This window comes from Anastrepha obliqua, chromosome 2 (assembly GCF_027943255.1).
Source record: "Anastrepha obliqua isolate idAnaObli1 chromosome 2, idAnaObli1_1.0, whole genome shotgun sequence".
NCBI classification, from domain to species: Eukaryota; Metazoa; Arthropoda; class Insecta; order Diptera; family Tephritidae; genus Anastrepha; species Anastrepha obliqua.
This window is the reverse complement of record NC_072893.1, coordinates 69,786,263-69,858,351: the sequence shown is the minus strand read 5'-3', so window position 1 is coordinate 69,858,351 and position 72,089 is coordinate 69,786,263. Positions and strand designations below refer to the sequence as shown.

The 72,089-nt window shown below is 36.5% G+C and overlaps 2 protein-coding genes across 3 annotated transcripts; both read right to left on the bottom strand.

Annotated features, from left to right (window-relative positions):
- Positions 1-14,876: 14,876 nt before the first annotated feature.
- Positions 14,877-57,533, bottom strand: LOC129237481 (ADP-ribosylation factor-like protein 5B). 2 transcript variants are annotated; one of them, XM_054872261.1, is made up of 6 exons: positions 57,289-57,533; positions 56,236-57,204; positions 21,384-21,592; positions 20,745-20,870; positions 20,555-20,664; positions 14,877-16,485 (listed from the first exon to the last, which is right to left on the bottom strand). In XM_054872261.1, the coding sequence occupies exons 2-6, from the start codon at positions 56,279-56,281 to the stop codon at positions 16,437-16,439; spliced, it is 540 nt and encodes a 179-aa protein (XP_054728236.1). In that variant the 5' UTR covers positions 56,282-57,204; positions 57,289-57,533; the 3' UTR covers positions 14,877-16,436. The 2 variants fall into 2 exon arrangements, with proteins under 2 accessions (XP_054728236.1, XP_054728235.1); XM_054872260.1 differs by having other exon boundaries at positions 56,236-57,533.
- Positions 57,534-58,276: 743 nt separating this feature from the next.
- Positions 58,277-63,778, bottom strand: LOC129238196 (trichohyalin-like). Its single transcript, XM_054873237.1, has one exon. It carries the CDS (start codon positions 63,776-63,778, stop codon positions 58,277-58,279), a length of 5,502 nt encoding a protein of 1,833 aa, XP_054729212.1.
- Between the last annotated feature and the right edge of the window lie 8,311 nt (positions 63,779-72,089).

Here is a 72,089-nt window from a genome sequence, read left to right as displayed (position 1 = left end):
ATACATAACCACACGCTTAGCTGATTTGGTACTGATAACAGAGGTTGCCGGCATGTCATCAATGCTTTGTCTCTCAGTCTTTCAGTCTGACCTTTAAGTAGGTACTTACTCAATGGTTTGGCAGAAGCTGGTAAATAAAAGTTTAGAGTTATGTACATATGGATGCAGATAGAAGATGTATGACGCAGATGGCTGTAGAAATATTATTTCGCTCTCCCAATAAATTATAATATTTAAATGTAAATTATTCACTATATGCTTAAATCTAAATTGACCTATTGTATTATAAGATGTTCATCTTTATTATAATTTAGAAATTAATGAAATGGGAAAGCAACAGGTTTGAAAGTAAAGGAAAGGAACTTCATACATTCTGTTAAAAAAATATCGGGAACTGTTCATTTATTTAAAAAGCGCCCGTTACACAAATGTCTAAAATTTTTTTGTTGGAATGTTGGTACAACTGTCCTCTATAATATTGCAGGGTTTGGGCGTGATCTGTCAATTAGCTTCTTTTTGGCATTTACTTATATCAGTCAACCGCTGGTGTGCTCTGCGATTTTCACTATGGATAAAAATATCAAACAAAGAATTTGTCTCAGATTTTGTGTTTTGAACAGGATTTCGTGTGCCGAATCGTTGAAAATACTGCAGAAAGCCTATGGCGAGTGTGCTTTATCACGAGTCTAAAAGCACGGGTCTACGAGTGGTATAAGGCTTTGGCAGAGGGCCGAGAAGATTTGCCCCGATCTGGTCGCCCATCAACGATTTCAGCGGATGAAAATGTGTCTCACGAATCAATTCGCACTGCTCGACTAGTTCCAAGAGAGTTGAATTTCTTTCAAAAAATTCATTGGAAGAAGGTGGCTTAAGACATGCTTGAGCAAGTGAATTCGGTCCCAACGTTTATCCAGCGCTTCCTAACAGGTTATGAGACGTGGGTATATGAGACAGGCGGATGAATGGCGCTATCCACATGAGAAACCCAAAAAACCACTTCAAAGTCGTCCAAAAGTGTGAAAATCCTGCTACTCGTTTTCTTCGACTACCATAGTGTTGTGCACTCGGAATCCATTCTAAATCGTTCTACGGTAAAGACAGAATATTATTTGGAAGTTATGCGACTTTTGAGAGAGAATGTGTTTAGGAAACGGCCGAATTTGTGGAAAGAAAACTCATGGATCTTGCACCATGACAACGCAAGGCTCATATTGTGAACACATTTTTTACTAAAAGCTCGACAAATATCATCGAACAACCAACGTATTCACCGGATTAAGCCCGCTGAGACTTTTTTCTTTTCCCACTAAGAATACAATTAGTTTTTTCACACCATTTTGTTGCCACATTCTCCCTAGTTATATGATTATTTCTTCACGACTATATCTAGCCTCTGCGATTGAGAAAACCTTATAACGTTGTTTACGTCTACATATTCCGACCAGGTCTTCAAGGTTTTTAAAAAGCGGGCATCAGCTGTCTGTTAGTTGGCTAAATAACAGTCCAGAGTATTCTTTACAAACGCGCGGAAGCATTTTGCCGAGAATTAATGCGAAAAAACAAAATCAGTAATGGATTTCAAACGTAATAGTGTGATTGCATTATATTTCGCTGGAATGGATCACAACCAGCGATTGTTCGTGACCTCGAGCACTTTAAGTAAATAAAGTTTTTGTTTATCACACCATTACTCGTTACAATGATACTGGCAGCATCGCGAAACGTCATGGAGGTGGTCATCAAAAGACTGCAGCGTCACGTGAAATAGTTCAAAAAGCGAAGAAGCGTTTTGAGCGAAATCCCTGACGAAGTCACAATAAAATGGCGAAAGAACTGAATATATCTGACTGAAAAATGATCCCAAAGTCAAGCCATACAAGACGCATGATCTCACACCAAAGCAGCAACAAGTCAGATTTCAGAGATCGAAGGAGTTGCTTCGCTTGGCCGAAGGCGATCAATTTTCCAATTGTGTTTTCTCACGAGAAAATTTTTCAAATTGAGCAATTCGAAAACTTCCAAAACTATAGGGTTTATTTGACCGACCGTTCATACAAGAATTTGAGTCATCGATTGGCCACCAGGAGGGAGCACCAACCACAAGTAATGGTTTGGGCCGCTGTAACCACAGATGGGCGCTTTCCAATCGATTTCATCGAGCCTGGCGTCAAGGTAAATGCAAAGAATTATCGAGAAAGTATTCTTGAGATTGCTTTGAAGCCGTGGGCAGTCAAACATTTCGATGGCATACCATGGACGTTTCAACAGGACAAGCCTCAGAAAGCTCGAGTTAACCAAGAATGGCTAAAAACCAACGTTCCGAACTTCATAACGTCTGCACAATGGCTCTTAAATTCACCAGACGCGAATTCGATGGATCATTCTCTCTTTGGGCCATTTTGGAGAGCAAAGTCCGAACTAAAAGATTCACCAGTCTCGAGGCACTGAAAAAAGCCATTGTCGCGAGTGGGCCAAAATATCTGCAAGTCACATTCGAGCAGCTTGCGATTCGTTTCTGAACCGTCTCAAGGCCATACTCAAGGCAAAAGGTGGTCATATCGAGCGAAGGTGAGTTGATTCTTAATTTTGTATTATTTTCACACATGTTTTACTTTGAATTGAATAAAAGTAATTTTCCAAACTAAATTTATGGCCTTTTCAATTGGCTACACTTCGACTGTCACGCCCTGTATATCATTGAAACAAAAATATTCATATTTCATTTATATGCATAAGTGCATTTAACGTAATAATGAAAATAAAAATTTATATTAAATTTCAGTCAATAAGCTATAAAAAACTAGATTTATTAGATTGGCTTTGTCTTTTCGGCTTCTCTAACAATTCGAAAGCAGTCAAGTCAGTGCGGCTAAATCGCTTTAAGTTTCAAACTGCAGTCAAAAAATTTCATTCGATTCTTCGGTAATACTCTCAGTATCAGTACCATTACCGTAAATAGTTTCCACGTTTTCATCAATAACAAAATCCAAGCCGAGATCTAGCTTTTAGGTTCATGTATTATTATCGACTGCTATAAATTCATAAGAATTTAAATTAGACTCCGCAAGTGTTTTTGATGATTCAAATACCGAAGCCAGCGTTGCTAGCGGCAAATCATCTTCGCGCTCGAATTCAATTGCCACATTTCTATTTTTATTAAACTCTGCTTTTTGGAAACAGTTGTCTATGGTTTCCGTTAGGGAGCATTTCAATTCACTTTTTATGCAGTTCAACACGTACATAAATGCTTCTTTACTCAGCTGAGAATTTTGCACAAACTGAGGATACAAAATTGAATTTTCTATGAACGCCATCATTTGAGAGGGGTTGGTGTCGAAATTCTGTATGTACAAAATTCCAAAAACAAAATTCTGCTCTTTAAAATTCTGCTTTTTTAAAATTCTGCTTTTTTTAAATTCTGCTTTCTAAAATTCAACTTTCAAAATTCTGTATTAAAATATAACGTTAACAATGTTAAAGAGGTAATGTAATTATTTAATTTATTATTATTCGAGATATTAAATAAAAAAAAATAATAATAATAATAATAATATTTTTTTTTTCAGTTTCGATAGAATCCACAGTATTTTTGCGTAGAACTTCGAACGAACCGCTGCGAAGGATCATTAAGAAAAGAAATTAATTAAGTCACACTAAATGTAATTGGCTAAACTAAAATATTGTTATCGCTTAAACATATAATATATGTATATTTATGGAATAAATGTTTATTGTGTTACTTCTTGTATGACGAAAATCACAAAACTTGAATAAAGCAGAATTTTTCCCATTAACACGTTCACGCAGGCGCGTACCACCGGTGGCTCGCACAAGTCTGCTTCATGAGACGCGTGTACCACCAATGGTACTTTATTAGACGGTACCTATGAGATGAGAAGCCATAAACGACTACCCTTATGAAAAAATTTCGTTTTATATAACCTGCAATCGCTTCCGATAGAGCGAAAAGATGTAAACGTTGCCGTCTTTGGGCGAAGACCATGAATAACAGCGCCGGCGGGAACGTGTTAAACATGCAGAATTTTGAAAAAGCAGAATTTTGAAAAAGCAGAATTTTAAAAAGCAGAATTTTAAAAAAGCAGAATTTTAAAAAGCAGAATTTTTTTGCAATTTACAGAATTTTGTCATCCAGAATTTTGTAATACAGAATAATGACACGCTCCCATTTGAGGGCCATCACTGAGAGCCACTGTGTTCGAACTATGTACATACATATATCGTATGTTTCTCTTTTCAACCCTGTCATAATTTTGAAAATCATTCCATAAAGCCAAGTGATAGTTTTTTTGTATAAATCAATCTTTTTGCAACTAATTAAATGTTTTTATTATATTTGTTTTGTTCTCTATTCTTTGCCGTTGCTAACAGTAATGTCAATTTTAGAATCGCATTTAGTTTTCGAATTACGTTGCTTTGCATATCGAATTACAGCTTTTTTCAACTTTAAGGTTTTCATTTCACAGTTTTTCATTCACATTTTCAGCTTACTGATGAAAACAAATCGAAAATTGCGCGAAAACAGAATGACATTATTTTTTCAGAATAATTAAGATAAAGTTTTATTGACTCAAAACCTTATTTACACATAAATTTGCAATTTTAATTCATAATTAATTGCTTAAAGTTATTTTAGTAAAAATACACGCCCGACACTGCCTTACCGACAAATTGGTCTAACTTAAAACACAGGTATCAAAGCATTACAGTTTGAGAGCTCTTGTACTCGCGAGCGCGTGCGTTGACGATATTGCAGTAGCAGGATAAATTGATTTTACACATTGAGGTCAATATTTTCTCTATTTCTAAGGGAGTAGAGAAAATTTATTTATGAGTTGAATACTGCTCACCTAGTTCAGAAATGTTTGCATTTCAGTTAGACAAAGAATATATAGATTATAAAATTCTGCTACTCTCCAAAATGATGTTGGCACAATTTGCGGCTGGCAGTCTTTTCAAATTGAGGCTTTTGAAAATTCTTTAATAATCTTCCGGGTAATAACGGATATTCAAAAGCATTGCCTCCATTATGTCCGTTCACTTTATTAATGGTTCTTTTTGCCATGTTTTATTCGAAATGCATATTATCGCGACTTTATTGATGACGACTTTTCGCACGCAAATTCTTGGTCAAGTTAATCGAACATTCCTAATATAATATAAGAGGCCCAATGGGTTGTTGACGTGAGTGCCATCAAATGTAATGGGTTTTTCAGTAAGAGCGCTTCAACTTTTGAACTTTTTTGAATAAAACACAAACGGTTTGACTTTTTTAACTAATTTTTTTTTATTATCGAGTTTGAACATATACATTTAAGTATGAAATTCGATTTCTTTTGCATGACCACCGCGTGCAGGTTTTACGAAGTCCAATCGTTGAACCCAATTTTCGACCACTCTTTTGCATAAATCGGCCGAAATTCCAGCCATTTCGCGTTCAATATTGGCTCTGAGCTCACAAATCGTCGCCGGCTTTTTACTGTAGACCAATGACTTCACATAACCCCAAAACGGGACGGCTTATTAAATGGACCGTAAAACGGCCGTAATGCTCTTAAAGTAGCAGCAACAGAACGATTATTTTCATAAAAAATTTGCACGATTTGCAATCGTTGCTCAAGTGTGTAGCGTTCCATGATGAAATGTATACTAATGAAGTTTACAAATGACAAGCGAAAAATAAAAAAATATTGCGTCGTTCGCCCTCCCTATCGGAAAAAAGTTTAAGCGCACCTATTGAATAACCCTATATTAGTACAAACAAAAATAAAGAAAGATATAACAAAGTTCGAAAGACGCCTGCGCGAAAGATTCAAGTAAGCGCGACCGTTTTGTGTCCTCCCTAAAGGAATATAGCCTGTATGTACATATGTATGTATATGACATATCAATCAGAGTTGTGTGAAAACGTTTTAATGAAAACGAATTATATAGGCGTGTCAGCAGAAAAAACAGTTCCTGTTGAAATAAAATATCAAGGCACTTTTGTTTTTCGCAAATGCCCCTAGAAGCAAAGACGTAAAATTCTGAAAAATAATATTTCTTACGTCTGAAACTAAAATTAATATGATTGGTCCTGTTGAGAAGGCTTTTGTTTATCTTGAAAAAAAAAACAGGAGTTCAATCCCTGCTACGCAATAAAGACCCTAAAGCACGGTGGTGGTAATTGTAAAGTTTGGGGATCATATTCTTCGAATAGAGTCGGAGCGATAGTGAGAATAAATGGTAATATGGATATGGCGGCCACCGTAGTTGTAGGCTCCTCTATTTGTGGAATAACATCAAGATGCACACCACAAATAGGAGGAGGAGCTCGGCCAAATATTTAACAGAAGTGTACGCGCCAATTATTAATAAATTAATGGATAAGTTTGCAAATCTTGATATTCCTTAAAATACGATGGAACCACATTCCTTCGAATCCATGCCACTAATCTGTTTTTTCATGCATAATAACGACCCCAGGCGATATGCTCTCTCCTCTTCTCTGGTTACTGGCAATAAATGAATTGCTAAAGGGGAGTGGAGCCCACAACGTAGCCTACGCGGATGATGTTGCTATGGCAGTAAGATTGAGATTTCCCAGTACTCTAAGACTATTAAATTCAATTGGAAAATGCTCGAAAGCAAACGGGCTAAAAGTCAACCCAAACAAAACTGAAATGGTTCTATTTACAAGGAAGCACAATATTCCGGAAGTAATTCCTCTATCACTAGGTGATACGGTACTCTCGATTAGAGAGAAAGCCCGGCTTAATATTAGACAGGAAACGCAATTCGAAGTCAAATGTCGAAGATAGAGTAAGGAAACCCACTATAGCACTTTACTCCTGTAAAAGACTAATAGGATCAACTTGAGGACTTTCCGCTTACATTGTTAATTGGCGTACTGGTATGGTGACCGGCTTTAGAGAGGTCGTACATCAAAAATACTATGGATCATATACAAAAGATGGCCAATTTTTATATTTGTGGAGCCTTTAGAACTACACCTATAGATGCATTAAATATTTAATTTAATTTAATATATGGAAAATAACAATAAATTATTATTTTACAATAAAAAAAGGAGCACTAGCTGCCAGGGCTTACGGCTCAAATATGAAAATATCACTTGTAATTTATTTGCACACAAATTAATTTAAATTTTTACATTCCGCCCCCATCCTTGTAATCCGCAGCATCAGTTGGCTGTATTTTTCGCGATTTTCGTGATGTCACCTCGTCTTCCTCCGAGCTGTATCATTGTTAGCATCTAAATCGTTGTAGTTGTGGTTGCTTTTTTAGTATTTGTACTCGTATTGCTTTTCGTCGTTTTACTCATTTTTTTAATTTAATTTTAATTCAATTTCCTATATTTGAAAAATTTAATAAAACGAGAATGTTCTCTCTACGCCTACTGAAAATTTATAACTGTGCATTAAATATAATGCTGAACTTACTACCAATCGAATTATTCGGTAAGCAAGTGGCTGCCAAATCAGCTTTTAGACTAAGGGAAATAAACTCATTCAAAACGACCCATAACGGTCATTCGACTACTGAATTACATTAACTTTAATAAATCCTTTATCGCAATGTTTCCTTCGAAAGAAGATTGGAATAATGGCTTAATTGAACATGAAAATGAAATAACTATCTATACAGACGGCTCAAAATTATATAATAAAGTAGGCGGATGCGTCTACTGTGAAAAACTAAAGATAAAGCAATCATTCCGCCTATCCGATCACTGTAGTGTATTTCAAGCGGAAGTCACTGCCATTAAGGAATTACTCACAGCGATAAAAACGAGAGTATTATCCACTACTGAAGCCTTCATATACTCAGGCAGTCAAGCAGCCACAAAAGCGCTAGAATCTAAAACCTACTCTTCAAAAACAGTCATAGAATATGTTTTAATCTACTAAATGGCATGCCTCAATACAACAAAGTACTCCTTATTTGGGTTCCAGGCCACTGGAATATAGAAGGAAACTGCAAAGCAGATGAACTCGCTCGAATCCGTACAACCCTTGCTACCCAATTGGATAAAACGTTGATACCCATACACCTTGACACTTGTAAATTACTGATAGACGGAGTAACTATTAAAATAGTAAATTCAAAATGGCAAACGTAACAAAATGCGAATTAGGCAAATTGACATGGCCGAAATCAACAGCAATTGTTCAAAATGCCTGCTAAAACTCAGCAGAGAGTCTTTGTATAATAGTTAACCATACAAGAAGGCTGGGAGCTCCATACTACGAATATTGTAGAAGCTGCTACAATACAGAAGAAGAGGAAACTATTAAACACCTCCATTGTGAGTGTGAAGGATTGGCTAGAAGATAATTTCACACGTTTGGTAATGCACTTTTAACAGATGTAGCGGATATAGCGCATCTAAAAATAACGAAGTTAAGCTTTTTTATAAAAGCAGGATGGTTTGAAAGGAAAAAGTTCCACTGGAATCACAATGGACCTACGACAGGTCTAAGTGTGTCATTTTGACCACCACCAGACCTACCTACCTACCTATCCGCTGATAGTGAAACTTTAAAAGAAAACCCGAAGGAACGTAATATATCTGTGCAAGATGAGTCCAAGGATAAATCCGGTGCTAATAGAAGCTCAGATGAGGATAAAAAGTCAGTGAAAGTAGGGACAGTATGCTAGTTTAGACTTTACTGCAAGCAATACAAGAGAGAAAGATTAAGCGGAAGATTTTTTAGAATGGAACGATGAGCTGTATGAGCTTTACGACGACATAAACATAGCGCATCGAATAAAGATCCAGCGGCTTCATTGACTAGCTCATGTCGTCCGAATGGATACAAACGCTCCGGCTCTGAAAGTATTCGATGCGGTACCAGCAGGTGGTAGCAGAGGAAGAGGAAGGCCTCCGCTGCGCTGGAAAAATCTTGTGGAGAAGGACTTGGCTTCACTTGGTGTGCCCAACTGGCGCCGATTAGCACGAAAAAGAAACGACTGGCGTGCCTTGTTAAACTCAACCAAAAACGCTTAAGCGGTTATCGCGCCAATCAAGAAGAAGAATACAAGCATTTTATCAACGGGATCTGGTGCATCTGTTTTCTGTGGAAGCAGTATTGGATCTGGTGGATCTTGTAGCCAAAGTGCTTTCATTCAATTGTTTGCTGATGAAACGTTGATGACAACTTAGTGCATAGACTGAACGATGATCTGAAAAAGAATGATCTGGACGAAAACGGTCTTTGCTTGGATTTAACTAATACTCAGGTACCTTTATCGCACGTTTCTTTCGACCTGGTGGTACTGCAACTGATTTCAGAGCATTTGTCACTAATCTTGGACTTAAATGAAAAATGATTTAATTGGATTAAAAATTAACCCTTAGCGGTCGTATTAAATTTGGGCATGGGTGTCTTACAGATCGGAATTTATTCCCATTGAAAGAGCAGTGATACATAAAATGTAAGGTTATGAAGAATAAACAAGATTTATTGATTCTATAAATAAATAAAGACTGTATACAATTAGTATGGTTCTTTGCTGCGGTGACTGAGAGTAGACATACGACCGCAAAGGTTTGACTTGTACGAATCACAACAGTTATGTATACAATCTCAAAAATTTACCTTTTCATACACCCAATGTTGTCTATTGTTGAACCAAGGATTATTTTCCCAGGCAGCACAAAACTTAGGGAGAGGGGGTGGACAAATGCTGACCAGAGAAACCAATATCCTGCAGTAAGGAAACCAAAATTCTGTTGCTAGAGATGAAATGGCTATAAAACCGAAATCTTGTAGCTTGATACGAAATGACAACAAAAAAATATCAGTTAATTTTCTTAGAATGTACAATCATAGATATATGATATAATACTGAATGTTTTGGATTGACACATAATATTTAATAAATGGAGTTAAAAAAAAATTCTGCTGCACTACAAATTACGTTTTACATATATTTTCAAAAATGTTCCCCTTTTTATACAAAAATATTTCTATCAAAGCCTACTTATTTTCACAGAAAAAAAGCTGATAAATCTTAAAGTGGAAAACCATTCAATAAGTAATAAGATAGAGTCACAGTCACTCAATTTTTGGCAAACACACATATTGATGCTGTCGGTCAGGTGAAAAGAAGAGGATGGGCGAACCGTTGCTACAAGTTCTATAGGGGAGAGAGGATGTCTTTGCTCGTATACACAAAAATAAAACGACACGAAGCACTCACAGAGCAAGCGTGCGGTAAACGTACATATGTATACATGTATGTATGTTTGCATATGTAACCTTATATGATACAAAATTTTGTTTTGTTTTTTAGAATCTTTTATGCTTTGACAATATTTTGAATTTGATGAATTAATTACTATTTTTGAAGGTATTTTTCATTTATTAAATTTAAGTTTTAGATGTTGTTTATAAAGGGTGATTTTTTAAGAACTATAGGAAAGTCTTTCAAAGAAACACACGTAAAATTCAGAAAAATGCATGCCATTTTTATTTAAATCGATAGTACAATCCATATACAATAATTTAATGTTTGAAGATTATTTCATGCAAATTATTTCATGGTCCATCCGCTTATTCCAATTTTGGCTTACTCTTTCCAATGTTTCGGCCGGTATCTCACACACAAATGCTTTAATGTTGACTTCCAATGCGTTAATTGAGGTAGGCTTGTCTGAATGGACATGAGCTTTAACATAGCCCCTCAAAAAAAATAATATAAAGGCGTTATATCGCACGATCCGGGTGGCCAATTGACAGGTCCCGAACGTGAAATAAAATGTTCACCGAACTCGCCTCTCAACAAGTCCATTGTTACGCGTGCTGTGTGGCATGTGGCAGCGTCTTGCTGAAACCACATATCAAGCCAGTCAAGTTCTTGCATTTTGGGGGGAAAAAAGTTTGATATCATTACACGGTAGCGCTCACCATTCACAGGTACGTTACGATTCGCAGCATCTTTGAAGAAGTACGGTCCAATGATATCTCCAGCCCACAAACCGCACCAAACTGTGACCTTTTCTAGATACATTGGTAGCTCTTGCAATTCTTCTGGCTGATCTTGACTCCGAAATCGACAATTCTGCTTATTTACGTACCCATTGATCCAAAAATGAACTTCGTCGCTGAACACAATTTTTCGATAAAAAAGTGGATCTTAAACTTTCTTAACAGAACACGCATTTTTATATTAAAATTCAATGATTTGCCAGTGTTGTTCGTTTGTAAGACGATTCATGGTTAAATTATAGACCAAACTGAAGATGTTTGACAGTGAAACAAAACACGAAACGTGCGTCAGCTGTTTAAACCAACTGTTTAAAAAGATAATAGCTAAAAAATCACCCTTTAGTATTTTCTTTTACTCTGCTATATTTTATTTTTTATCTAAATATTTATATGCCACATACAGTGGTCACTCAATTTATTCGTACACTCTCAGTTTATAAACAGATACACCTGATACTTAGATGTACAAGGTGAAGTCCAAAATAAATAAGACTGGCGTCATAAAAATGTGTTTGGTCATCTTTTTAATGAGTTAGTGCGCTGGAAGTTACATCCTTAGCTGACTTCCAGTGAAAGCTTGGTGAGATTCGGTTCAGTGGAAGCGAAGTTATTGCGTCTGAAGTGCAGAATGTTTGTGTCATCGGTACGAAAATGAGTTTTGAACCAAGAGCTAATATCAAATTTTGTTTTAAAATCGGAAAACGTTCACCGAAACATTTGAATTGATGAAAAAAGTTTATGACGATGACTGTCTATCTCGTGCCAGAGTTCATGAGTGGTTTACTCGTTTCAGAAATGGTTGTGAGGAAATAAATGACAATGAACGAGTCCAAAGGAATTGTCCACAAGGAGTTCGTGTCAATGGACCAAACCGTCAAGGCAATTTTCTATCTTGGAGTTTTGAATCGTTTGTTGTATCGTATTCGTCGAATTCGCCCTGAATACCGCGAAGGAGGAAGCTGTCGCTTATTGCCTGATAATGCACCATCCCATCGATCCCCTCTTGTGACTGATTTTTTGACTAGAAATCGCGTTTTAACCATCAATCACTCACCGTATTCGCCTGATATGGCACCCTGTGACTTCTACCTATTCGGAAAATTGAATTTGGCCATGAAAAGAAAACGTTTTGCGTCCATAGAGGCCATCCAAAAGACTTGTACCGACATCCTGAAGGACATTCCGGTCAATGAACTGAAGCACTCTTTCGAAAAACTTTTAGATCGCGTAAAACAGTGTTCGGCCAGAGGGGACTATTTTGAATAAATAAACTCGAATCTATCAGAACAAAGCTCCTGTTGTTTCTATTTTTGCTCAGTCTTGTTTATTTTCGACTTCTCCTTGTAATTGAATTTCAATAATAATGAGAAAGAGAAACAAACTCACATATCGAACTCACACATCAACTGACCTCTCAAATTTATGCGGTATTTGCACCATAATATGCCATATTTATCAATTTGCTGCTAATTCCACATGATACCGAATTATTGGCATATTTCACAAAATTTAGTCGCGCAGCTCATTTCAGTGGAAATACAAAATAATATTTGTTCGAGACTGTGACTCTATGTGATTACTTAGTCAATGGTATAACTCATAAATATCAAATGCTGTTTTAGTTTGTTCAGCTGATGGTCTGGAGCTAGTGCTATTCTTTTTTCCTGCTATTTTCTGAATATTCATATACTTAAAATAAAACATGATTGTTTTAGTTTACGTTATGAGTGAATATTTGAATGTTTTTATATTCGCATTAGGGTGATGCAACAATAATCATAACTCCTCAACCTGCGTATGTTTTTCGGAAATTAATTTTTTTGCAATCATCTCGCACCTGATGCGAGATCGCACGCGCAATGTAAATTCCAGTAAAAACAAAGAAAAAAAATTGATTGTTACTACGTATGGACCTCCAATCAATAACACAGTCCTGCGAGGGTGAGTTTCTAGAATGGCTGTACTTGTTTCTTGTAGTTTTTTATGCGCTGAAAACGAATCTGACCTTCAAAATGCTCCATCACGTCAGGATTTTTGGTAAATGAAGCCTAAAAGTTCAAAAAATGGCCATTTTAGCCATTTTTGATAATTTTTTTTGGGATAGAAAATTTTTTTTTCAATTTTCGACGAAAAGATCGCATAGTACAACTCTTTAGCTTTAAAACCCATTTTTTAAAATTATTGTACGATTTTTTAAAAAAAAGTTATGACATTTTGAAATTAACAGTTTCAGTTACGCCAATAGACGTTATACCCAACGTATACGTAACTGAAACTGTTAATTTCAAAATGTCATAACTTTTTTTTAAAAAATCGTACAATAATTTTAAAAAATGGGTTTTAAAGCTAAAGAGTTGTACTATGCGACCTTTTCGTCGAAAATTGAAAAAAAAAAAAAAATTCTATCCCAAAAAAAATTATCAAAAATGGCTAAAATGGCCATTTTTTGACAAAAATTTCGATTTTTTTACACATTTAATTGTCTCAAAAATCTGAAAAATATTTCCTGAGTACGCCGTATTGTAATTTTGAAAAAAAAAGAAAAAGCATCGATCAGGGACAAAATTATATATTAAGGGGGTATTCTAGGGGGTCTAGACGCCTTAATTTTAGGTATTTTTAAAACTAAAAAAATTAAAAACATTTTTACTATCCATTTTTTTATGGTTTTTATTAATATTGGAAAGTATAAAAAAAAATTAATAAAAAAAAAAATAAAAAAATCGTGGAATTACAGGCCGGCGCTACATAAAAAACGGTGCTCCATCGTTGACATGATTCCAACCCTTGCAGTGATCTAAACCAAACAAATTAAAAAAATTCTTCATTAGTTAGGATGTCGCTATCGGATTACGTCAAATCAAAAAAAAAAACAAATCACAAAATGGCGTCAAATTGAAAAAAAAAAAATTTGTTTACCCTCTTTTTTTACCTTTTCAAAATTTTTAAAAATACTTCAAACTTAAATATTTCAAAATACGAGGCAGGCGCGATATACAGATGTATAATAAAAAACTTCAAAGCGATCGGTCAAGTGGAACTTGAGATATCATGACGACCATCTCAAAAAAAGTAGTTTTGAGAAAATCGCGTTTGAAGTTTGAGCAACAATTCCAATAGAATAACTTAGAACATAATATTTACTACTCACTCACCCTGGATATATAATATATATGTATATATATTTCCAGGTATATATTATAGAAGTACAAAGTATATATACTTATATGTATAGAATAAATAAAGGTTGAGTGGGATACAAAAGATTTTCTGGAAAGAACGAGCCCACACATCGTTCGGTAACATCTGCCGTTCATTGTGCGATTCGCTCCACTCGGCCGGCTTAGACGCCACGTCACAAAATCCGCAGTATCTCCGAAAATAATTCGAATTTTGAAAAATCCGTTGAAGGGCATATTTTTGAAGGTCTAAACTTTGAAAATATGCAAAAAAAAATAGCTTTTTCAAATTTCTAGACCAGAATACCCCCTTAATAAAACTAATTTCTCTTGTCCGATTGATTTTAGATGAATCTCCAAGGAATTGTGATGATCACCGCAAGGGACTTCTGGAGAAACGGGCTCCACACAATTGACTGGCAAAAAAACAAAAAAATTGAAAATCATCATTTTTTCGCGCCTCTGACCACCCGTCACCCCTTAAAGCCCTCATTTTTTTTTGGTTCAATAAAATATGTGTAAAATAAATTCAAACAATTTTAAAATTAATTAGTTTTATTAATTTAGTTCGGTATACCTTTTCTCTTCATATGTCTTATAATTACAAAAATCGTTTAAATTGTTTTATGTTAGTTACAAATAGACTGGTTTTTTTTAATTTTTTTCTGTTTATATTTTTTATAATTATTTTGGCAAATGTCATTTCTTACCTAAATTTCACTTATTCCTTATGCATAGCTATACATAAGTTAATTCACAGTGGCAAATAGCAAGTGAGCATTTCCTACTTCGATGCTTTAGAGAACATTTAAATATAAGGTTGCCTTTTTATTGCTCACTACTACTTTTTCTAACATTTTACTGTTGCAATAAGTATTATAGCATAATTTCGTTTGCTTGTATGCATGCATCTATGTAATTAAACAACACTGAATTGAAAGTAAATATATTTCGTGTTACTGTAACTAGTGCGTTGTTCACACATTTTTGTATTTGTTTTGCATAATGATTATGTTTATTAAATGGAAGATTTATTTTGCTTTAAATACAATATATTGCAATTTTTTCTTTTGCTTATTAAAAAAACTCAAATTATTTTGTACTCATACAACTTATATGCTTTCCAAATATTAAGCATTACTGAATCAGAATTTTCATATTTATTTGCATACACTCGATTTTATATTCATACATTTTATAAAAGCTGCTCTACATTGCATTCATTGCAAAACTTTACTCACTCATGAAGTATTGATGTATTTTTTTTTTTTTTTTTTTGATAACTCCGTAGGAAGTTTTTTTTTTATTATTATTCAATTAAAAAGTAAAGCAAAAATGACAAAATAAAAGAGTGCACAATTTTTAAATGATAACTGCATATAAAATAAATTTAAAAATGTTAAAAATGTTATTTGAACTGAATTTATAAATGTAAGAATTTTCGAAATTAATTATTGGTCTAAGCCTAAACAACTGAGCACAAAAAGTGGTTAGCAATTAAAATAAAATTTTAGAAAATTAAATATAAATAGTCATTGCTAAAACTAACAGCGTTAATTTTGCAGCCATTTGCTGCTAATATTACTTGCTTTTTCTTTTTCGATGTTAAAATAAAATAAATTTAAAGTTGTCTGATATATTAGGTTTGGGGAAAAAAGAATCCATTATTTTCGCGCAAATGGTTTAAAACTGTTTTATGCGCGATTTTTAGCTCCTGGGCGATGCTACGATTACTAAAATGTCGGTCAACTTCAATTACTTCCGTGATTTTATCGACATTTTCTTCAACATCAAAAATGCCTGAAATGCCACCATGACAACGAGCATAAACTTTAACTTGTTTGATCGACACTTTACGAGATATCGATCATTACAGCCATCTACCGAGAAAATAATGAATTTCTTTTCCCCCAATTATTTTCTACGCTCGTCCTGCTTAATTAAAATAATCATAAAACTATTTAATGCTACGCTCACACATTTTTTAATTTTTTGTATGTATTTGTATTTTTTTTTTCTATGATCTTATTTGCTTTAAATTGTTGCTACCCTTTAGTAGCGCGTATTAATCTATGCGCTCTTATACTATAATATAAGTTGGTTTCTACTGTTCTGTGTTTTGTTTTTGCTACTTTCTATTTTATGTTTAATCTTTATTACATTTTGTTATTAAAATAAAGATTTTTTACATTGTATTATTATATTTAATTAGCTATATCCTATCGCAGTCCATATTTGACGTCTGTCATTTCTTTTTGATGCGCTGCACAATCCACTCAAGACCCTGATAAAGACTGTTGAAGAAAAAAAAATTATCAATAAATATTTAAATATAAATAACTTTGATGTGAAAAGAAGGGAAGCAAAAAAGCAAAGCACAACCTCTTTTGTGAGAAGTGTATTTTGATAGAATGAAGAGAGTGACTTCGAAGCAGCTCGTTTTTTGGACCTACTGTTAGGTGACATATTTGACGACGATTGCTGGCCTAACTGTTAGCAGGACAGTCGGTTCTACTTTACCTGAACAACTCTAATTTATATTCGACAAAGGGCTGTCACTCCAGCAGCACTCAACTACTGATGGTTTAACCACTCTAGGTTAAGTTCGGTTAGGTTAGGTCATGGTGGTTGTCGGTCTATACGATTAACTCATTTAGACCTTACAGGCCCTTATTTTTTTTCTTCGTAGAACCATTTTGTGGGTCTTATAACCGCTCTAAATGGTGTTTAATAAGATACTACAAAAATAACAATATAATGGAGAAGATTGATGGGATTTAGGTTGGCGCACTGTAACCTTAATCGCCTTACTGCCAAACCCGGACATTTACAAAGAAATTGCTCAACTGTCTCCTTCTCTGAAAGGTCCCCATAGCTTCTGCAGTGGGGATTAAATGGTAAAATTGGCTTTTCTGCTTGTGCGCCGATCGTCCAATGGCCGGTAAACACAGCAACGTGTTTGGAGATTGAATGGCATGGTTGGTTGGTTTAAGTGGTGATTCGTCCAGAATCTAACTAGCGTTTCGGCACCATTTTGTTGCCACATCCTCGTTACCAACTTGTTTACCAGTTATTTACAGCATGACTATATCCAGTCTGTGCGGTTCAGGAACCTTATCAGGTTGATGACATCTAAGCCAGACAGTTGTTCAAGACTTTCGAACAGGGGTTTGCCCAGGGTTAACATTCTGTCCTTCCATAGGGCAGGGCATTCGTCGAGGAAATGGAAGATTGTTTCCTTTTTCTCCGGTTGCTTGCAACTGTGACAGTATGTGTTGTGAGAGATGCCCATTTTGGCTGCTTGCTCTCCCACAGACCAAAAGCCAGTTATGACTGCCGTTAGTCTCTAGGCGTCCCGGGACCCAGATTAAGGTAACTTTATGGTTTTCGCTTTAGGTGGTAAGGCCACTCCTGTTTTGTTCCACCGGTTTAGAGGTTGTTGTCGCAGAATCCAGTGCCTGAATTTCAGCTTGGCTATCCGAAAGAATAGCGATGTTGCCCTTAAAAGAGGCATCTGCGATTAGTAGCCTACAAGCTTCTCCAATTGCCAGTACTTCCGCCTTAAAGACACTGCAAGCATAAGGGAGACGCACAGGTTTTTCAATTTTAAGTCTATGAGAATATATGCCAGCTCCAACACCACAATCCATTTTACTGCCATCTGTGTAGACTGTAGGGTCGAAGTTGTTTAGTGAGAATCCTTTACTCCATTCTTTCCTAGATGGAAAGAGAGTGGCAAGTGGCAAAATTTCTATTGAATGTTACCGTTACGATGTAGCCAGTCCTCTTCGAGGTTAGAGGCCAAATTCTTTCCGTCTTGCGGATAAATTTCAGAATGCATGCAACAGGAGTATTCTTGATTTCGTTCGGATCCCTTTGATCTCGATGAAAGATGTACAGTCTTGTCTTTGCCAAGGTGGTTTCATCATCCTACACACATAGTCTACACACTGTTTAATTCCCAATGAGAATTTTTGAGAGATACTAATAATGACCTACTATTTTCGTGATGCCTACTTTACCAATGTTAAGTAATTCCCTATTGCAGGTAAAAGGTCTTTACCTTATAAACTTTTGGCTTGACGGAGTCTTTGTGTGGCCTTAAAATGGGTAATTCTTTAAGTATTATCCCAACTGTTAACCCTGTATTTAGCTGACTAACTGGACTGCTGAGCTAACTAACACATAGGCATTAATCAATACTAAGGCATCCCAACGGTGACAACGCCAAATTTGTTAAAAAGATAATAAAGTAGTAAAAGGGGAAATTTTATGTTATTTTAATAAAGCGGGGGATACTTTACTGACTTTGTTTCTCAGCTTTAGTAGGTAAAGAATGGACATGAAAAAAACTAGTCAATTGTGTTTACTCATTATTTGCGTAAATTGTAAATAATAAATATGTATATAGTGGCCTATTCACTTTTTGTAACTGCTAGGTATTCTTTAAAATGGGTTGGGTGAAGTGTGAGCTTGGCAAAAGCAAGCAAGAAAATGGTCATTTGTCGCACAATGACATATAAAAAATTTTAATTAGTTCGAAAAATACGGTAGCTTATGCGTAAGTTTAACGAAACCTTGTCGGTGGAACGAAGGCCTGGAAATGGAAGAAACAAAGGATTTGAGTCGTAGTCAAAAGCCAAAGTGGTGGTGTCATTATTTCGAGATGCTGCAAAATAGGTCAATATGTCGACAGGTTACGTCCAAAAAGTGCGTAAAAGTGAAGGTTTACGATCACATAAATAGATCGCAGCACTCAATTCAAATGATAAACCAAATAAGAACGAATGGGTGAAAATTACATAATTAAGACATTCATAAATATGGCTGTGCAACTATGGACGATGAAACATACGTCAAAGCGGACTTTAAGCAGATTCAGGGCGCTGAGTTTTATACTGCAGAGAGGAGGACTCTTTAATCTAAAAATGTTGCAGAAATTCCCTAAAAAATATTTGGTGTGTCAAGCCATCTGCTAGAGTAGTATGAAAAACAAAGCGTTCATTACCACGGGCACTAAAAATCAAAAAATTTATTTGAAGGAGTGTTTTCAAAAACGTTTGCTGCCATTCACAAAACAACATAAAGGCTCAATTCTGTTCTGGGCCGATTTAGCATCGCGTCAGTATAGTCGTCTTGCTATGAATTGGTATGAAAGCCACGCGGTAATTATTGTTCAAAAGGACCACAACCCACCAAACTGTCCACAATTGTGACCCATTGAAAAATATATAGAGCAATTGTTAAAAGAAAATTGCTAACAGCGAAAAAAGAAATTAAAAATGACCAACATTTTAAAATGAATTGTCACAGAGCAGCAGATATCGTACCAAAAACTGATGCCCATCGCCTAAAGAAAGGAGTCAAATCTAAATTGCGTCATTTTATTTACAACAAAGAGAATTGATATTCGTTTTTTTGTTTAATATAATGCGCTTAATAAAGAGGTAAATGAAATAAAAATTGTTTTGATAGCTTAGAAAAATTGGATGTTATAACGATTTTCGCCCGACCAATATTTTTCGTGTCCATTCTTAAGTATGTTTTAAAAAGGTAAAATGAAGAATTGCTTGCTAATTTAGATAAAATTTTGCATGACAAATATAAAAAATGCCTTATTGTGCACTAAGCAGCAATTGGAATTGAAAACGTGCCCAGCGATATCCACCCAAACAGAAGATCAAAAAGGGAACAAGCTTCTATTTTGACGATATACAGATAAATGAAAAACTTGACTTCCCAGCACTTACTTTACAAGACCTTTGGTTGCTTTAACAGCATAAAACATTCCCTCAAATCTTTGGTGAACTGTTGCTGAAGTGACAGCTCTTGGTCAAATACGAAAATACGTTAATTCGATACCGTAAGCCCGATTCACGTATGCCTCAATGTACGCTAACACCTTACGGTGCACGCAATAATCAAATGATTTGATTAAAAATTCTTTGATTCTACTTTTTCTTTATTTGTTGTTGGAAGCATGAACACGCCCTTCAAAGATTTCATTGTTTTCTAAGCACGTTATTAGCACTTCCAACTTCTAAGAGGTCTGGTTACGCTTATGACAACAAATGTTTGTTTGTTTAAGACTTCTCACTGTACAAATTCATAGGCAAGCGTTTGTCTGTTTGACATGTTCTTTACGTATCAGCAAGAATAAATGAATAAAAGCACTTAAGTGTTTGAATGTTGTTCCTATAATAGAGATTAAGTGAACAAAAATAAAATTATGTCACAATTACGTAAATACACAAAGGAGTAAATCGCGCAGTACAAAAACACCTCCGAAAAGCGATTGGAATTATCTTTCTGCTTGCTTTCTTTCATCTCGTTATTAAATATAATATAATTATAATTGCCTACCCCTCGCCGGTGAGCGCACAACACGCCTGTATATGCCATTGATGTTTCTTAATCGAGGTTAAATCCAACTGACGCGAAATTTCCGCAGCTGACATCGCACCCTTGAGATCCTGCACGAAAGTGAAAACAAGAATTTAAATATCAATTTATGAGTAAAAAATAACAAACAAGCAGCAGCGTGCTGACAAACCTGTTTATTTGCATAAACTAATAGACTGGCTTTACACAGATCCTCATGCTGCAACATGCGATACAGTTCTTCGCGCGTCACAGCCAAACGCTCACGATCCGTCGAATCGATGACCATAATGATAAACTGTAAAAACAATAAAAGCGGAAATGGTATTCAATTAAAATAAAACAATAATACGACTTGCTATATTACAATAAATATGCAGTTTATTTACAGTTGCGGTCAAAATATTGAAATTTTTGCTGCATTATTTTTCCATATACAACTGTGATGATATTGCTAGGTATTTTGATTTGAGGTTAGAAATTTGCAAATTTCGTATATGTAATTTGCATTTGTGGCCTAGGTAGTCTAGCGCAAGTGCCGCAGCATCACACGCACGTACCTACCGCTACTGGACCAGCTGACGGTTGGTTTCGTCATCCATTGGAAGGCGTTTGCCTTCAGTATTAAAATCAGTCGGCATGAAATGATGAGGTCAAAATGACCCCTGGCTCCCGGACTAACCGAGTACTCTTGCACCTATAACTCTTCAAATGCAAGCTTACTTACTACTTCTACCGACTCTCATGCCCGCAACTGCAGTTAAATATAATAAATAATAATATGTGTATGTATGTGTGTGTCTGTACATACCTCTGTATTCGTATAGTAGGTGCTCCAGGCGGCGCGTAAACTCTGCTGCCCACCCAAATCCCACACCAGAAAGTGTATATTCCGCCACACCACCTCCTCCACGTTCGAACCAATCGTTGGGCTGGTGTGCACGACTTCATTCATAAGGAATTGATAGAGTATTGTAGTTTTGCCCGCATTATCCAAACCAACCATTACTAATTTGTGCTCTGCGGATGGACAAAGAGAAAAATGGAGATTGCTTTAATTTTTTATTACACAAGTGGAATATTTCGATTTTCAGATGTTTCCTTCAGGTGGTGCTCGCCACTTGAAAGCATACTTTACTCGTATCACTTTGTTTTGCTTTCGTAGTGATAAGGAGGAGTGCTTCTCTGTTGCTAATTGTGCAGTGAGTGAAATTGTTGTTGCTAGGCAGTTATCAACAATAGGTAAATAACTTTTGTGTGTAACGAATGTATGATGACTATCTCAAACCATTTTCATACAGAAAATTTACAATAGCTTATTTCATTTCGTTTATGAGTCTACTACTAAAATACATTAACATACATAAATATATACATACACCCGTGTATGCAATAATGGTAGTGCAACATTTTGCCAAGGTTTGATTATTTATTTATTGTAATTTCTTTTATTTTTTAATAAAAATATAATTCATACTACAACAAAAATGACACTTCTAATTTAAAAATTCAAACTTTGTACAAGATTTAACGAATGTAGAACATTTTTATATAACGTTTCTATCGCAGTTTTCTTTTGGGTTGCTGCCTCAAACATCAGCCAATAGAAAAATAAAAAAAAAAATGGAATTAATATCAAGAACCTTGAAGTCCGTAGCTGGAAAATATAAGAACGCTGAGTTGGGTTTTGTTGGATTTCAAAAAGTTGGAAAGAGTTTTTCAGTGGGCCCAACAGCAATGCTGGTCTACTACCTGCTAGCGTGTACTAGAAGCTCTGATAAAAGAAAGGGCCCTAGTTACAAATATTATCTGACTAATTGGGAGCTATTTTTTGGACCTTCAACTGAGGTTTAGAACTGACAAAGGCATTGAGGAGTTCAATGAAACAGCAGGGCCCCCAAGGATCAGTTTTAGGCCCACTACTATGAAACCTTATGTATGCCGGTATTCTAAGACTGTATATAACTCCTAGAACCAATGTCACTGGATTCACGGATAATATCGCGGTGGTAGTAGTGGCAAAACACATCCAAGATATTGAGAGAATCGCCAGCGAATCAGTAGGTAGGATCAAAGCTTGGTTGATGTTCCTAAACCAGGAAACTGATGTGGCAAAACTAAGTAGCAGGAAGGCATTAAAATTGATGAAGGTAAATATTGGGACTGCAACTAATAAATGGGGCTATGATTAATAGTCGTTGACGCACCTAGAAAAAAGAAAAGAGACAAAGAAAGAAAAGAAGAAACAAAAGAAAATTATATAGTAGAGTTGTCAGCTCGGTCCTTTTATACCAATCTGGGTTGACGCATTGAACATAAATAGCTACACAAAAAAACTAATAGCCGTCTATCGGCTAAGCGCCTTGCGAACTATGTGCATACAATTTCTATGACGCATCTTTCGTCATTGCAGGACTAATCCGGGCAGACATTCTGGCAAAAGAAATGAAGTCAGTATATATAAAGCTATCCGAACACGCCGGTAGACCAAGGCGTAAAGAAATTTTAGCAGAAGAAAGGCGTCGTTCGATCGCCCACAGGCAGGACCGGTGGAACAGGTCACCTAAGGGTAGAAGGGCGCACGAGTTAATACTTATTCTTACGACGTGGCTAGAAAGGGACTCATGGAGGTAAAAACTACCACCTAACCAAATTTTTTTCCGGGCATGGGATATTTAGAAAATATCTGGCGTGTGAAATAGTATTAAATCACTACGAAGATGACAAAAGCCAACCAAAAATCGCTGAAATGATTAAATTAAAACCCGGCACTATTCCCTAAAGCCGTGAGTTTTTAGATCAGAGGGCATAAATACTTCCATGCCTCAAAGGAAAATTTGCTACAAAGTGCCGCAAAATTAAACATCCGGGACAATTTATGCTTCGCGTCGATATTCTAATAAAAGCTCATTTAAAGTTGCCCGCTTATTGTTCAAACACCAACGAAATTAGAAACCAATCTTACCTCAAAAAAGGCGATAAAAGAGGAATGGCCAAAAATTTCTTCTGAATATACTAAGGGGCTTCAAGCTGTTATTGGCATAAGAGGATACTCTACAAAATATTAATTTACTACAACTTAAAGTTTTTATATTATATGTATAATAGTTATTAGCCATGTTTTTAGGACTGCATCAGTTTGCCTGTGACTTGGCTTCCTAGATTGTGTTATAATTTTTGTGCTAAACAACTGTAGGTTGTTCAATAAGTTTTGCGGTTCGATAAGAGGGGACGTTACTATTAGCCTATATTTTTTGTTAAGTTGCCGCACTCTTCATATAAAGTATGTAAAGTTTCTTTTCAATCTGTCAATCCATTCTTTGATTGCAAGCCATTTAGTACCGACGTGTCACAATATTTTCTACAATGGAAAAAGTCAAGTATCGTGCACTGATTGATTTTTTATTTTTGGAAGGTTTAAAAGCAAAGGAAATTTACGAACGACTGTTGAATGTATATTATATAAGAACTTTTTGTTATAAATTAGTACAGTAGAAAAATGGGTTGCTGAATTTAAATTTCAAGGACGTCGAAAAATAGGTACAAACCGGAAATCGTAGAAAAAATAACGGATATTGGAAAATCGTCGAGTGACTGAAAGAGATTTAGTAGAAGCCCTAGGCATCTCATTGGTTAGTGTAAGCAATATATCGCTTAATGACATACCGCGTTGGAAGCGTCAGTCCAAGCAGATTTTTACCATGGAACAGTACACGCCACGCGAGCGCTCCCAAATTGTTGAAATTTACATTCAACAAAAGAAGTCAATTGTGAAAACTCAACGTGCGTATAACAAATTAAATAATGTGAAAAGTGCGCCTTCTAAGAACACCATTAAACGTTTGTACGAAAGGTTTCCGACTGGTGATGCTCTTTCTAATCCAAAGAGGCCAAATCAAAACCGACCAAGGCGATCGGATGAGAATATTGTTCTTGTAGGGGCCAGTGTTGAGACGTCGCCAAGAACATCCCAAAATCGCCGTTCTCAGCAGTTGGGCATTGCTCGGACCACTTTACAACGAATTATCTGCATTGATTTGCAAGAGAATATTGCTCTTGTAGGGGCCAGTGTTGAGACGTCGCCAAGAACATCCCAAAATCGCCGTTCTCAGCAGTTGGGCATTGCTCGGGCCACTTTACAACGAATTATCCGCATTGATTTGCATTTACTCCCGTAAAAGATTCAATTGACGCAAAGATTGTTGCCTGCGGACAAGCCTCGATTGAAATGGGTCCAAAAAGTGTCAACGAAAAGGCTGAAGACGACGAGCAATTTTGGAACAAAATCATCATGTCCGATGAGGCTCATTTCTTATTGAATGGGACGGTAAACAAGCAAATTTGCCGTATTTCCGACACTGAAAATCCTCACGAAATTCAAGAGGTATCTCTTTACGACGAAAAAGTCACTGTTTGGTGCGGCGTTAGTGCCAAAACGATTATTGGGCCGTTTTTCTTCGAAAATGAAGATGGTCAAGCTGTTACGGTCAATCAGGAGCGTTATCGCGATATGATAACCACTTTTGTGATGTCAATTATTCGTCGAAAGCGTATGAGGCAGTTCTGGTTTCAACAAACGGCGCCCCCCACACACAGCTCGCACCACAATCGATTTTTTGAAGAAATTGTTTCCTCGTCGTTTGTTGTCGAAAAATGGCGATTTTGACTGGCCACCGCGTTAGCCCGATTTAACACCACCTGACTTCTTGTGGGGATATTTAAAATCAAAGGTTTATATTAACAAGCCAAAGGCCATAGAAGAGCTCAAGAACAACATCCGTGAAGAAATAGCCGCTATTCCAGCCGAAATGTTACCTAAAACTATGGAAACGGGCACAATACGCCGTACAGACTCAAGGCGGCCATTTGAGAGATATCATATTCAAAAAGTGATGTCAACAAATCTACTTGAACCAAATAAAATAATTATTATAGTCAACATCTAACAAATTGTGTTTTTCTTTGATTTAAAAAAAACACATGGGTCCGTCGAATGTGGGCAACCCAGTAAGAGGCTAAAGAGTGATGCGAACCTGGTTTTTCGGCTCCGAAACGAGTTCGTGTCCAGAAATCGGCCAAGAAGGTGTGAGCATCAGTTTTTTGGGATGCGAAAGGAATTTTGTTTGTGGATTACTTGCTAACTGGTACAATAATAAATTCTGAATAATATTGTAACCTTTGAATATTATTGTAATCAGATGAAAGCAAAAATTTGTGAAAAGAGGCCCAGTTTTCAAATGAAAAAAATTCTTTTTCATCAGGTTAGTACACCGTGTCACTAGAGCATTTGGACAATGGCTAAAATCCACGAATTAAACTTCGAATTGTTGGAGCATCCACCATATTCACCAGATTTGGCCCCTAGCGACTTACATCTGTTTCCAGACCAAAAAAATTCATGCGTTTGCGGAAAGCGTTTTTCATCAAATGATGAGGTCATAACAGCTTTGGAAGCGTATTTGGCAGCTCTTCCTCTCACTTTCAGGGATGGAGTTCATAAAATGAAATCTTGTTGGGAAAAGTGTATTGATGTTCAAGGGAACTATACTGAATAATAAAGTGGATTTCAAACCATAAAATTATGTTTTTCCTATCGAACCGCAAAAAACAAAAAAAGTGGCATTTTGCCAAAAATATGTTTTGTTTTCTTTTAATCTCACTATTGGGTTTAAAAATACGGTGAGCCATTATATTTCATCATAAATGGGTGTAGCCTATTTTCCAAAATTTATGAAAAGAAATAAATTGTTTGCTTATAATTCACTCTACACATAAGTTTTCAGCACTTTGGCGCCAGAAGTTAATTAAATATTGCGGTTTTAGCTTGTTGCAAAAGTACCGTTAGTTCCGATCCGATTTTACCCATTTTCATTACCAACCAATCTTAGAGAAAGAGTAGCAAGTGTACTAAGTTTTATTGAGGAAACTCATTTAGAAAGTTTCAGAGAAACCTATTTTTGGCCGTTGTTCCATACAAGTGGAACCACTGTGCAACTGTTGGGCCTGATGGGTGTAAAAGTGCGTTTTATTGAAACAGTGCAGATGGGAATTGAGAGTGCCAGTATGTGTGCATGTAAGACAAACTGACACAAGTCGAAAAACATTGACAAGTGCCAATGCGAATAAATATGCAGGCAAAGAGTAAAGGAACGTGCATACATTTACTATCTGGCATGGCGGCAACAATTAACGCTTTGAATAAATTAACCTAAGCACAAAGTTGCCAAAGGGAGCAGTAACCTCTACCCCAACGCTTACTAGGCAATGCTCATAGCCATTAAAGTTGGGATGCTACACATTTTTGTGGTTTCAATAATACTTAATTAGAGTTGTTTGTATATGTGTGTGCGTTGCAGTAATTGTGACACGATGCGATCTGAATGTATTTGCGTACATATTTTAGCAGAGGGCCACTGTAGTTGAAGGAGCTCATAAGTTGTATAAAGATTGTACCGCAAACCAAACATCATAGGATCGATCCCGGTTCCGAGTGAACTCATAAGAAGATCTTCTCACAAATATCTATTGGCGAGTTACGACAACATTTTTAGTAACCCAAACAAGATGAAAAGCACATATTTGGCAAGAAACTCGGCTTATAATTTCTTATTATTATAGGGTGTCTCATTAGGACAGCTAAATTTTAAATTTAAGCAGATAAACACAGTTTTTAGTAGAAAAGTGTTGTTGTTTTCACTATAAAAAAGAGGGTGGATATGAAGGTTATGTATACGTTATTTTGACAATTAAGCCGATAAACGCAGTTTTTATTAGAAAAGTGTTGTTGTTTTTACTATAAGAAAAGAGGGTAGATATGAAGGTTATGTATAAAGGGTGTTCCACATAATGGTTTATTTTCAAGCAATCGTTATTTTGGCAATTTAAGCGGATAAACGCAGTTTTTATTAGAAAAGCGTTGTTGTTTTTACTATAAAAAAGAGTCACAAGTAACTCTCACAATTGCAGTATTGAAATATTTCTTCTTCTTTTCTTAATTACGCGCCAGTCGTTTTTTTCTCGTGCTAACCAGCGCCAGTTGGACCCACCACGTGAAGCCAAGTTCTTTTCCACCTTTCTTTCCAAGCAGAGGAGGACTTCCTCTTCCTTTGCTACCCCCAGCTGTTACGGCGTCGAATACTTTCAGAGCCGGAGCTTTCGTTACTATTAGGACGACATGACCCAGCCAATGAAGCCGCTGGATCTTTCATATCTTATACCTGTATCTAGAAATATTTACATTTCTATTACTGGCACGCGCGTGTAATTGTGCGTGACTTAGCCTCACAAGCAAAAGTGGTGTACGAAATGGCATTAAACCAAAACAGTCGATCTTAATGAGGCACCCAATATTAATTCATACTCACTATAGCCGGACGATCCGATGTGACATGTGCGTGCACACGTAGCGTTAAATTAGGACACAAATACAAATACAAACAAGCTCATGCATATGTGTGTAGATGAATTAGATTACCAATTTTGTAACTGACAACATAAAATTGGCGATGACAACGACAGTAACTGCCTGCCTGCCATGATGCATGTAGAAATGTACATATGTAATTACAAAAGTAATGAAAAAAATACTATTTGAAAAAAAGTTGGCAATCATTGTCACAGTCAATGAACTGAATGAATGAAAGCGGCATTCCGACATGAAAATAAAAGCAAATTGAGCAATGCCATTTGAAGCAAGTTGCTATTCAAAAACCACTCAGCCTCAATGCCATTGTCAAAAAAGATGTAACATGAAGTCAGTCGCCGCAGACAATTTATAATAAAAATAGCTTGGAGTAATAAAATTACGAGCATATTTGCCCCCTCTGCATCTGGCCCTTTCACGCCCACTTACGCGTGTTCCACATTTCGTAAGATCAGGGCACTTAATACTAATTGCTACCACATTGAGTGTAAGGAGCAAACAAGACATATTCGCCTAAGCGAGGAAATTTTTAGAAGCTGCTATGCATCAGCGCTAAACAAGTATAATGAGCTACGAATATACGAGGGTGGATCAGAAAAGTTCGCGGGATGAATGGAGTTAAATCAGATGTAATTAGTTTTTTTTTCTAATACAACTATGAGAGCTTTCATAAAATTTATTTATACCATAAAAAATATGCTTTGCAGAGGCTTCAAAAGAGGCACGCACAAAAAACTGACTTCACTTCACCATCATCAAAAAAATTTGTTTTCCCATTTTTGAAAATAGCTTCAGTAATCTGAAGAAAATACAACTTTATTCTGAAAAAATGGTTAAAAGTGAATCATTGAAAGTATTGCCCATCGCTGGCTACTACTTTTTCCCATCTTTCTGGTAGATCTTGTATACCGTCGCGGTAATACTGTTCATCTTTTGAGGCTATCCACGAATCAAACCATTTTTTGATGTCTTCATATGAATGGAACTGCTGGTCAACTAGAGCATGTACCATCGATCGGAACAGGTGATAATCGGACAGCGCAATATCTGGAGAATATGGCGGGTGGGGTACGATTTCCCATTTCAGTGTTTCCAGGTAAGTTTTAACGGTTTTAGCAATGTGAGATCGACGCTGTCATGCTGTAGAATCACTTTTCCATGCCTCTCCGCGTATTGCGGCCGCTTCTCGCGCAGTGCTCGACTCAATCGCATTAATTGAAGTCGATACTGCTCCCAGTGATGGTTTCGCTTGGTTTTAACAGTTTATAATAAATAACACCAACTTGGTCCCACCAAATACATAGCATAACCTACGCAGCGTGAATATACACGGATCCTCATTGAGCGATGCCTCCAATTCAGTGCGATTATTCGGCACAAAATCAGACAGTTTCACAAAACCAAAAGTATATGATACCAAAAACAAAATCACGAATGTGTCGAAGCAGTTTCTTTACCATATGTCTAAGCTTGGTTTATGTCGTTTAGGTTATGTTATAATCGACTAGCACACACTGCTGGCGCCATCTATTGACTTAGTTGCGCACCTAATAACTATTTTTAGTGTAATATGGCATTTCCTGTATACTGACATTGGCCAACAAAATATCTTCAGTACCCTAAACCCCAGTAGTCACTACATTTCCCGCCAATTGTGAAATCTTGTACTTCTTAGCTAGTGCTGTTAGTAGAGATGACCACCGGCTCCATTTTTAGCCCTCCGTTGGACCTTCGGTGGGGGATGCGGGTCTGGCCTTTTTTCGTCCTGTTCAAGGATTCTTTTTAAAAGGTTATATCCTTAAATCGATAGAAAATTAAATTTTCGGATAATATAATAGAAAAGTCTGACCAGACTCGGGTGCCCAAAATAGGGTTAGTAACAACGTAGTTCGTAAACACATCCCTGGTCCGCTAAACCAATGGAAAATCTCTCTATTACTTCTGCAGTAGTATGATACCTTCTTGTTCGAACCAAGATAGTCATGGAGGATTTTCAAAATGGTCGTAGATGATACTCTAATAATTTCTGCGATGTCTTACTATTTAAAATATGCGTCTTCCAGAACAGATGTTTTGACTTTTCCACCATTCAACTGTTGTCTAAGGACAACGTTTCAAATGGCCGATCTGAGCGCTTAGCATCTTCCACTGACTTTTTGACATACTTGAATCGAACAAATCATTTAAAAATCATTGTTTCCTGAACAAAAGTGTAACCATACAACATCTCAACAACAATGAGCCATTCATGAATCGACTGTATGGTGGATGTTTCTTCTAGATGTGTTCATGGTGGATATTTAAATGATATTATTTTTCACATATATTTAATTGTTAAGAGCCTTTTTGAATAAAAATAGAGAAACCTCAAAGAATCTAAATTTCTACAACATATTTTAAAATAACATCTAGACGCATCTTTTGAAATGCCCTTGTTTAGTTTAGTTATATTTTAAACGTTATTTCTCTTTTTCGAATCAACCGTGGTCACAAATCTGAAAACTTGATTTGAACACAAAAAAATGTTTTTAAGGTTTTAGCCATCATTCTGCAAGGGAATTACTCACACCCCAAAAAATGTTGTCACACACTGTTATAAAAAGAATCCTGGAAATAATATATGAACATTTAGGAACAAAAAAGCGCTAATTCATTTTAGAATCTGAATGAACGAGACTAAATATGAGTACCATTTATTCGCTATTTTCGGAATATTACACTGAGTTTTTAGATGAGCGCTAAAATTCAAAGCAAAAACTTCATAAGTGTGCAAATGTAATAATATAAAATAAATGCATAATGTAATAATATAATATAAATATATATATACATATGTGTAATAAATGAATATCATTTCGATTTTAAAACTTTTATTGTATAAGGGGGCAAGCTCCTCCAGACAACGAGTTTTTCAATAATTTTTTGCGAAAAAACTGCGAGTATTTATTATCTTAAAATAAATTGCATATAAATATTCATGCTTAAATGAATTTATAAAAATTTATTTCAAATAAAAAATTAAAAAAAAGTGGCGGCGTTATAGCTGCTCAAACGTGGCTCCTTTATTTTGCGCCGTGGAATATGCAGCCTTTTTAATTAAATTATATCAAGTAGACAAAAACTTTGTCATAAAATAAGTTTTCCGCTTTACACTTATGCATCTATTTTTAACGAAAAAAAAATGAAAATTTGAAGTGAAAAAGAAAAAAATTACACTTTGTTGTTTATAAACAATTAATCAAAAAAATATTTTTAGTCATAATTAATATACAATTTTAGCTACGTGCAAATCCCATTCTCATATGTTAAAGAATATCCCTGTAATATTGATATTATTGTTGATATCTTGATTACTTTTTTAGTTACATTCGACAGCGTGGAAAAAAACGTATTACGAGAAAAACGCAATTAATGTTTTCGCTCTTACTCATCTTTCGTTCGACCCTCATCACTTCACTGACTTTATAGGGACTTTTTTAGACTTTCTATTAAGCTTAAAACATTGGAAAGATATTCTTTAGATTGTAAATGAATTTTTAAAGCAAAAAAATATAAATTTGAAATTTAGCTTTCTAATAACAGCCAAGTCAACAAATGAAGCGCTAGCAAGCATATTACAAATACATATGTATATATACACACATGCGCATATATACTCATACATTGAATAAATCAACAATCAGCTATATTGCTAATAAGTGATAGTTCATGTCGAACGCGTGTAAAAATGTTTACAGTAAATTCAATTGACAATATAATAATGAGATTATGAGAGTGAAGAGGCTTAAATACAAAAAAAAATTATCTCATAAAAATAAAAACAAATATTTTGTCAGATAACGTGAATATTAGCTACAGCTAATTAATTTATTCTACTGGTTTCACTTATTCGCTTTAAAATTTTGGCATTTGATAACATTTTTTTTTTTTGTATATTAATTTTTAAGTTCAATACTTCCTAAGCTTTGCTTCGGATCGATCACACTTGTTAGTATTTCGAACGTTTTATTGTTTTTGTTTACACACGTTTAGGGAGAGAATGTTTTGTGTATGTGTGGCATTAAATATTTAGCTAAAGCACACAAGTGGACAAGCTTCTTGACTTTTAAAAAGCCATCACAAAAATCACTGACGAAATAAGTGGAGGTGTACAAGTCAGTACGGTGTACGAAATATATTCAAATGTATGTACAGGGTGGTTTAATTGCAGTTATCTCTTTGAGTTATGTAAGTACTGACCAGGACAAAATAAAGTAATGACAAGTTTTGGTTGCTTATTTATGTACTTGTTTTGATTTAAATAAAATTTTTTTTTATTAAAATATAGTTGAGACTAACCTCCGTTTCCGAATATCCAATAGGCGATTTTCTCAAAACGACTTTTCTGAACACGATGGCCTCGATTTCTCGAAGACTTATGAGTCGATTTAAATTTTTTTCTTTTTTAAATTTTTGTACATGTATTGGCTACAGACATACATAGCCGTTTTTAAAAATTTCAAAAATTTAAATTTTTCCAAGCCTTTCGAGAACAAGAAAAGGGTAAAAACCTAAAAAAAAAAAAAACAAAAAAAACAAAAAAAAAAAAAATAAAGAAAAAAAAAAAAATAAACCGCCACGTACGACGTTAGCCATTGATGTATAGATTAAGAATTTTTGTGGTTTTTTGCTTTCAGATAATTTTTCACCGCTGTATCGTGGCCACCAGGGTGCATCAGTTTTTTATGACGTCATCGCATTCATATTAATAACAATTGTAATTTTTAATGTTTTGTTATAGAAATTTGAGTCAATATATAATAGTTGAATATATGTTGAATAAATTATAATTTGTCCGGTCCTCAAATAATCATCCCTACTTATAAAAAAAAAAATTATGAAAATCACTTAATTTTCACGCGTTCGCAGTGGTGTTCCCCCTTAAAATACAGTCAGTGTCAAATTAAAGTGTACACCACATTTTTTGAGTTTTGTATTTATTATTTTTATGTTTTTTTATATAATTCATACAACAATAAAAACCATATAATGCAAAGTTTCAACCTTTTTGCAAAATTTATAAAAAATGGCAAAATTTTCATCAAAATGTTATACTTTTTAGTCAAACTTTTCAGAAAAATTCTAAAATTCTGGGTATGCAATTTTGTAGCTCATTGAATTTTTGTATGACAAAGGGCAAGTTTTAAGTGCTGAAAAATTCGCGTGATTATTTAAAATTTCTTTTCGCTGAGGTGTTGCGCATTTTCTCCATACGACGACGCAAATCCGGGAATAAAATTATTAAAAATTGTATTGCATTTGGAACCACTTGAAGTTTTTGTTTTGGATTACTAAAATATAAGGGGTTATAAAAAACTTCCGATTAAAAAGTTTGAAATTTTTATGAGAAGTTTGCATGTTTTTTATAATTAGTGAAACTTGGCATTAAACCATTTTCTTGTAGTTTCAGTTACATTGAAAAATTAAAAATAAATAAATAAATAATAGTCAAAATTTTACAGTGTGTGGTGTAAACTTTATTTTGACGCTGACTGTATATGCTTCCCCTTTAACATTAACATTTTAGAACTCAATATTTTGACTGCCCATCAGTATCCAAACCCCCAGGCATGAAATGAGCCGTTTTACGTTTTAGCAGTGTTGAGAAATATTCAAGTTGGTCCATCTAGCGACTTGGGGAACTAAAATAACCTTACTGGTGCGTCAGCTCTTTTCTTGAAAAAAAGGGAAACATTAAAAATATTTTTCAAAAGTTGGGGGGTTGAAGATGAGAATTTTTACCGAAAAATTATATTTTCAGATATAGCTACTATGTTAAGAGATTAAATTGCCACATCGATATGAACGGAAAATTTAGACGGATTTGTCGAGAAGCCAATGCAACCGAAAAGAGTAACTTTCAGAAAATGCTGCTAGAAATACCATTTCGGGTACAGAACCCTGATTGTCGATTTATTCTAGAATTAAATTGAAGCTACGGACTTGGACGATCTTTCTTTTCAGCAAGACGCATCCTGCCATACAGGTCATCAAATAGTCGATCATCTGAACGGTTCTTGGAAGAGTTGTGAAAACAATCAGCAATAGTTGGAAAATTGGATTGTCAGGATGTGCTACCGCGAAGTTAACCTATTTAGCCACATAAATACGCAGAAACTCGTAACACCGAACGGAATATTTTTTATGCTTCCGAAGCATATCTTTTTTTAAATATCATACTTGCATCTGGATATAATGGGGTACTGACTATAGTACTATAAATTAATGGTCTTTACATAACTCATACTCATGTTTTGCTTATGTGCCAAATGGAACTCTTCGCAGATTCTAAGAAATGTTTCGACCCCAATTACACCTAGCGAGCTTATTTTATAAGTATATTTCCGCCCATTTATTCACTATAAAAATATATTATATATTCTAAATATAAGAGAAATGGGTCTGAAACTACAACTTTTACAAATATTTCGCCTCCAGCGCAACCAAGCGCACCGACTTGTAAACCGTCGCGGGCGTACTCCCCACAACTCAACCTATCACAAACGAATAAATGATTCAGAAAGGCATACTGAACATACATACACTCATTACATATACATATACGCATTACAATGTACCAAAAAAACTTTTTTTTGCTGATGCTACTCCCTAAATTTGTTTTATTTGTACCAGTGCCGCCAGTACTTTGAAAACTACTATGGAGTTCTGATGAGGAAAACTGCCCTTCTCTGTAAATTTGAACCTTAAAAATAAACAAATGCCGAGAAAAATATGATTTATGCTTTATTTATCATCATAATAGCAATTACAGTACAGCTGGAGGTGAGCCAGTGCTTCCTTTACATTTCCTAGCATTTATAAGGCGTAAATGTGCATTAACATCCTCTGCCCATCTTCCTGGCGGTCTTCCACGCTTTTTACTGCCCATTATAAGAGAATTAAAGGTCTTTTTCGTAATTCTGCTGTGATCCTGAGTAGGTGTTCAAACCATCGCAGCCGCTGATCTTTAGCGGAATGCACCATGTTTTGACCTGGTATCAGCTGTTCGATCTCAAAACTATATTTTTCGAATTTTCGTACACGATAACACGACAAGTTATTGACCGATCGCCCTGAAATTTTTTTTTCTATTTGAATTTACAAGTTTTCGAAAATTGTTCGAAAAAATAATTTTTTCGGAGCAAGAATAGTAGGAAAATTCGGCCCAAAAAAAAGTTTTCATTTTTTTGAAGCATTTTACTCCGCGATTTTTTTTAAATGATTAAAATAAAAAATAAAAAATTATATTATTTTAATGTACATATAAATAAACTGTATGCCAATTTAGAAAAAAATATATTGACTTCTTAAGAGATTAAATGTATGATAACGTTAATTTTAAATAAAATAAATATAAAATGAAAAAGGGGAAGGTAGCATCAAGAAAAAAATTATTTTTTGAGCTATCCTAATTTTCCTACATACACATAATTTTAAAATATTATATTAGATGATAACGTTTATTAGATTTACATTTAAACTGCTTGGGCGACCCGGTATGAATAAATTCATGCACAAATATTTGAGACTAGCGAATAGCAACAGAAACTGGTTTAAAAGCGTAACAATAAAAAATCCAAAAATGCTTCAATAACAATGGAATACTCGACAAATACATATAAATATTACTGAAATTTGCAAACAACGTAAAAATATTAGCTACGTATTTTAAAAATCGACTAAAAATTCGTTTTGTGATATTTTTGTTATAATACAATTTTGCAGCTAACCAGATTTTAGCCAAAATCATGACAAAACAGCAGCTGAGCTTATGCAACCGGATTTAGCTCTTGCCATTCGTTGAGCAACAAATAATGTTTTCGTCGAAGAGCGAAATCTCAAAATCAAAAATTAGTTATTACTGATTTGCGACGAATGATAAACAGAAACAGTACAATAAATAAATGAGTTTGAAATAAAAAAAATCCTACAAGAAAAAAAGTTTGTCCGATTGGCCGAAAATACGAAAATTCATATAAAAAATACCCATTTATATAAAACCACTTTTACTTTGCAAGGTCAGACGTGGACAGGGTTGCCAATTCGGAGAAGATTTACTTAGGAATTTTTTTTAATTGTTTAACTTATAATTGTTAAGTAACTTATAAATGTCACTTTATTATACACATTTTGTACATTAACAGAAAAGTAAGCCTAACACGAACCAGGCAAATAATTCATTAGCATGAATGGCTAATCGTCGCTATTCAAAAGCAAGACCATCGTGAGGTGCTACAACATTGGACGCCAGCTTTTTAAATTTTATATTATCTTGAATAACGCACGATTCGATTTTGATCTGTTTTTTCTTTTTCCTCACATTTTTAAATGAATACAAACCGGGCCGTAGTTTCTTCAAATAAGTGATATTATTTGGTAAGTTCTTCTCACACGCGATATAAGAACTTTCCCACCCACTATGAAACTTCCGCTTCACACGTTAACATCAGCAAAAAAAATATTGACGAATTTACATAAATTTAAGCAAAACGGCAACACTAGACGTGATCAATATTTACATCACGACAGCGTTGAGTAAGCAACTTGAGTAAGTAATAGAAGCAGGGTATGTTAAAGTGGCATTTTGTTAGAAAGAAATGCGAAATCACTTGTGTCAAATACACAACAGTACATACAAAATATTTCCAGAGTATATATGCGCACTGTTGGACGGCTGACGGGATCATACAGCGGCAAGTTTTTATAAAGGGACTAAACAAAACACAGTGTGCGGTTCTTTATTTCGACTCGTTTTCGAGGAGGCCTTCTACATTGCGAGTGAAATCGAAAAATGTGCAATCGTTTTATATAGTTTCTCCTGGCAAAATTCCTCTCGAAGTGTCATCATACTGTCCGATCTCCTTTCTACCTACTATAAGTATAATGCCTAAGTTACTCGAAAACTAATTCTGTAGCGATTGAGGCTTTTTATTGAAAACTTATTTCTAATAACCAGTTCGGATTTCGATCAAAGCACTCAACAATTGATAAAGTGCATAGAATCACAAGCGTAATAGAAGAAGCAATCGAAAAGAATCTCGATGTTGCTCAGGCCTTCGATAAGGTATGGCATGGCGGACCACTCCATAAGCTAAAGATCTTGCTTCTAAAAGAAGTTTCGGACATTTTAACTTCGTATCTAAGATACTTCAGAATGAAGCGCGATGACACTTATTCAAGCCTGAAGCCAATGAATACCGGGGTTCCACAAGGAAGTATTCTTGGACCTATACCGTATGAGCTTTTCACATCTGACCTAAAAATAACATACAGGGTACCTTCACTGACGATACGTACATTTTTGCAATCGGAGATGAAGAGACTCAGTCCATTCGAAAACACTATGAGGGCGTTAAAAAATCATTGAATGGACTACGAAGTTGCGTATAAAACTTAATAACACTAAATCAATCCATGTAGATTTAGAAGATGTTCACCTTTTTCTATTCAAAACAAAATCTTAATTTATAACCAAGTAGAAAGTAAAGTCCAAAATAAACAAGACCGAGCAAAATAGAAATGACAGGAGCTTTGATCTGATAACTTCGAGTTTATTTATTCGAAATAGTTTTCTCTGGCCTCGATACACTGTTTTGTGCGATTTAAAAGCTTTCGAAAGAGTGTTTCAGGTCATTGGCAGGAATGTCCTTCACGATATCGGTACAAGCCTTTTGGATGGCCTCTATGAACGCAAAACGTTTTCTTTTCATGGCCAAATTCAATTTTCCGAATAGGTAGAAGTCACAGGGAGCCATATTAGGCGAATACGGTGTGTGATTGATGGTTAAAATTCGATTTCTATCATGCAATAAGCGCCAGTTTCCTCCTTCGCGGTATTCAAGGCGAATTCGACGAATGCGATGCAACAAACGCTTAAAAACGCCAAGATAGAAAATTGCATTGACGGTTTGGCCCGTTGGCACGAATTCTTTGTGGACAATCCCCTTGGAATTGTAAAAACAAATGAGCATCGACTTGATTTTTGACTTCTCCAAACGCGAGTTTTTGGGTGGTGGCTCGTCTGGGGCCTTCCATTCTGCACTTTGACGCTTAGTTTCAGGTTCATGTTGAAAAGACCACGTTTTATCACCAATTAGAATGTTGTAATGGAAGTTCCCGCCCTTTATCGCCTCTTTAATGAGGTCTTTCGAATGTTGAATTCTGACCAATTTTTGTCCTCAGTTAATTTGTGCCAAATGAAACATGCACAGGACTTTCGTAAGCCCAAATATTCAGTTAAAATGCGATAAATCGATGTTTTGGAGACATCCAACTCCGATTCCATGAATTTCAACGATGATTTCGGTTCATTTTTGATAAATTTATGAACAATTTCGAGTTTTCGGTGATTACTGATTTTGGGCGGCCCGTATGTTCATTGGCATTTATATCCTCACAACCATCTCTGAAACGTGTAAACATCCCATGAACTCTGGCACGAGATAGATAATCATCGCCATAAACCTTTTTCATCAATTCAAATGTTTCGGTAAACATTTTTTTCGATTTTAAAGCAAAATTTGATATTAGCTCTTTGTTTAAAACTCATTTTTGTACCGATGACACAAACATACTGACACTCGACTGAAGAGATTATGGCTGAAACTGAGGCAAAAGATAAATCGTTCTACGAAAGTGATATCGAAATGTTAGAGCGGCGCGCTGGAATGATTGCGTTGTTCTTAATGGAAATTACGTTGGTGAATAAAGCTAATTTGAACAAAACTGATTTTTGTTTTCTTTGTTAGGCCCGAGACTTTTCAGCCCATGTGTTATGTCAATGTCAAGGCCAAGGACTGTCAATTCAACAAATTTAGCGAATGTTTATGTTGATACAACAACAACAACAACAACAACAACAAAGCTGTAAATCTGCACACCCAGTAACTTTCTAATAATTTTAATTAAAGACGTGAAAATCTTGATGATAATTGTAAATTTTGTGCAAATTGGAGAACCTTGATTAATAAGTTTTTGTTACATAATGAACTATATTTTTATAAAAAAACTTACAAAAGTTATAGAAAATATAATATTGTGAAGTTTGTTAAACAACTTTGACAAGTGCACATACACAATGACAAGTGTTCACAAAAATGTGAGAACACGAAATGCAGATAAAAAACAAAAACATTTTCAGTAAATCATCCGCGTGACTGCTTTGATATTTTTTTTTACCTAAGCTACAACAAATTAAGGCAGCTGTGCACCAACATAAAAAGTATTGGAATCTGTAACACGAAACCAATCGTGTCCGCGACCATGCACACGCTTTTGTGAAGTACTCGTACATGACAACAGCAAAAGCAAAATTATAAGATGAAAAAGTACAGGCAACAGTTACGATAGGCTATGCCTATGCGGTATGCAGGTTGTTCACCTGATTCAGCGCATCCACACATATGGACGTACGTATATTACGGTGTTTATTTGCAGTTTGCGGACGGCTGAAGAAAATAATGATAAAGCAAAAACTGCAGCATCTGTTGTGCGAAAATAACAGTTCACATGCCTCAAAGATCATGGGCAGAGTAACGTAATACTTAATAAAAAAATAACAAAAAACAAATCCACTAGAAAATTGTGAAAACGGAATAATAAATAAATAAATACGAAAGAAAAAATTAAAAGTAAAGCACAGAGATTTAGCAAACGTGTAAGGATGCTCACAGGGTAAACACAAAGCAAGTAACAAGTAATCGAAGTGCGCGCGATTCGAAAAGTTTAAAGGTTATCGCGCACTTGCAGCATTTATCAAATATGGAAAGAACAAACTACATAGTCATCGCCACAGAAATTTGTTAAGTCATTAAGAAATAAAAACAAATAAATTTTTGACTTCAATCGTTTAACACTTGTGTATATATGTATGTATAGGCATATAAAAGGTTCGCTATTGGCAGGTTTCTTCAAAAAAATGCCGCATCAATACTTTTCAGTGGCTTTTACCTTAAATATTAGAAAAAGCAAGAGATCCGATTAATTATAGAACATAGAGTTTACCTTTGCTCATCACGAACTCTTTGCTCCAAAACAAGCAAAATAATTATTCGCGATCTATTTTTTTTAATTTTGCTCTAGCTTGACATTTGTTTTGAAATTTCGATAACACACTTGCAAAATTTTCATGGCTGCAGTAGGAACGGAACACTTTTATCATCGCACAAACGAGAGTCGCACAATAATCCTTTATGAAAAGACACGAGTGAAAAGTTTTTGTAAAAACGAAAATTTTTTTCACTTTACGTTTACACAGAACGATAATTGACCCCAGGTGGTAATTACTGCATACCAATCTAAAAACTTTTTTTTTATAATCCAAACTCTCTTACACGATAACTTCATTCAATTGCCTGCTCCGGTTAGTCCTGAACTAGCCAATTCTGTTAACACGATTTTTCAGCAAAAAGTTTGTGTTTTATTGTAGGGGTTGTGGATATAACAAGTCGAAGTGTGCCAAATCACAGGTCTGGGGAAATCAATTGGGATCACTAAGATGATTGCCAAGGACTGTCACTTCAGCAGCATACCCCGTGCATGTTTGCGGAATGTATATGTTGATACAACAACACCAACTAAGATGACAAATTATACAATTATTGAACCTTCTGTTCTTCTTTATTCGCCCAGTAACCGCTTCAGCGATTCAGCAGAGTTCAGCGAAAGGAAGCCAAGTCTATATAAAATGAGTATAAATAAAATAAATGTTTCTCAGGAGTTTCCAATAAAAAATTAAAAATAAAATTTGTTTAGTAAAAAATTTTTTTTTTTAATTTTTAAAATGTTTCTCTTCAAATTTTGAAAGTTTTAATTTTTTTCAAGTTTCGAAATTTCCGATTTTTTTTTATTTTTTTTTTAATTTTATTCAAATTACGAAAATTTCAATTTTTTTAATTCTTTTTAAATTTTCGTATTTTTTAATTCTTTTTAAATTTTCGATTTATTTAATTCTTTTCAAATTTCGAAATTTTTGATTTTTTTTTAATTTTTTTTCAAATTTCGAAATATTTTATTTTTTAATTATACTCAAAAGAAAACTTGGAACTATTCCTTCAAATGATTTCTAACTTTTAAATTTTTCGCACTTGACTCCAATAAGCCTAACAAACTGGAAATTACAGAGAATATAGAAAACATCTATTTTTATGCACTAGGAATTGGACGCACTTCGACTCAGTATTGCGAGTGGTTTTTGACGTAGGAGACTCGCGGTGATTGCTCTTTTGGCTCACTTCAATTGATGTGTCACATACGCATGCCAAGAAAAAAGCCGAGGAACCCACCCAAGGCCGATGAGTCAAGTTAAAATTGGGCGAAGGCATTTCAAAGCAAATTCAAGGCATTGCGTATTTTTTTGCATTTCAAGTATTTTTATCACAAAGAAATTTCGCGTTTTTCTTTTTGTTAAGCTTTGTAGACGTCTAGCGAGCGGGGCGAAACAGAAGTATTTGTGATATGTATAAGGAAAATCATGATGTACATTGTTGTTGCACATTTAAATACGTTTAATTATAAATATTGTCATGGACAATTAATTTTGAGGTAAATTTATTTTATGTGATGCGGCATGCACTGCTCGGCCGTACAGTGGCGAGCGTCACCTACATAAAAAAAATCAACAAGTTGGAAAGACCCCTCGGACGTCGAAGAATACGCTAGCCCAAGCCTCACAACCCATCTTGGAACCTGCGGTGTATAAATGTTGATCTCAGGTTGATACATATGTATGTCAAATTCCCGGATCTAGTCATATTTCGATAGGATTAGAGCCGCTGAACGTACATATGTTCTGAACTATGTTTCAGGCCCTGTCTGAGAGTAACGATTAAAAGAAGAATTCTTACCGTGCCGCACCATCGCACCATAAGTCCACTACTCGGTTGTTTATAGCGGACACCGATGCGATGTGCATTATATGGAAATTAGTAGGAAGGAAGTACGTTATGAGAATTGGGCGAACTATTGCTGCCTATATCCAATGGAGTATTTTCGGTTGAGGACCACAAGTCTTCCGAAACAGTTGCTTACGAAGCTCTCCTTTTTAACCCTTTCTTTAATATTAATTTTCCAATTCAGCTTCGAATGCCTATCTGCTTGGCAGGGTAATCGCTGTTTAGTGTTGATATATTAAAGTTTAATCTTGGTCGCAAAAATCATTAATTCTCTCTTATTCAGATGAATTCCAATCCACAGCTTGTTTAGGACACTTTCCATGATGTTATTCACAACAAATGGAAATAACCCAGTTACTTGAATTATCACATCTCAGCATACGCAACTACTTTCACTTTCTCTTCGCAGCGTTTAAGTAGTTCAGTACTTGATTGTTAGAAGCCATAAAAGTTGTGAAATCGCCCAGCCACGTGGCCTACTTCTTCTAACATTTCTCATTCTCAAATACAAACAACATCAGATTCTCAATTTTGCACAAAATGTTCTGCTGCTGTAAAATTATCCTGAATTTCTACAAATTTAAGACCCTACATTAAAATGCTCACTCCCGAATCAGAAACTGAAATTGTATACAAACCAACCCAATTAAATTGAATACAATAGCGAAAAAAATAGTCGTCACCTGATCTGCCTTTCATTATAATTTTGTTTAACGATGAGTTGAGAGAAATGTTGACTCAAATTATATGGACGGGCTTCCTTGATAACTGTAAACATCAGTTAATTTACATTGATGCATTAAAAGAGCGAGTCGTTAACCTCGCTATTGACACCTACACACACAATCTGCTATCGAATAACCTTTGGCAAACAAACAAAAATAAGTAACAAACCAAAGAAACCGCATAAAGGTCAACGATACCAAGGCACAATGCCAACAAACTAGGGTAACACGAAATCAAGGACAAGTGGGCGGTAAAAATCTTGTATATACAAAAGTAACTGCTTGAGGCAATGATACGAGTACCAATTTGGAGAAGTGGAATGTCTGTCAACACCACAATCAGCATGGAATTTGCGTCATTTCACACAATCCGCAGCCAGCACTAGAAATGTTGCATTGATGTCGTCTGACAATTGTTAAAATAAATAAAATACAATAAAAATGGCAAAAACAGTGGGTAGTTGAGGCAAAGAAAGTGTGGTGATAGAAGAGGAGAATACAAACGCAAGAACATATGTATGATAGATGCAAAAGAACTGTTAGCTTGCGCATTTCGGTAGATGTTTGTTTGCATGTGAAATGGAGCGAAGCGCCAAAAGGCGACCACTAGGCCACTTTATGGCCATATGCTAATCAAAGTACAAATTGGGCTTAATTTAGTGGCACAGTGACATAGCTGCTGCGGCTTTTAGGTTTAACTTTATTGCCATATCGGTAATTCGCAAAGTTGTTAGATAAATCAAAGAGAAACTCGGTGTTATTGAAGTAAAAGTTGCTAAATGGAGATAGTTATATAAAATTAAATTAGATTCAATTAAGCAAAATAAATAGAGGAAAATAAAATAAAGTAGGGTAAAGTCATATAAAATAAAATGGAATAAATTGAAATGAAATAGAATAAAACAAAGAATAGCAGAACAAAAGTTAAAAAAATAAATTAAATAGAATAATATAAAACAAAGAAAAATATAATGGAATAAAATAAAGTGAAATAAAAGAAAATAAATAAATAAAAAGTATAATAGAAATAAAATAAAAATAAAAGAAAAACGTAACAAATTAAAAGTAAAAAATTAAACGAAATAAAACAAGGAAATATAAAGCAAAACGAAATAAAAATAAAATAAGAATACAAGTAAAAAGTTAAAATAAAAATGATAAAAAATAGAATAAATATAAAAAATAAAAAACAAATAAATGATAATAATTAACAATAAATTCATCTTCAAAATAAAATAAGCTTAAGAAAATATAACACAAACTAAAAATAAATCGAGTAGAATGAAATAAAATAAAGAGAAAATATATAAAATGAAGAGCAATAGAATAAAACAGAACAAAATAAAATGGCGAAAAATATAATAAATATAAAAATAAAAAAGAATAAAATCAAAATAAAAAATTACTAATAAAAATCAAAAATTAATAAAGTAGAATGAAATAAAATAAAGAAAATTAAACAAAAAATAATTCAATTAAGTTAAGAAAAATACAAAAAAATAAGTTTAGTAAAACAAATGAATATAAAATAAAAACGAAATAGAATAAAAATAAAAATAAAAGACAAAAAAGTAGAATGAAACCAAAATAAAACGTAGTTATGCAAAATATAAGAAGAATCAGTAATTAATAAAATTAAATTAAATAAACTGAAGAATACAAAAAATTTAAATAAATAAAACAAAGAATTTCAAATGAAACAAAAATGAAATAGAATAAAAATAAAAAATAGATAAATAGAATCAATGAATGAATGAAATGAATGATAAAGCTCAAAATAAGAAGAATACAAAAAAAAAAATTAAATAAATATGTAAAAATGAAAAACATAAAATAAAATCAAAATGAAAAATAATTAAGAAACATATATAATATTTATTAAGAGTCGAAAATTAATTAAACAAAATGAAATGAAAAATAAGAAAATTAAATATACTACAATGAAACATAATTAAGAAAAATATAAAAATTTTAGTTAAATAAATATAATGAAACACAAAATAAGTAGACTTGAATCAGTAATAAAAGTAATAACACAAATAAGGAATGAAATATCAGGTCAGTCCATAAGTTCGCGCGTATTTTACCCATAACTTCATTTTTGTACGATTCTTGCATACAAAAAATTATTCGCGGAATATAACGGAATTATTTATATTTTCTTTGATATTTTGTGCATTCAAGAAGTGATTTTAATGGCGGATAGAAGCACGTGTTGTTAAAAAAAACGGAATCTTCGAACGCGTATAATAGGCATATTTGGTATTTTTTTGATACGAGTAAAAGTGGTAAAAATGCAACAACTGCTGTTGCAGAAATAAACATTGTTCACGGAGAGGGTGCCGTGAGTCTAAGGACTGCGCAAAAGTGGTTTTCAAAATTCCGAAGTAGTAACTGCGACGTGGAGGATGCCCCGCGCGCTGGTCGTCCTGAAGTCTTTAACTCCGACGCCTTGCTCCAACTCGTGGAAGCTGAGCCAAATTTGACAGTCGATATGATAGCTCAGAGATTAAATTCATCGCATGGAACAGTTCACAGGTACCTGGTACAGTTGGGAAAGGTTTCAAAGCTGGGAACCCATTTTCCGCATAGACTTTCCATCGACAACCTTCAGCAGAGAGTGAATGTGTGAAATGAAAGTTTTTTGAACCGTATCGTTACTGGTGATGAAAACTGGATCCTTTACAATAATACTGTTCTCAAACGCCAATGGTTAGATAAAGATGAAACACCAGAAACGATCCCTAGAGACAGCCTTCACCCCAAGAAGATTCTCCTGTCTATTTGGTGGGATATGACCGGTATTGTTTATTATGAACTTCTGGAACCAAGCCAGACGATAACTGCTGATTATTATTCCCATCAGCTATCAAACCTGAATAGACTCAAAGTTTTGTTTCACCACGACAACGCAAGACCCCATACCGCAAGGCAAACATTAGGCAAGCTGAACGAGCTCGGATGGGAGCTAATGCCGCATCCACCATACTCTCCGGATATTGCACCTTGTGATTATCATCTTTTCCGTGGACTTCAGTACCATATGAGTAACAAGAAATACTCTTCAAAAGAAGCTATAAAAAGGGATATCGAAGCGTATTTCGGCTCCAAGGGCAAACAATTTTTTGAGCAGGGAATTAAAAATTTGCCTAAACGTTGGCAAGACATTGTAAATAATGAAGGAAAATATATTATTGATTAATAAATACTTTGGACATCTTTTTTATTAATTTTAAAACCACCTTTAAAAAACGCACGAACTTATGGACTGACCTGATGATAATTAAGAAATATAAGAAGAATCAAAAGTTAATAAAATAAAAAGAAAAATTAGGAATGCAAAAATTAAATTAAATAAAACAAAAAAAAAAACAACAAAAAAAATAAATAAAAAAGACGAAAAAAATATAATATAAAATAACAAACAATTAAACAGAATAACGTAAACTATAGAAAAATAAGATAAAATTAAGAAAAAAATAATAATTAAGTTGAAGAGAAATGAAATAAAATACAATAAAATTAAATAGCTGTCTTTGAAGCTGTCTTTATTATTTTAGTTAGCTTCATTTATCATCGTAGTTAGAAATTTTAAGTCCAGTATGAATGCCTCGGTATTTTACTCTATCGGAGAATACCGCCAATTGGGCACTAATAGCTAGGATTCTCCAGGCTTACGTCTGCCGCTCGCAGGAGCAGGTGATTTCGCATTCGTCACTTTTCAAAAAGGTCAAAGTACGGATGAATCACAAGTCTCAAATGAAATTTAGAAATAACAAATCTACCAGTTTCTTCACTACTAAACTGTTGATTGCATGTTCATTTACAGGGTGACCTAAATACATGGTTTACTTTTGAATCATTCGTTATTTTTACACTGGGAGCTATTTCGCGCTAAAAATCCTGACTTTCCGGTACGTGCTAACTCGTGGTAAAGAACGGAATCGAAATTTCGAAAATATTGCAAACTTATATACAATTTATTGCATCTGGGATTCGGAAAACCCGCATTAATATCTTAAAAAGCCGATGCGGAGAGTGATCGTGTGGCGTAAATTTTGGATTGATGTTACACATATTTAGTATGCCGACCTTGAACAAATGGGTTTACGCGAAATTTGCCACATAACCCAGTGGTGACGTGTTATCAGTTATTTTTACAATGTGAATTGGACGCCTCATAGTTGAGTTTGTTTTTTACTTTATTTAAGTCAAACATACAACCACAGGTTATTTTTACAATGATTGACCTTAAGAATAGATTACGTATTTAAATCCTAGATTAGAAAAATTAGAAAATATAATTAAACTAAAAAAAAACCAGTAGTAGTAAAAAAGTTGAAGTTGTAGAAGGTAAAGGGTCCGCCACATAACTTTACGGAATTAAAAATGCTATAAAAAAGAAACTACTCAATATTTTTCCAAACTGTTTTTTTATTTTGAAGTACAATCCTTCCGGTTAATGATGGAACACAACTTCATTCATATGGTGGCCTCGGCTAGCCATGCACCATCCCATACGATCGGTCTAATTTTTCAACGCATTTCGATTGTATGCGGCTGTATTTCAGCTATGACATCGCGTTTGTTGGTCTTCAGTGCATCAATTGTTGCTGGTTTGTTGGCATAACACTGGTCTTTGACGGCACCCCAAAGATAATAATCCAACGGCGTCAAATCGCAGCTCTGAGGCGGCCAAACGATATCAGAATTTCGGCTGATAATGCGATCTTCGAAGACAGTGCGCAAAAGATTGATCGTAGCATTCGCTGTGTGGCAAGTAGCGCCATCTTGTTGGAACCAAATGAGCGTATACACAACCATTTTCGTTCAGCGGAAGAATAAAATTAATTTTCTGTCAAATCAGACGACAGCCAAGTGTTACCATTCTTCAAATAATACCTAGTTCAAATCCGTAACGATAGATGGCGGGTCCTGTATTAAAGAAAGATACAAAAATGGTAGTAGTAGCAGAGGTGAGAATCGATTGGAGTTAAAGAACGAGGAATCATTTGAGTACATTCAGCAATATTCGGCAAGGTAATGATGCAATTCATTTCTAAGGCGCAATTTTCTTTGTACATTTAATTTGTAGCAGTAAATTATTCCAAAGACAGACAGAGAACACAAAGTATTGACGTTCAGTCAGCAAAAATCTGTATTTCATCCGGACTAAGTTTAGCAAACGGCAAGATTTTGAATACATAAATCGAACTTTGAAATATCTGACTAGTGAAAATATAAGTAGATCTTTGAGAAATTTGGGTTTCTGAGTAGATTTGAAATAAGTAAGCCTTTTTTGGGAAGTGTTGCTAAATATCAAAGCGCTGCTGTTAATCCATAAACGATCAGACATGAGACGACGAGAGGACAAGAAATCATCAACAAGGCCTTAAAAAATTGAATGTTTTACTAGGAAGTCAGGTGAGGCAAACACTATAGGGTAATAGACCATAAATAGGCCTTAAAATTATTTTAGGCCACTTCTCTGCTCGTTATCTTTATTTTATGCTCGGCTCACTTGCCGAACAATTTGCATGTGAAAGCAAACAGAGTTATCGAGCAAGGTCCACCGCTAGCGAGTATGATTATACCTCATAAAACTGGTATAACTCACTATTTTACAAGCAAATGTAATTTTAGGCAGCTCTATTCCAGCGTTGCCTAGAAATGCTTATATATACCAGTTGCTTCATCTATTCGCCACTTGCTATCGCTTGACGAAAAAATCCGTAATATAACAAATCTTTTTCATTATATTATATTTTTAAAAAGTTTCTTGCATTTGGACCTCCCTGTATGTAACTTCTAAGCACTGCAGGTGATGTCTGTCACATCGAATTGGTAGATGTGGGTTAATTGCGCACACTGCATTTACATTCAAGTAGCCACATGCAGATGTATGTATGCATCCATGGTAGGTAAAGATGTATGCACATATTTTGTTAGTGCTACGCTTTATTTGCCTACGATAGTATTGCTGCCGGTGCCGTACCGGTTGTGTGGTCCCCTTGCATGAGGCCATCATCCACATGCCTGTTGCTTTCTATACAAATTCCTCGAAAATTACTTTTATTATACAAGTCGGCGCTACGCGATTAGGTTTGTAGCGCAGCGAGAGAAAAAAAAGCATGCGCACGATTTTAATTTTTGTGGTACCCTATTCATGAAATGCTCGTATACGACTAAAAAGCAGTAATGTTGCATGTATTATTTCATTTTTGCTATGTTTAAGGTTGTGGTGGTCTAAGCACACACAGGCGACATACGAGTATCTCGCAGCGTGTCTGCCAGCCGCCTGCTGTAGAGAAGTATGAATTTCCATGCTGTCACAATCATGTGCAAGCATGATTTTTCTAAATGTTAACGTTTTTTTTGCCGAACGAAAACTGGAGCAGAAAAGGCAGTGCAATTTCCATTTATTGTGAGCTTGGCTCCACAAATGCCCCACAAACACATACGCACACACACGCACACATGTATGGTACTCGCATACCACTGGCACCTTTCTCGTGTAAAATATGCAACAGTATCAAGCACATGTGAAAAATAGTTGAAACAATTGAAACGTACTTACACTCTTTGTTGTGCTTGTACGGAGGAAATTTATTATGCATAAATACTATCCAATTAACATTAAAAGTGCACACTCACAAATGCGAACACAACAAAGAAGCTTAAACATTCTCTTGTAATACACAGGTACGTAGATATGTATGTATGTCGGATTTAATTATAAACATCCATATGCATTTGTATACAAACATAATTAGTTGAAAATATTCCAATTACTACAGCCAACAAAATAAAGTGGAGTGCTTTGTTAAGGTGCCGTCAGACGTGTCAAAGAAAGTGCTTTCAGCAAGTCTGCCTATGTAAAAAAATTTGAACGCTGAGGTATCTTACATAAAGGGTGATCAGATTGGAGATACTTTCTCCAATAGGATTTTTTGGACAGATCACGCCTGACGCCTTTTCCAGTATTAATTGACATTTCATCATGGAAAAACTTACGCGTCAACAACATTTTCAAATCGTGCAATTGTATTACGAAAATCGACGCTCTGTGAAAAGTGTTTTGGGACCCGAATTTTGTTCAGCAATGAAGCAAAATTTTGGCTTAAGGGATTATATACAGTTAGAAGGCCGAAAAAAAGCTAATTTTCTAAATATTTTTCTGAGAAAACTTTGAAATATTTTCCGGTGACCACTATATATCTGACCTGGATCCTCTGAAATAAAAAAACAAACAAATTTCGTTGAGGTAGTGTTAAATCTAGTAATTAATCGAAGGAATAAGTAAAATAAATTTGTTTGACAAAATGGCGGTTTCTCAAAAAACCAAACCTACCAAAATCAAGGCCAAAAATTGTTTATAAAAAAATATTTAACGGTGAGAAAAAATTTTCGATTAATTACTAAAAAATATTTCTAAGAAGCTCGTGTTAAAATTTGAGACTAATCAGTTCAGTCGTTTTCGAATAATGTTGGTCACCGACTTTGAAAACACCATTTTGAGAAAAAGCGCTGCCGCTCCGGCACTCTGAAACGAATTTTAAAATTTGCCTGCAACTTGGAAAATATTCACCGGAACGATACTAAATTTTCTGAGTGTGGTCTTAAATAGCCGCCGTAGCCGAATGGGTTGGTGCGTACCTACCATTCGGGATTCACAGAGAGAACGTAGGTTCGAATCTCGGTGAAACACCAAAATTAAGAAAAACATTTTTCTAATAGCGGTCGCCCCCTTGGCAGGCAATGGCAAACCTCGGAGTGTATTTCTGCCATGAAAAAGCTCCTCATAAAAATATCTGCCGTTCGGAGTCGGCTTGAAATTGTAGGTCCCTCCATTTGTGGAACAACATGAAGACGCACACCACAAATAGGAGGAGGTGCTCGGCCAAATACCCAAAAAGGGTATACACGCCAATTATATATATATATGGGGCATTCTTTCTGAACGTGAGACCCCCTGCCCCCAGAATAGATTTTGACGAAAAGAGGTCTATGAGGGCTTAAAATGTAGGTAATTATGTTTACTTTCGAAAGCAAAGTGGCACTTCTTGAAATTCTTTATTGTTTTCTTTATTTATTTTTAAGTAAAATTGTTGCATTGGATTTAATTTTACATATTTCCAAGTTAATTATTTATTTTTATTGGTCACTGATTATTCATCACATTTTTTATCATCAGTTCATAGCATAAATCTGATGCACGAACTGCAAAATTGCGCCATATTGAATCCGCTATATTGGATCCGCCATTTTGAATCAAACCAAATTACAATCATAAAATTTTGATTTTTACCAAGCCATAAGATAATCGGCTCCATGCTTTACTGTTGATTGTAGGTACTTTCAGGTAGGTACGTTTCAAGCGATCGACAGCCGTTTACGTTATTTTGGATACGGTACACTAGACAGGACTAGTTTACTAGGGCGGCAGCCCTTGGTCGGGAAAAACCCGAGTCATTCCGGTAACGTAGAACCGGCTGCCATGGGCCACCTTTTCACATGCCCTATCAAACCCACTCATCTAACACCCCTCTCCCTCTGGACCCAACCTGTCGAAACAGCTAGTTTTCTGGGCCTACCGTTAGATGAGCTAGACGAAGACGACCGGTGATTACACTACACTGACAAGGCAAAGTTACTGCTACAACAACAACAACGTTTTTTTTGAGTTCCTCAACTCGAATTTAGACTCATGCGACCAAATTACTTGTCCCAAAATGAAATATTTGTTTCGCAAGCTGATGCCTTTTTTTCCTATTTGCAATGGAAATCGAAATCGGAAACGATCCCTACTTTTTTTGCCATCGTTTTTTAAATCACGGAATTTTTTTCAGATATTTTTGCGTATGTTCAGCCTTTTTGCTATTTTCTACAATCAAGTTCCGGGTTTTGTTAATCAGTTTTTCGCATTTGGCACTTAAAACGGATCAAAAATGAAACAATTAAAAATTAAGCATTGCAAATTTAGTAAAACCTGAAGTAAACTTTTGTTTAGATATTAACACAAACTAAATTATACTCTCACATGACGCGCGCGATCAGTAATTGGAGAAACTAATCACTTCCCATCCACTATTTATTTTTAGTAATAAGTTCGATTTTATTCGAACTGTTTATTTACGTAATGGCGCCTCTTCAAGGCATGCTTTAAGAATGAGGTTGCAAATATTCATTATTTATACTTTCCTTTGATGCCTAGGGTATATTGGGCCGAACAAAGGAAAAAAATCAATTGATACAATTTGAGTTTTTTCGGTTTAGCGGCTTTATCTATTGAAGTTTTCAAAATTTATTTTTTTTTACAAGCCATTCCATTGCGATAAACAAATCGGAATGAAAATCATGCATTTCGGGCAAGACGTTCTGGAATTTTTTATTTTTTATTTATATGTATATAAATATATATATTTTGGTTTCTTATTATGCTAAGTATTCCCAGAAACAAAAGCAATATCAGGTTTGGACTCACTTCTAAACAAAATTTGTGGATTTTATACAAATTTTGGAACTTTGAAGTTTATGGCGTTTGTTGAAGAATTCACTATACTTTTATAAAAACAAAGAAAAAAAGTTAAACAGATAACCAGACAGCCAACTCGTCGTGCCAATTTTATTTTGAACATAAGTGCAGATATGTTTGTATGTATGCGGCTGTCAGTGACATAATGAGCTATACTTCGCAACTTTTGTCTATGGTGCTTTCACTAGATTATTGAACACGGAGATTTTGATTTTTTCCTAACGCAGCTTTAAGCGGACACGGATGCTTCCAAAAATAGCTGCATCGCTTAGACCTGGCAGGCAGTACTTATTGCCCAGAATGCTTTGACGAAGAGGAGACTGCCGAACATGTGGCCTTTTACTGCAGCAGGTGCGCTAAAGAACACGACAAGCAAGCAAACAAAATTGATGTATTTCTAACGCCCAATAATGTAGTCCACAAATGCTTGAATCGGATAAAAAGTGGAGTGCGGCGCAAGCTTTTCCAAAACGAATTATCGTGAAATTTCGCAACATTGTTGGGAGGCGAAGGAATGATGCTAGACGAACGCAGCAGGAAGAACAATTGCCGTATTCATAAAACGCAGCAAGACGAATAGGAGACAAATGTAATTGACAATTGAGCTTTATTGCACCCGACGGCCTCCGGATGTAATTACCAAATCGGAATCCCTGTAGGATGAACCCTCAGACTTGGTGTGTTTTTAGTATCGTTAAAGTCCCACACTGAGTAAGACTTTCGATTGCTTTTACACCTCGTAAAGAAATCACTTAATTGCATGAAAATTTATGCATATTGCATCAATGTCGACTGTGCTAGTAATCTTACAGAATGCTGGGCAATAATAGAAAAGTCGTTCAATAAACTATTTTTCTCTTGTCTCACTAAAGGTTTCAAATATTTCAAAAATACTCTGCCTACTCTGGTTGCATGTCTTCCAATAAGACAATGTACTGTTAAGACATCTATTGCCATGGAAAAGAGCCTACTAACTTGGCCAAATATGACTTTGGTTTACATAAATCTCATTCGAAAGATTTGAGAGATAGTTTCGTGTGTGAAATACTTATTCGTATATTTTTTCAATTTTCTATCACACTGTAGCAATATAAGCTGCATTTAATTATTTACTTAATAAATTAGTGATATTCGAAAATCGAAAATAAATTTTAGCATAATAGTATTCGTGTCAGGTGCTTTAGAGGCAGTCAAACTGTCAAGAAAAACAAATATTTATGTGTTTGGTTGTTTGGATATATGGAACACAATACATTGATCATAATAACAATTGTTGTCGATACATGATTCGTCCATAACATTTCCACCAAGCTTAAAGACATGAGTACTGCTACAACAACAACAAGAACAAAATCATCAGTATTAATGCTAATGACATCAGTATTCGGTTGTGATCTAGACTGCTAGTCCGTTGGATGAATTATACCAAACCTTTTACCAAAGAGGAGAAAAATCGGTGATTGGTGTCTAATTTCACACACACAATTTCTCTAAAATAACTGCTAACATTTTTTTGTGAGAGTTCAAGATACATTCCGAAATTTTTCGTTAGCACAAACTGAGTAGTGGTAAGGAATTTCAAATTATCTCTACTTGTTCTTATACTGTCTTAGCTTCACATGCCAGATATGTATATGTAAGTATCTACAGTAGCTCCAAGCGAAACTCGTGCATACACCTAGATATTTGGTTTTACATAAAATAGTATTGCAATAAAAGCTAATTCGTTTTATTTAATTAGTATAATAATGAATTAAACGGCAAAAGCAAAATTTTTAATATTCCCATATTTATTAAAATAAAAACAACTTGTTTAACAAGTGGCAATTTTCAACGCGAAAGTCAAACGCGTACAGTATTAATTTATGAGGCAACATTTGTTGCAATCACACCTAAGTTTACGTTATTTTTAAAGTGGAGTTCCGGCAAGTCCCAAACATTAAACTTCTTTGGCATATGTTGAATATTGAGTCATTTGTTGGTAAAAGATAATAAAAAAGTGAAATGGGCAGTCAAAGAGGACAAATCAGTGTTGAAGTGCGAAAATTTAGTAATTCATCATTACGAAAACCAAAAATCGCTTCGGAATATATGTATCTGAAATTGTAAATCGAAGCTGATCGACCGTACAGTGTATCGTAAAATGGTACAAAGAGGACAGAAGTGAAATTAGAAATATATTCAATAAGGCTGATATCAACGGTAGAAGAGCAAGGCATAAACCCCATATCAACGAACGTAATCGTAAAGCAATGCTGCGATTTGCCAAGGAACATCAATCAAAAATATTTCTCATTTTGGAGGAACTTGCTATTCACTGATGAGGGCAAGTTCAACCTTTTTGGTTCAGATGGCAGACCCCATGTATGGAGAAGATCAAATGAAGCGTTACTTGCCAAAAATATGAAGCCTACAGTAAAGCACGATAGCGGGGCCGTAATGGTGTGGGGTTCATTTTCTGCATCTGGGCGGGAGAATGACATTTTCTTGAGGGTATTATGAAAAATTGCCACTTTGTATAGAAAAACTTGGTCTAGTGGAAGATTTGCATTTTTCTCAGGACAATGACCCGAAGCATAAAGCGTAGAATGTGCTTTCGTAGGTGTTATATAATAGTGTGAATGTCATAGATACACCAGCTCAGAGTCCAGATTTAAACCTCACTGAGAACTTGTGGAGCTATCTCGATGAGAAAGTTCGCCAGCGTAGCATACATAAGTTCAAAGGATGACATGAAGAGGATCCTTCCGGACGAATGGCAAAAAATTGAGCCCAGCTTTTGTGAAAACCTTGTTTAAAGTATGCGAAATAGATTACACATGGTTATCTAACTATGCTGTTAAAACAACAACAACAACAACACATGGTTATCAGAAACAAAGGCATGCATACGAAATATTAAAATTTACATTAACTTTACTTTTATATAATGTATTTACGAGTTGCACTTTGGCATTGAATTATATGAATTTTATTTTTCACATTACTTAAAATCTAATTAAATTATAAATTTGAGTTTAGTTATTTTGTTCTTGATTGATACCACTGTAGTATATTAATAAAACATGCAATAACTTTTTGAACCCTTTCTTTTACTTATGATTTACCGAAAGCCTAAGCAGCTAGGTGCTCTTTTTTTTGTTTTTAAGTTAGTGTAATATTTTATATTATTCTCATAAATAATAATAATAATAATACTTTTGATTTATGAAAACATTTTTTTTAACTGTACGAGTTGCGCTTGGGGCAACTGTAAATCGCAGCGTTGTTCCATGTTCATTACATAAAGTTTTACAAGAACGCAGTTTGTTATTATTTTTTTATGTGAAATATTGTAATTTCGATTGACTTATTACCCCTCAGCGCAATATGCGTAGATACATAGACACTGATCACTGCTTTTTTTATATTTGTTTATTTATTTCCAGTGAATAATATCAAATACTACAACATCCCATAGTATGTAATGATGTGTGTCGTACAAAGTCTCTGTTTTTCGGTTCAAAAGCGTAGAGATTAATTTTAATAACCGGTCGAATAGCTTTCGATTTCACTTTGGCAATAATTAATGACTTTTTGTATACAAACTATTTATAATATTATATACGCGACAAATCGGACATAGCATAAGCATAAACCAACAAAAATTAAATGAAATTGGCCAAAAACTGCTAAGAATTTCGCTTTTGGGCATCGAGACTATTATCAAAAGCACTCCGATCAAAAGTTTCGTCAATGACGGCATTGCCTGTTTGATATTCCAGACAAGTTGTCTTGAGTGTTTGTTTGGTTTTTTATTGTGTTTCTGCTTCTGCATTTTTCACAATGAACAAGGTTATGTTATTTTATTGTAGTTACTGACTTGAATTTGCTTTCAACTAAATAAATTACTATAAGTTTAAATACAAAAATGCCAACTTGCAAAACAAACAATCAAGTACATACGTGTACGGAGCTAATAATGCCTTATATGAACCTGAATGAAATTTGTTATCATTTTGAGCATACTTACGCCACATACATAAAATACTTAAATAATATGAATTTACCTTCATTGCCAAACATGCTCCACAATTTTGATATTAAGAGCCCCATCTTGTTATTGATTTCAGGTTTTTTCTCCTCAAAGTAAATTTGTTTAACCGTTGATTTGCCTATCAGTAAATGCACTTCACTCCAGCTTTACAGTATTTGAAAATGTGTGACTGAATATGAAATTCCAGTTGTTAAAAACAAGTATTCAGGCGAATTCCAAAATATTTAGTTATGAAAGATATTTTGCGAATTTCATTTCCCACCAAAATCACACAACTTCACAGTTACAACAATAGTATTATGGAATTGACAAGTTTCTGTCCGATGACCCGTAGCAGCAGTGGTGGTGGAGGCGCAAGGGCCAGCTGATGACGATGGTGCGATCGTTTACGTTTCCGTTCACTTTTCGCGCAATCAAATGAGGTAAATGAGGCTAAATTGCGAGAACCTCTCACAAACAACAATCGACTTCCAAACCGCTGCGTTTAACACTGAACGCTTTAAAATGGCAGTAACAATAAAATACAAAAAGCAACGAATATGAGTTTAAGCAAATTGTTGCTACTTCTTGCTATTTGTTGTTTCGCCTAAGAAATGGTATTAGTTCAACCAGCGAGCTGCAACTCAACCATATCGTCAAACGGTGTGCAGCGCCAATAGCTTTACTCTTTGGCGTAGAGCTCTTGGCATTACGCAGTTTCGACTGTTTTGCAGTTATTAACGAATCTCCTTTTTTTACTTTTTGTTTTTGGGCGCGTTTAAACTTTCACTGGCTTTATTTTTAATTTTGTATCAATTAAAGTAGACACGAGCAAACTGTTTGTACTCGAAGGTTTGCGAAAGACAAGAATAGAGGAGGCTGCAAGGTGATCGTTTTCGTGGTTGTTTGCTTTGTTTGATGGATGGGTGCGGAAGCTATGCGTTGGGTTAGCAGTTTTTTCACATTACTAATGCGTTTTATCACAACTTAATAAACGCTTTTTCTGCAGAAAAAAACAACATAATTATCTATTAAAAGCTTACTGCTTTTTTAGTTTTTTTTTTTTTTTATTTGGTTGATGTCTCACTTTTGCAATCAATGGCTCAGCAACACAAACGCGACACTTTCCATTTTTTCATGATTTTTCTCATCGCTCTGCACACAAACAAAGGATAATTTTCACTTCTAATACATTTTCATAAGGGTTGAAAATTAAAAGAAAAATTAATAGACTTTCGGTGTATTATTGATATAAACCTTAATTAAATTAACATAAAATCTTTTCACATGTAGCAAAAATGTATGAAATGTCACGAATGACTAAAGGAAATCGAAAAAATCGTCAAATGGTTTTGACAGCAGCAGCAGCAGCACAGAGAACGTTAAATATGGCAAATTAAAGGCAAATTAAGAAAATAGACCATAAAAGAGAATGAAAATGGTGATGCCAGAGAGCGACAAATTAATTACTGTCAGAGTTGCAATATTTGAATACCAAAGAGTTAAAAAATATCTTGATACTATTATATTATTTAATTCGCACGCAACTCAAAAAATTAAAAAAATGTATGCCTTTGAATGTGTTAAGCCCTAAAAATAAAATCATTTTTGGCTGTAAAAAATTAAATATTAGATTTTGGGAAAATTATTCATCGTGTAAGAAACTAGCGAAAATTTTGTTTGCATTTGTTTATTTAAGAGCTCATTCATTTATTTGCAATAACATATATATCTATATATATAATACAGTTACAGTTTTACATAGAATAAATAACAACGTTTGAAATGTATTTACATTGCTCATAAACTTATTTGATACGGATGCACATATAATACACACATAATTGTTTGCATAACACAGCGATTTTGCAAGAAATTTGCTTTAGGTACATTTTTCTGTTTTTTATACATAATTCGTAAGTAAATTTTTGAGTTCACTTTCCTTGTTTGACATTTTTTTAAAATCCAATCAACTTCCTAGAACCATCTATATGTTGCCGGAAATCCTTTCTGAAAAACAAAAACAATTTATCTATTTGTTTAAGGTCATGCTGGAATTCTAATTTATATATTTCTTACTTCATCTCAATGCTGTTACCCCTGAGTGCCCTGATTAAAGCTATGATCAATATGGCTACCTGCCCCAGCAAAATGTATCCTCGTTTTAGGTTTGAATTAGACTTTGTTCTCAGATCCGATTCCATTGCATTTAAAGTTGACTCTTTTCGTAAATGCGAAACTATTTCGAACTCATCGGTGATACCAACTCGACGAGTAATATCTCGATGTTCACGTCGCTGTTTGCGGGTAGCCGTCGGTAGGTCAGCAGCAAGTCGATCTGTGCGGTCATGAAACCGCCTGATAGCTGCAGTCCGTTCCACAAGGTCGTTTGAGCGATTGGATAGCTCTCGTCGCTCTTTGTGGGTACCGGTCCGTAAATCAACATCTCGTCCTTCTCCGCGGTCACCGAAATGCCTGGTAGCTTCTAATCTTTCTTCACGGTCAATTGAGCGTTGAGCTTGTTCTCGCCGCTCATTGTGGGTGTCGGTGCGTAAGGCGGCATCCCGTCGTTCTTCGTGGCCATCAAATCGCCTGGTAGCTTCTAATCTTTCTTCACGGTCACTTGAGCGTTGAGCTTCTTTTCGTCGCTCATTGTGAGTGTCACTGCGTAAGGCGGCATCTCGCCGTTCCTCACGAACATCAAATTGTCTGGTTGGTATAGATCGTTCATTGTGAGTGTCGGTGAGTGAGGCGGTATCCAGTCGTTCTTCACGGTCATCAAATCGCCTGGTAGCTTCTAATCTTTCTTCACGGTCACCTGAGCGCTGAGCTTGTTCTCGCCGCACATTGTGAGTGTCGGTACGTAAGACGTTATCCCGTCGTTCTTCGCGGTCATCAAATCGCGTGGTAGCTTCTAATCTTTCTTCACGGTCACCTGAGCGCTGAGCTTGTTCTCGTCGCACATTGTGAGTGTCGGTGCGTAAGGCGGCGACCCGTCGTTCTTCGCGGTCATCAAATCGCCTGGTAGCTTCTAATCTTTCTTCACGGTCACCTGAGCGCTGAGCTTGTTCTCGTCGCCCATTGTGAGTGTCGGTGCGTAAGGCGGCATCCCGTCGTTGTTCGCGGTCATCAAATCCCCTGGTAGCTTCTAATCTTTCTTCACGGTCACCTGAGCGCTGAGCTTGTTCTCGTCGCCCATTGTGAGTGTCGGTGCGTAAGGCGGCGACCCGTCGTTCTTCGCGGTCATCAAATCGTCTGGTAGCCTCTAATCTTTCTTCACGGTCACCTGAGCGCTGAGCTTGTTCTCGTCGCACATTGTGAGTGTCGGTGCATAAGACGTTATCGCGTCGTTCTTCGCGGTCATCAAATCGCCTGGTAGCTTCTAATCTTTCTTCACGGTCACCTGAGCGCTGAGCTTGTTCTCGTCGCCCATTGTGAGTGTCGGTGCGTAAGGCGGCATCCCGTCGTTGTTCGCGGTCATCAAATCCCCTGGTAGCTTCTAATCTTTCTTCACGGTCACCTGAGCGCTGAGCTTGTTCTCGTCGCACATTGTGAGTGTCGGTGCGTAAGACGTTATCCCGTCGTTCTTCGCGGTCATTAAATCGCGTGGTAGCTTCTAATCTTTCTTCACGGTCACCTGAGCGCTGAGCTTGTTCTCGTCGCTCAATGTGAGTGTCGATGCGTAAGACGTTATCCCGTCGTTCTTCGCGGTCATCAAATCGCCTGGTAGCTTCTAATCTTTCTTCACGGTCACCTGAGCGCTGAGCTTGTTCTCGTCGCTCATTGTGAGTGTCGGTGCGTAAGACGTTATCCCGTCGTTGTTCGCGGTCATCAAATCGCCTGGTAGCTTCTAATATTTCTTCACGGTCACCTGAGCGCTGAGCTTGTTCTCGTCGCACATTGTGAGTGTCGATGCGTAAGGCGGAATCCCGTCGTTCTTCGCGGTCATCAAATCGCTTGGTAGCTTCTAATCTTTCTTCACGGTCACCTGAGCGCTGAGCGTGTTCTCGTCGCTCATTGTAAGTGTCGGTGCGTAAGGCGGCATCCCGTCGTTGTTCGCGGTCATCAAATCGCCTGGTAGCTTCTAATCTTTCTTCACGGTCACCTGAGCGCTGAGCTTGTTCTCGTCGCACATTGTGAGTGTCGGTGCGTAAGACGTTATCCCGTCGTTCTTCGCGGTCATCAAATCGCCTGGTAGCTTCTAATCTTTCTTCACGGTCACCTGAGCGCTGAACTTGTTCTCGTCGCACATTGTGAGTGTCGGTGCGTAAGACGTTATCCCGTCGTTCTTCGCGGTCATCAAATCCCCTGGTAGCTTCTAATCTTTCTTCACGGTCACCTGAGCGCTGAGCTTGTTCTCGTCGCCCATTGTGAGTGTCGGTGCGTAAGGCGGCGACCCGTCGTTCTTCGCGGTCATCAAATCGTCTGGTAGCCTCTAATCTTTCTTCACGGTCACCTGAGCGCTGAGCTTGTTCTCGTCGCACATTGTGAGTGTCGGTGCATAAGACGTTATCGCGTCGTTCTTCGCGGTCATCAAATCGCCTGGTAGCTTCTAATCTTTCTTCACGGTCACCTGAGCGCTGAGCTTGTTCTCGTCGCCCATTGTGAGTGTCGGTGCGTAAAGCGGCGACCCGTCGTTCTTCGCGGTCATCAAATCGGCTGGTAGCTTCTAATCTTTCTTCACGGTCACCTGAGCGCTGAGCTTGTTCTCGTCGCACATTGTGAGTGTCGGTGCGTAAGACGTTATCCCGTCGTTCTTCGCGGTCATCAAATCGCCTGGTAGCTTCATATCTTTCTTCACGCTCACCTGAGCGCTGAGCTTGTTCTCGTCGCCCATTGTGAGTGTCGGTGCGTAAGGCGGCGACCCGTCGTTGTTCGCGGTCATCAAAACGTCTCATAGCCTCTAATCTTTCTTCACGGTCACGTGAGTGCTGAGCTTGTTCTCGTCGCACATTGTGAGTGTCGGTGCGTAAGGCGGCGACCCTTCGTTCTTCGCTGTCATCAAATCGCCTGGTAGCTTCTAATCTTTCTTCACGGTCACCTGAGCGCTGAGCTTGTTCTCGTCGCACATTGTGAGTGTCGGTGCGTAAGTCGGAATCCCGTCGTTCTTCGCGGTCATCAAATCGCTTGGTAGCTTCTAATCTTTCTTCACGGTCACCTGAGCGCTGAGCTTGTTCTCGTCGCTCAATGTGAGTGTCGATGCGTAAGACGTTATCCCGTCGTTCTTCGCGGTCATCAAATCGCCTGGTAGCTTCTAATCTTTCTTCACGGTCACCTGAGCGCTGAGCTTGTTCTCGTCGCTCAATGTGAGTGTCGATGCGTAAGTCGGAATCCCGTCGTTCTTCGCGGTCATCAAATCGCCTGGTAGCTTCTAATCTTTCTTCACGGTCACCTGAGCGCTGAGCTTGTTTTCGTCGCTCATTATGAGTGTCGGTGCGTAAGGCGGTATCCCGTCGTTCTTCGCGGTCATCAAATCGCGTGGTAGCTTTTAATCTTTCTTCACGGTCACCTGAGCGCTGAGCTTGTTCTCGTCGCTCATTGTGAGTGTCGGTGCGTAAGGCGGCGACCCGTCGTTCTTCGCGGTCATCAAATCGCCTGGTAGCTTCTAATCTTTCTTCACGGTCACCTGAGCGCTGAACTTGTTCTCGTCGCTCATTATGAGTGTCGGTGCGTAAGGCGGCATCCCTTCGTTGTTCGCGGTCATCAAATCGCGTGGTAGCTTCTAATCTTTCTTCACGGTCACCTGAGCGCTGAGCTTGTTCTCGTCGCTCAATGTGAGTGTCGATGCGTAAGTCGGAATCCCGTCGTTCTTCGCGGTCATCAAATCGCCTGGTAACTTCTAATATTTCTTCACGGTCACCTGAGCGCTGAGCTTGTTCTCGTCGCTCATTATGAGTGTCGGTGCGTAAGGCGGCATCCCGTCGTTGTTCGCGGTCATCAAATCGCCTGGTAGCTTCTAATCTTTCTTCACGGTCACCTGAGCGCTGAGCTTGTTCTCGTCGCTCATTATGAGTGTCGGTGCGTAAGGCGGTATCCCGTCGTTGTTCGCGGTCATCAAATCCCCTGGTAGCTTCTAATCTTTCTTCACGGTCACCTGAGCGCTGAACTTGTTCTCGTCGCTCATGATGAATGTCGGTGCGTAAGGCGGCATCCCGTCGTTGTTCGCGGTCATCAAATCGCCTGGTAGCTTCTAATCTTTCTTCACGGTCACCTGAGCGCTGAGCTTGTTCTCGTCGCACATTGTGAGTGTCGGTGCGTAAGGCGGTATCCCGTCGTTGTTCGCGGTCATCAAATCGCCTGGTAGCTTCTAATCTTTCTTCATGGTCACCTGAGCGCTGGGCTTGTTCTCGTCGCTCAATGTGAGTGTCGGTGCGTAAGGCGGTATCCCGTCGTTCTTCGCGGTCATCAAAACGCCTGGTAGCTTCTAATCCTTCTTCTCGGTCACGTGAGCGTTGAGCTTGTTCTCGTCGCTCATTGTGAGTGTCAGTGCGTAAGGCGGCGACCCGTCGTTCTTCGCGGTCATCAAAACGCCTGGTAGCTTCTAATCCTTCTTCTCGGTCACGTGAGCGTTGAGCTTGTTCTCGTCGCTCATTGTGGGTGTCAGTGCGTAAGGCGGCGACCCGTCGTTCTTCGCGGTCATCAAATCGCCTGGTAGCTTCTAATCCTTCTTCTCGGTCACGTGAGCGTTGAGCTTGTTCTCGTCGCTCATTGTGAGTGTCAGTGCGTAAGGCGGCGACCCGTCGTTCTTCGCGGTCATCAAATCGCCTGGTAGCTTCTAATCTTTCTTCATGGTCACCTGAGCGCTGGGCTTGTTCTCGTCGCTCAATGTGAGTGTCGGTGCGTAAGGCGGCGACCCGTCGTTCTTCGCTGTCATCAAATCGCCTGGTAGCTTCTAATCTTTCTTCATGGTCACCTGAGCGCTGGGCTTGTTCTCGTCGCTGAATGTGAGTGTCGGTGCGTAAGGCGGCGACCCGTCGTTCTTCGCGGTCATCAATACTCCTTGTAATTGTTCGTCGTTCCTCTCGATCATCAAAAAGCCTGGTTGCTATAGATCGTTCCTCACGGTCTATTGTGCGTTGGGATGGTTCTCGTCGCTCTTCGTGGTTATCCAAACGTAGAGAATAATCTTGTCGTCCTACGAGGTTGTCAAGGCTCCTTGTAATTTTTTGCCGCTCTTCACGATCATCAAAAGATATCGGTTTTTCGTTCTCGCGGTCTTCAAAACTCCTTGTGTGGTGAGCACTATCATTGCGTTCGAAATTCCGTCTTTTGATTTCACTTTTATCTTTGTAGTGGTTGTCAGGTTCGTTGATGCCGACTGTGTGTCGATATTTATAATGAGTTAAGGGGGAACGGTAAGCCGGTTCTGTGGTATCCAAATCGGTGTTAGTGGCGGGTTGGTAATCAAACTTTTCTCGTAACCAGATTACATTGCCGTTTGGATATTGAATACTTTCACGTACGAAATGGTCGGAACAATTTTCACGATCGCAAAACCCGGGCTCGCATCGAGCAATGCTTGTAACTATAAGCAGTTGGATGACAGTTGCCTTCAGCTGCCAGAACTTAAATCCCATTTTATCACTTTGCTTAATATATTATTTGCTTATCTGCTGTTGTTCACTTGAAAATTGTCCTTGTCGGGCTAATGTCTCTAACTTGACTGACCTCCTCAAGGAACTTGTGCCGCTTTTATACCAGCCTTTCCGAGCGGCAGCACCTACCGCTTTGTCATAGCCGAACTAGTGTACCGATTTCTTCCTCCTCAGTGAACTTCATTTGCGCGCTGATTGATTGAATTTTCTTATCACACATGTGCACCACTGCACAACGGTAACGCACTTGTACAAAGTGCCCGAATGACTCCAGAGGGCTACGTATAAGTGTGCATTTCTGGTGGCATTATTTATTGCTTTGTTGTTGAGTAAAAAAACTAAATAGCTAAGTTTATGAATGAATTTCTCAAAAGCCTTGGCAATGACGTCAATAAAAACCCATTTTTGAGTGTCAAGGACTTTTCTGCGCATTGGCTTATAACTTATTTGTACAGTACAGTAAGCGAATCAAAAATGGATTTTAAGAAGAAAAATTTATATTTATAAAAATAAAATCAACAATAAGTATCTACTTGATTAGCATATATGTAGCAAGTACTGGAAGCTTTAACTTATTGCACCATTTTAGTTCTTAAATCTTCTTAGGTCCATAACCCAATATGTCTATCAAAAATTTCCCCTTTCGGATGTTTAGGTTAGATTAAATGGCTGCCCATGTGAGAACTTACTTGGACAAAATGTCAATTCACGTGACGCCATACAGAGAAAAACAGAGGGTGAAGAACAGAACAGAGAGGGCAAAAGGAAGAGGGGACTTTGGATTAGAGGAGGAGAACGGCAAAATGGTGGCTAATCACAATTTACGTTAACGGCTTAAAGCTACTGATGAAATTCAGCAAGTGTGTGATATCTAAACCTGCTGTCTCCGAAGGTGTAGCAAAGAAGTGGGAGTTAAGATGCATGAATCTTTGCCCGACGAGAACAGAAGGAGGTGCTAAATGATTCCACCTCACTCTGCTGACAGCTGCCGCAGAAAGGACTTGACGCAATCCTAAGTCTCACCGCATAGACTCTTAAAGTACAATGGCCTCTAAGGATACTAACAAAATTCCATAGCTGCGGCTTTGTTAGCTTTTAAATTATTCTCGAGCGCTTTCTATCTAACCTAGCGCTCGCTGATTTGTTGCGAGGTCCATATTTCAAAGAGCGGGGAAATCATCTCATGCTAGCTTATCAGCCGAGTATGGGTGGTACTGGGAATAAGATACAGGGTGGCGCACGAATCGTGCTACAAAAACAAAACCTAATAACTTTTTTTCTGTGTGAGTAATCGGCTTTGTTTTTTTTTTATTTTGCAGATTAGTATTTAGATTTACAAAAAATGGAGGCTTGGGATACCGAAAAGAGGATTTGGATAGTGCAGCGGTACCATGCTTTGCAGTCCATTATTTCCGTCCAAAGGGAATTTAGGCGGGAGTTTGGCGGCACTCCCCCGAGCAGATGGACCATTATGAGGCTGGTGAACATGTTTGCTGAATCTGGAAGCATCGCACGCAGACCGTACCATCGAGATCCCCATGTTCGGGTCGAAGCCACAATCGCGGCTGTAGCATCGTCAATTCAGGCAAATCCAAGAGTTTCGACTCGTAACTTGTCGGCGCAGATTGGAGTTAGCAGACCGTCATTGCAGCGGATAGTTCATGATGACTTAAACTTGTTTCCGTACAAAGTTCAAATCACAAGCAAATTAAACCCTCTGGATTTGCCTATTCGCCTGGGATTTTGCCAAAAAATTATTGAAATGGCCGAAGAAGACAACAACTTCATAAATTGCTTGTTTATGTCTGATGAGGCCCATTTTGATCTAAACGGCAATGTAAACAAGCAAAATTGCCGTATATGGAGTAAAACAAAACCAAATAATTTGACTGAATTGAAGCAGTCCATCACAACAATAATTGAGGCGATCCCGACTTCAACCCTTCAGTGCGCAATGAACAATTTTCTCATCAGGTGTCGCATATGCGTGAATGAGCATGGAGGCCATTTACGTTCTATTATTTTCAAAACTAATTAGTTACATAAAATAAAATTGAATTATCTATACAATAAAAAAACAAAAAGTTAAATACATTGATTAGAAAAAAAGTTATTACGTTTTGTTTTTGTAGCACGATTCGTGCGCCACCCTGCATTTGGAAAAACTGTTTTTATAGTTTCATATAAATGCATACCTAATCTCTTGAACATGTTTGGAAAATCCGGTCATAAAACAGTGAGCTTTAATACGGAGTTACACTTACTTTCTGTATTTACCCATGGGCACCAAATTGAAAAATCTTTTCATCGGGTCATGGTCATCGATTTGTACAACACGATCAAGCAACCACAGGGAGGGGAGGGAGAGGGTTTTTGAATCATCCACCGTTGCTCCTCTCTTTCTCATTTACTGCAAAAGCAACTTTTTTTATACTTAAGTTTTGGTAGATGTTTAATCCAACACACTAAATCGCGATGGCTTACTGATTTCGGGTTTGTTGTTTATGTTTCCCAACTTCCGAAAACAGGAAACCGCATAGGGCGTTTCTGTTAGCACTCGATCAGTGTTGCCAACGCCAATAAATCTGAGTCGCTGGAGCCAATATCAAAAGTCGCTAGAAAGTCGCTAACTTCATCAGGGGCGGATCCTAAATTTCATTCTGAGAGGTGCACAAGAGGCCAGCTGCAGACTTAACATTTTTAGATGAATAATAATTAAACCAGTAATACCAACTCTACTGAAATTTGAGATCAACGGACGTTAGTTTCAATCTTCTTAAATACTGTTTTTTTTATTATGATTCGATAAATCTACTAAATTTTCTAACGTTTTGTTAATTTGAGTCTGAAAAACATTTGTGTCTTTAAAATATCATTGGAAAGCATGAGTGATTCAAGAAATGTTGAAAAAGTTATTTACGAAGTTGATCCAGTACTGGATTCAAATAGAAATTTGAAAATTTATAAAATTAATAATATTAACTATTATGCTTTTATAATAAAACCAGGCAAATCATTCAACAATTTACTATATTATTATTAATTAAAGTCTTAAAATGGATTTATAAAATATATTTAAGCATAGTAAAGAAAAAGTGGCATAAAAAAGCTACGCTTTAAGGGGGAACACCACTGTGACAGCCAAAGAAATAAGTGATTTTTTTAGGGGGAAAATTAAGGAATTTGTGGATCGGATTTTTTTAAATTTTATTAAGTTTCCATTAAAGACTGTCATCCTAAATTTTTATGGAAAAATATTAATTCATAAACTTAAAATTTCAATTATAGATCGATAATTTATCGACGATAGCACACCAATAGGCAGTGCGTTATTTTATCTATAGTCAGTAAAATGTTACTCTAGAGTTTGGAAGGTAAAGGGCATTCACGGGTAATCAAATTGACAGAAAAGTATCTATTGTCTAAAACGGGTTTCATTTGCTCTCCAAAAGTCGCCAGATAAGTCGCTAAATCATTTTTGCCGTCAAAACTTTTTTTTTTTGTCGCCAAGACTCAAGCAAAAGTCGTCAATTCTAGCGACAAAGTCGCTAAATTGGCAACACTGCACTCGATTCTCTAAGTCTTATCTCAGATCCTGTATTGGGGCAGCCTCATTTCCCAAACCATTTCTAGCTGGGATTATTTTGAAAAATATCAGTTTTCGCCTAGCTTCTACGTTCGATCGCTGTTCTTTTTAAGATGGAGATACGGAAACTGTTTGCCCTTGGCGCTTAGGTTAAGGGTGCTCTTAACTTCCGAGTAGAAGCAGTTCCAGTGGAGGTCGACTAGTGCCAAACTGACGACAATCTCAGGCGCCTGAATTCAACAGTCATGACTAAATCACACAGTGACAATCCGCTATTGCTCATGATATTACCGCATTTTTGATGTTCCTTTTATCTTCTCTACACTGGAATCAATTTGAGGCTATCTTCGACATGCTATCTTCATACGTACCAGACAGACTGCCTGACCAGATTTCCATTGTGATTAGTAGACGGCTCCACCTAGATTTAATGCGAATATGCAGTCCCTGGGGGAAGTCAACCGAAGAGGGGAGGTTTATTTTAGTGAGAGCATGCCCCACATACCAATTAAAATGTTTTTGACATTTTTATCTAAAAAATAAACTGCAGAGCTAAATTCAAATGCATGTAATGAAATAAAATGAAATGTCACCTTGACAACAAGCATACATTTTAAATTGTTTGATTGGTACTTTATGAGATATCGATCACTACAGCCCTCTACGGAGAAAATAATGGGTTTCTTTTTTCCCAACTATTGCTGATATTGTGTGTTCTGCTGGAAATTAAATGAGCACCGGTAGAAGTAAAAATGAACCATAGCGATGTCCAATTGGTGCTCTCTAGCTTTGGCAATGTACAACGACGACCTTGGTAAAACTACAGGTGTAAAAATTGGCAGGAATACTTTTTTATCCTTGATATTTTACGATAGAATGCCACACGATTTAACAACGTATTTAAATTGTTAAAATTTACTATCAAAATCGGTGAAGAAGAAAACCCTTATTATTGATGTGGCTTATTTGTGGTTAAGGGGCTTCGTAAAAAAGCTCAATTGGTGAATTTGCAGTAACGAGAATTCACGGAAGATGCATCAGGTGCCTCCACACACCGAAAAGGTCACAGCTTGATGGGAATTTTGGTTAGAGGGTTACGCTAACTATCAATGGTTATCATTCAAAAATGATCCAGTAGGCCGCGCAGTAGGAAAAAATCGTAAAATAAAATTTGGTAATATCACTTAATCCTTTCGTCGCTGAATAAGAATTTTACTCTCTTAAGAAAAACTGTTTTCAAGTAAAATTTATAATTTTTGCAAATGGCGTCGTACGTCAATCTTATTTGACACTTGTGAAGTGGACAGCGGCAGTATACAAACAATCAAGCAATGGAACGTGTAAAGATCAAAAAAAGTGTTCATCATTCAAAATGTAAGTTTTTTATTTGGCAAAAAAGTGGATTTTTCACTTTAATTTTGAGCCACTACAAAACTTAACAAAGTTAAATGGGCTATTGAAACAGCAAAATAAAAGAATTTTTTCCTAATAGTGGTCGCCCCTCGGCAGGCAATGACAAACCTCCGAGGGTATTTCTGCCATGAAAAAGCTTCTCATAAAAAACTATTTGCCGTTCCGAGTCGGCTTAAGCACCTAACAGAAGTGTACGCGCCTATTATTTATTTTTATTATTTAAAAACTGCATAAACGATATTTTTCTAAAAATTCTGAATGTTTGAAAAGTTGAGGAAAATTTGTTGATTAGTTTTTTAAATTTGCACAAAGTTTGAAACTTCAGTTTGTGAGGTTTTTGTAGGAGAATGAACTATATTTCTGAACTATAAAAAAATTAAAATAAAAATTAAATTAAATAACAGACAAACAAATCGTTAAAGCTTGTCAACGATAGCGATTTTAAGAATTGCTTACCATTATTATTATTTATTCCTTGGAACATCTTCCCCCCGCAGCGATTGTTATCTTGTCGCGATGAGGGGGCTTAGTAAGTGCAATAATCCTTTGGTAGCGTTGCTACTGGTAGGGCCGCATCCGGCTAGATGTGGTTGAGAGCGGGTGTCGGTTATGTAGATGCGGCTCGCTATACAAATGTGTTCAAACGGTCAAAACTTGTTGTCTTAAAATTTCCAATAAATACGTATCCCACTGACGCATACGGAGTTGCGCAAACAACAACACCCAATACCCCACCCCAAATGGCTAACCATAAAGGACAAAAAATACAGTCGGTCTACAGGTTATATTAGCCAGATTGTTTGTCAAGATAGGCCCTAAGGCACATTGTGATACCTGCTTTCGATTTCCATCCAGTTACTTAAAAAACCACTTAGATCTTTTTAAGAAGGTAACTAGTCCCTCCAGTGAGACATTTTGCAAGCTTCCCGGGTCATTAAAGAAATAATAGCTAAAATATTTAGCATGGCTTCTTTGAAGTGCAGGACATTCACAGAGGAGGTGTTGCACCGACTCAATTTCTTCTTTATCTCCATAACTCCTGCAGAAATCATTGTAAGGTACACCCATTCTGTTGGCTAGGGTGCCAATAGTGCAGCAGACATTTTGCTCTTTTAAGATTCAGTTTTGGTCAGAGCGCTTTGGAGACCCTGAATTTAGTAGCTGGAGACCACCATCTATTGGTTTCTGCGAATACGCTCTAGCTAATGGCAGTGTATAGTTCGTTTAGAGGAATGCTTATGTCCTCTATCACTCGCTGAAGGTTACGTTCAGAGCCTTTTCTTGCACACTCATCGGCTCCTTAATTTCACTCCACTCCAGAGTGGCCGGCTACCCCACAAAGTGTGGTATTGTGTTGTTGGATAAGCGAGAGCGACCTCCTGCCTTCTTTCACACATCTTGAATTCATGCGCGCTAAGGCCAGTGCCTTGATAGCTGCTTGACTATGAACAAAAAAATGGTAAGGTTTGCCCGAAGTAATTTCATTAGTCTTTGCTGCTTTGTCTATAGCGTAGATCTCAACTTGGAAGACGCTACACCGGTTTGGGAGTCTAAAGAATCAATTTAAGGATAATTTTTCCAAGTACACTCCCGATACAGCGTCATTGTCCATCTTTGAACGGTCAATATAAATACGGTGACCTATCATCTGATATGACTCTGGTCTGCCAATCCCAGCTGTCGGGTATTCGCATTTTATAGTTTCTGTTCGGATCTATTTAGGGAATCAGAGAGTCTGTTTTCGATGCGTCTTGCAAGTGTTCCACTGATACTAGAGCTGATGCATGACCGTGCGTGCTTTCTGTCAGCATACCTGCTGCTTTCATCGTGGAAGCAGATTTGGCACCCTTTAACATGTATAGGGTTTTCCATTAATAGGTGTTACAGGTGAATGGATTGCGCTATCGAGAGATGATTCACGATGTTTTATGGCCGGAACAACGTTTATTCTCAACAAGACGACGCTATGTGCCACACAAGCAACGAAACCATTGATCTTTTACGGGAAAAGTTTCCGGACCGTGTTATCTCTCGAAGAGGTGATCACAATTGTCCACCGAGATCTTGTGATTTGACACCTTCTGACTTTTTTCTTTGGGGCCACGTGAAAGAGAAGGTTTACGCCAACATCTCAGGGTCGATTCAAGACCTCAAAGATGGAATTCGTGAGGCTATCGAGGACATAGGGCAGCCACTTCGCAATTCGCTTATGGAAAATTTCATGAAAAGGATATTGTCCTGTAAGCGAAGTCGTGGTGGTCATTTGTCTGATGTTATTTTCCACTATTAACGGCATACCTTGCTCTTTATAATGAAATAAACATCCGATCATCTATTTTCAAAAATAGCATTTTTCTTTGAATATCAAAATAACACCTCTTATTAAAAACCCTTTACATCAATGGGTGGAATATGTAGGATCACTTCTAGCGCTACCTGTGGCTTCTATCGGAGCGCAGCTGTTAGTCCTACACAAGCTAATCGTTGGACTTTTATACGAAATTCTTTAGGTAGGATTGTGTCTGCACTGCCTCCCACCACATGAAAACTTCATAAGTCAAAATGGGTCTGATGATTGTATTGTGCGCCCAGTGGCTTATATTCGGTTTTAGACCCCATTTTTTGCCAAATGTCGTCTTACAGATAAGGAGAACATTACAAGCTTCCTTCAACCTTTTCGCGTTGTTCCTTTTCCAAGAAAGCTTTGAGTCCAGAATTATGCCAAGGTATGACAAAAAAAGGCTTTGTTTGATGGGGTTAGTGTTACATATCGTAATATATATCGGTATCTTATATCTTCTAGTGAACAACACTAATTCGGTCTTGGCTGGTTTAACCATTAGACCGTTTGCGGTCGCCCACTTAGAGATCTCCCTTAACGCTTATTGCATGAGTCCGCTGATAGTCCCTGTCATCAGGATGACAACATCGTCCGCTTAAGCAACTATCTTCAGCCTTTTCTTGCTCATGTTCATAAGCAATCGGTCTACAAATAATAAATGATTTTGACTCATGAACCAGACCATCAAATTTCTATGTAAAGTTGGTGGCTGAGTATGAAAGCCCCTGTAGTAGAGTTATTAAACGCACTGTATTTAATTTGAAGCTCGAAAGTTCTTAATGGAGATTCTATATAAATCATACGGCTATTTGTTCAGGTCGGTGATTTTTACAAAGCGTCAAATTTTTGTGAATGACGTCAATGCAATCCGTGAATTTGTTTTACCAAATATTTTATTTTTTATGTGCACATAATAAATGGTATATGAACCATGTAATATTTGAGAATATTAT

Excerpts from the sequence above, each read along its gene's own strand:
- LOC129237481 (XM_054872260.1), bottom strand. The coding sequence starts at position 56,281 with ATGGGGCTCTTAATATCAAAATTGTGGAGCATGTTTGGCAATGAAG. Across the intron at positions 20,871-21,383 it reads CCTACTATACGAATACAGAG|TTTATCATTATGGTCATCGA; the intron begins GTATGTACAGAC and ends TTGTTTTTACAG. Across the intron at positions 16,486-20,554 it reads TGTGCGCTCACCGGCGAGGG|TCTTTATCAGGGTCTTGAGT; the intron begins GTAGGCAATTAT and ends TTTCTTCAACAG.
- LOC129238196 (XM_054873237.1), bottom strand. The coding sequence starts at position 63,778 with ATGGGATTTAAGTTCTGGCAGCTGAAGGCAACTGTCATCCAACTGCTT.